This window comes from Tachyglossus aculeatus, chromosome 16 (assembly GCF_015852505.1).
Source record: "Tachyglossus aculeatus isolate mTacAcu1 chromosome 16, mTacAcu1.pri, whole genome shotgun sequence".
In the NCBI taxonomy this organism is placed as follows: Eukaryota; Metazoa; Chordata; class Mammalia; order Monotremata; family Tachyglossidae; genus Tachyglossus; species Tachyglossus aculeatus.
Genome location: NC_052081.1, coordinates 2,247,565 through 2,312,120, shown reverse-complemented (window position 1 = coordinate 2,312,120; position 64,556 = coordinate 2,247,565). Strand labels below are relative to the sequence as shown.

Below are 64,556 nucleotides of genomic sequence, written 5' to 3'. Positions count from 1 at the left end.
CACCTGACCCGTCTCCCTCGAGACTGTGAGCCCGCTGGCGGGTAGGGACCGCCTCGAGATGTTGCCAACTTGGACTTCCCAAGCGCTTAGCCCAGTGCTCTGCACACAGTAAGTGCTCAATAAATACGATTGAATGGATGAATGAACGTTGGGTAGGGACCGTCTCTAGATGTTGCCAACTTGGACTTCCCAAGCGCTTAGTTCAGCGCTCGGCACACAGTAAGCGCTCAATAAATATGATTGAATGAATGAATGAATGTTGGGTAGGGACCGTCTCTAGATGTTGCCAACTTGGACTTCCCAAGCGCTTAGTTCAGCGCTCAGCACACAGTAAGCGCTCAATAAATGCGAATGAATGAATGAATGTTGGGTAGGGACCGTCTCTAGATGTTGCCAACTTGGACTTCCCAAGTGCTTAGTTCAGCGCTTGGCACACAGTAAGTGCTCAATAAATACGATTGAATGAATGAATGAATAAATAAATACGATTGAATGAATGAATGTTGGTTAGGGACCGTCTCTAGATGTTGCCAACTTGGGCTTCCCAAGCGCTTAGTTCAGCGCTCGGCACACAGTAAGTGCTCAATAAATACGAATGAATGAATGAATGTTGGGTAGGAACCGTCCCTAGATGTTGCCAACTTGGACTTCCCAAGCGCTTAGTTCAGCGCTCGGCACACAGTAAGTGCTCAATAAATATGATTGAATGAATGAATGAATAAATAAATACGATTGAATGAATGAATGTTGGGTAGGGACCGTCTCTATATGTTGCCAACTTGGACTTCCCAAGCGCTTAGCCCAGTGCTCTGCACACAGTAAGTGCTCAATAAATACGATTGAATGAATGAATGAATGTTGGGTAGGGACCATCTCTAGATGTTGCCAACTTGGACTTCCCAAGCGCTTAGTTCAGCGCTCTGCACACAGTAAGTGCTCAAGAAATACGATTGAATGAATGAATGACAACCTGATCGCCTTGTAACCTCCCTGGCGCTTAGAACGACGGTGCTTTGCACATAGTAAGCGCTTAATAAATGCCATCATTATTATTATTATTATTATTGGCGGAGCCAGGATTTGAGCCCATGACCTCTGACTCCAAAGCCCGGGCTCTTTCCACTGAGCCACGCTGCTTCTCAATTTTTTGTTGAGCACTTTTACTGCGTGCAGAGCACTGGGCTAAGGACGTAAAGGGCGTGGGGCTGGGAGGGGGGATGAATGTGTGCGAGTGTGTGTTTTTGGGGGGGCGTGTAGGTGACTTTTTTCCTCCCGTCCTGTTGGGGAAGCAGCGTGGCTCAGTGGAAAGAGCCCGGGCTTTGGAGTCCCAGGTCGTGGGTTCAAATGCCGCCTCTGCCACTTAGCTGGGTGACTTTGGGCAAGCCACTTCTCCGGGCCTCAGTTCCCTCATCTGGGAAATGGGGATGAAGACTGTGAGCCCCGCGTGGGACAACCTGATCACCTTGTATCCCCGCCGGCGCTTAGAACGGTGCTTTGAGCATAGTAAGCCCTCCCTTTGCCCATCCGCCAAGCTCGCTCTCTTCCTCCCTTCAAGGCCCTACTGAGAGCTCACCTCCTCCAGGAGGCCTTCCCAGACTGAGCCCCTTCCTTCCTCTCCCCCTCATCCCCCTCATCTTACCTCCTTCCCTTCCCCACAGCACCTGTATATATGTATATATGTTTGTACAGATTTATTACTCTATTTTACTTGTACATATCTATTCTATTTATTTTATTTTGTTAGTATGGTTTTGTTCCCTGTCTCCCCCTTTCAGACTGTGAGCCCACTGTTGGGTAGGGACCGTCTCTAGATGTTGCCAACTCGTACTTCCCAAGCGCTTAGTACGGTGCCCTGCACACAGTAAGCGCTCAATAAATACGACTGACTGATAGTAAGCGCTTAACAAATACCATTATTATTATTATTATTATTGTTGTTTTATTATTACCGCTGCCTGGTTTGTAGCTAGGCCCATCGCCCGTGACCCCGGAGGATGCCCGGCCTGGGCGGTCGGGTGGCAGGGAGGCAGGGAGGCCACCCAGCAGGGGCTTTCCAGGTGAGCAGGCGGTCCCGGCCCGCGGCCTTCTGAGGAAGCGGACGTATTTTGGGTCGGTGGTTCCCGGCTCCGGGCCCCCCGGAAAATCCGAGCGGAGCCCCCCGAGGCCGGGAAAACGGGCGAGCCCCGACCAGGAAAATTTCCAAGCAGAGGCCCGGGTGGCAGAGAGGCTGCCGTGGACCCGGGAGGGGAGACCCTGTGCAAGTCACTTCACGGGAAGCAGCAGGAGTCGGAAGGTCATCGGTTTTAACCTAATCTAATAATAATAATAACGATGACATTTATTAAGCGCTTACTATGTGCCAAGCACTGTTCTAAGCGCTGGGGAGGATACAAGGTGATCAGGTTGTCCCACAGTGGGCTCACAGTCTTAATCCTCATTTTCCAGATGAGGTTACTGAGGCACAGAGAAGTGAAGTGACTTCACTTCTAATAATAATAATAATAAAAATGATGGCATTTATTAAGCGCTTACTATGTGCAAAGCACCGTTCTAAGCGCTGGGGAGGTTACAAGGTGATCAGGTTGTCCCACGGGGGGCTCCCAGTCTTAACAATAATAATAATGATGGCATTTATTAAGCGCTTACTATGTGCCAAGCACTGTTCTAAGTGCTGGGGAGGTTACAAGGTGATCAGGTGGTCCCACGGGGGGCTCCCAGTCTTAATAATAATAATGATAATAATAATAATAATAATAATAAAAATGATGGCATTTATTAAGCGCTTACTATGTGCAAAGCACTGTTCTAAGCGCTGGGGAGGTTACAAGGTGATCAGGTTGTCCCACGGGGGGCTCCCAGTCTTAACAATAATAATAATGATGGCATTTATTAAGCACTTACTATGTGCCAAGCACTGTTCTAAGCGCTGGGGAGGATACAAGGTGATCAGGTTGTCCCACGGGGGGCTCCCAGTCTTAATAATAAAAATAATAATAATAATAATAATAAAAATGATGGCATTTACTAAGTGCTTACTATGTGCAAAGCACTGTTCTAAGCACTGGGGAGGTTACAAGGTAATCAGGTTGTCCCACGGGGGGCTCCCAGTCTTAACAATAATAATAATGATGGCATTTATTAAGCGCTTACTATGTGCCAAGCTCTGTTCTAAGCGCTGGGGAGGTTACAAGGTGATCAGGTTGTCCCATGGGGGGCTCCCAGTCTTGATAATAATAATAAAATGATGGCATTTATTAAGCGCTTACTATGTGCAAAGCACTGTTCTAAGCACTGGGGAGGTTACAAGGTAATCAGGTTATCCCACGGGGGGCTCCCAGTCTTAACAATAATAATAATGATGGCATTTATTAAGCGCTTACTATGTGCAAAGCACTGTTCTAAGCACTGGGGAGGTTACAAGGTGATGAGGTTGTCCCACAGGGGGCTCACAGTCTACATCCCCATTTTCCAGATGAGGGAACTGAGAGGAGTGAAGCGACTTGCCCAAAGTCACCCAGCTGACAGTTGACGGAGCCGGGATTTGAACCCGTGACCTCTGACTCCAAAGCCCGGGCTCTTTGCACTGAGCCACGCTGCTTCTCCAAGATCCCCACACCCTGTTTTCCTGGTCCCGGCCCCCCCACCCCGCCCACAAGCAGCACGGCCTAGCGGATAGACCACCGGCCTGGGACTCAGCGAGCCGCCACTTGTCTGCCGTGTGACCTTGGGCGGGTCACTTCACCGTGCCTCAGTTCCCTCATCCGTCAGAAGGGGATTAACTCCTTAAATCCGTTGCGGGACGGGGACTCGGTCCAACCCGATTTGCCGGTACCCACCCCGGTGCTTGGCATTATTACTAGAGAAGCGGCGTGGCTCAGTGGAAAGAGCCCGGGCTTGGGTCAGAGGTCATGGGTTCTAATCCCGCCTCTGCCAACTTCATTCATTCATTCAATCGTATTTATTGAGCGCTTACTGAGTGCAGTGCACTGTACTAAGCGCTTGGGAAGTCCAAGTCGGCAACATATAGAGACGGTCCCTAACCAACAGCGGGCTCACAGTCTAGAAGATTGTCAACGGTCAGCCAAGTCTCAGCTGTGTGACTTTGGGCAAGTCACTTCGCGTCTCTGGGCCTCAGTGACCTCATCTGGAAAATGGGGATGAAGACTGCGAGCCCCACGGGGGACAGCCTCATTACTTTGTATCTTACCTCAGTGCTTAGAACAGGGCTTGGCACCTAGCAGGCGCTTAAATACCCTCCTTATTAACGAATATCTAATTATTAGATAGCGGCGTGGCTCAGCGGAAAGAGCCCGGGCTTTGGAGTCAGAGGTCACGGGTTCAAACCCCGGCTCCGCCAACTGTCATTCATTCAGTCATATTTATTGAGCGCTTACTGTGTGCAGAGCACTGGACTAAGCGCTTGGGAAGTCCAAGTTGGCAACATATAGAGACGGTCAATCAATCAATCAATCAATCAATCGTATTTATTGAGCGCTTACTGAGTGCAGAGCACTGTACTAAGCGCTTGGGAAGTCCAAGTCGGCAACATATAGAGATGGTCCCTACCCAACAACTGTACCGCTGTGTGACTTTGGGCAAGTCACTTCACTTCTCTGGGCCTCAGTTACCTCATGGGGATGAAGACTGGGGATGGGGATAGAGAAACAGCGTGGCTCAGTGGAAAGAGCCCGGGCTTTGGAGTCAGAGGTCATGGGTTCAAATCCTGGCTCCACCAATTGTCAGCTGGGTGACTTTGGGCAAGTCGCTTCACTTCTCTGGGCCTCAGTGACCTCATCTGGAAAATGGGAATTAAGACTGTGAGCCCTCCGTGGGACAACCTGATCACCTTGTAACCTCCCCAGCGTTTAGAACAGATAGTAAGCGCTTAATAAATGCCATCATTGTTATTATTATTAAGACTGGGAGCCCCCTGTGGGACAACCTGATCACCTTGTAACCTCCCCGGCGCTTAGAACGGTGCTTTGCACATAGCAAGCGCTTAATAAATGCCATCATTAGTATTCTTATTAAGACTGGGAGCCCCCCGTGGGACAACCTGATCACCTTGTAACCTCCCCAGTGCTTAGACCGCTGCTTTACACATAGCAAGCACTTAATAAATGCCATCATTATTATTATTATTAAGACTGGGAGCCCCCCGTGGGACAACCTGATCACCTTGTAACCTCCCCGGCGCTTAGACCGCTGCTTTGCACATAGCAAGCGCTTAATAAATGCCATCATTATTATTATTATTAAGACTGGGAGCCCCCCGTGGGACAACCTGATCACCTTGTAACCTCCCCGGTGCTTAGAACGGTGCTTTGCACATAGCAAGCACTTAATAAATGCCATCATTAGTATTATTATTAAGACTGGGAGCCCCCCGTGGGACAACCTGATCACCTTGTAACCTCCCCGGCGCTTAGAGCGGTGCTTTGCACATAGCAAGCGCTTAATAAATGCCGTCATTAGTATTATTATTAAGACTGGGAGCCCCCCGTGGGACATCCTGATCACCTTGTAACCTCCCCTGCGCTTAGAACGGTGCTTTGCTCTTCTAGACTGTGAGCCTACTGTTGGGTAGGGACCGTCTCTCTATGTTGCCAACTTGGACTTCCCAAGCGCTTAGTCCAGTGCTCTGCACACAGTAAGCGCTCAATAAATACGATTGATTGGTTGATTATTATTATTATTACTGGGGCAGCCGTGGGGAAGGTCCGAAGGCCGAGGCCTTTCCGTCCATCGGGTAGGCGGGCCGACCTCGGGATTCCCAGCTCAGGGATCGGCGGCTCTTGTGGGTGCGTCCAGCGCAGTGAAGGCCTCCACCCCGACGACGAAGGCCCCGCCATCCTCCCGGACCCTCCCTCCGGGGCCACGGTCCAGGGGTGACGCCCCGAGATGAAAAGACGATTCTCGGGGCCCCACCTCGTTCCCGCGGTGCGGGCGACGGGTGGGAGCCTGTGGGAGGAAGAGTCATTTCCCGGGGAAGTTTGCTTTGGCCCCAGGAGGAGAAGACTTCGGCCGGCCGGCATTCCCGGGCTTCTCCCGCTAAAATCCCTGGGCCGGTTAATGATTGGCAAATCCCAGGACCCATCGCCCTCCATCCCGGCCCGGGCTGGGCGGCCCCCTCGCAGCAGCAAGATGGCCGGTGACCCCGGGAGGCGTCCGGCCCTTGGCCCTGGGCTAGGCTGGACCCTCTTGCTTCTCCTCCTCGGCGGGACTTCAGGTACGAGAAGGGGCTGCGGGCGACGGGGGGAAAGGAGGAGATCGATCGACCGATCGATCAATAAATCGTATTTATTGAGCGCTTACTGTGTGCAGAGCACCGGACTAAGCGCTTGGGAAGTCCAAGTTGGCAACATCTAGAGACGGGCCCTACCCAGATGGAGGTGGAAGATTCACACGTCGGGGCCGCCGGCGGCCCGCTCTAACCGTGGCCTCGCCGTGGGCAGGGAATCTGTTCTGTTCATTCATAATAATAATAATAATAATAACGATGGCATTTGTTAAGCGCTTACTATGTGCAGAGCACTGTTCTAAGCGCTGGGGGAGATGCAAGGTGATCAAGTTGTCCCACATGGGGCTCACAGTCTTCATCCCCACTTTACAGATGAGGGAACTGAGGCTCAGAGAAGTGAAGTGACTTGCCCAAGGTCACACAGCAGACGTGTGGCGGAGCCGGGATTCAAACCCATGACCTCTGACTCCAAAGCCCGGGCTCTTTCCCCTGAGCCATGCTGCTTCTCTGCAGCATTCATTCATTCAATCGTATTTATTGAGCGCCGACTGTGTGCAGAGCACTGGACTGAGCGCTTGGGAAGTCCAAGTTGGCAACATCTAGAGACGGTCCCTACCCAACAGTGGGCTCATGGTCTAGAAGGGAGAGACGGACGACAAAACAAGACATATTAACAAAATAAAATAAATAGAATAAATATGACCTCTTCCCAGGCCCTTTTGTACACAGAAAGTGCTCAGTCCATTCAATTAATTCAATGGTATTTATTCATTCATTCAATCAATCGTATCTATTGAGCGCATACTGTGTGCAGAGCACTGTACTAAGTGCTTGGGAAGTCCAAGTTGGCAACATCTAGAGATGGTCCCTACCCAACAGCGGGCTCACGGTCTAGAAGGGGGAGACAGGGAACAAAACAGAACATATGAACAAAAGAAAATAAATAGAATAAATATGACCTCTTCCCAGGTCCTTTTGTACACAGAAAGTGCTCAGTCCATTCAATTCATTCAATCGTATTCATTCATTCATTCATTCATTCATTCATTCAATCAATCGTATTTATTCATTCATTCATTCAATCGTATTTATTGAGCACTTACTGTTTGCAGAGCACTGTACTAAACGCTTGGGAAGTACAAGTTGGCGACATATAGAGACGGTCCCTACCCAACAGCGGGCTCACGGTCTAGAAGGGGGAGACAGACAACAAAACAAAACATATTAACAAAATAAAATAAATAGAATAAATATGACCTCTTCCCAGGCGCTTTTGTACACAGAAAGAGCTCAGTCCATTTCATTCAATCATATTTATTCATTCATTCAGTCGTATTTATTGAGCACGTACTGTTTGCAGAGCACTGGACTAAGCGCTTGGGAAGTACAAGTTGACGACATATAGAGATGGTCCCTACCCAACAGCGGGCTCACAGTCTAGAAGGGGGAAACAGAGAACAAAACAAAACATGTTAACGGGTGTCAAGTCATCAGAACAAATAGAATTAAAGCTAAATGCACATCATTAACAAAACATGGAGACAGGTGTCAAGTCGTCAGAACAAATAGAATGAAAGCTAAATGCACATCAAAACAAAACATGGAGACAGGTGTCAAGTCGTCAGAACAAATAGAATGAAAGCTAAATGCACATCAAAACAAAACATCATCATCGTCATCATCAATCGTATTTATTGAGCGCTTACTATGTGCAGAGCACTGTACTAAGCGCTTGGGAAGTCCAAGTTGGCAACATATAGAGACGGTCCCTACCCAACAGCGGGCTCACAGTCTAAAAGGGGGAGACAGAGAACAAAACCATACTAACCAAATAAAATAAATAGAATAGATATGTACAAGTAAAATAAATAAATAAATAGAGTAATAAATCTGTACAAACATGGAGACAGGTGTCAGTTCAATCAATCAATCAATCAATCAATCAATCAATCAATCGTATTTATTGAGCGCTTACTATGTGCAGAGCACTGTACTAAGCGCTTGGGAAGTACAAATTGGCATCACATAGAGACAGTCCCTACCCAACAGTGGGCTCACAGTCTAAAAGGGGGAGACAGAGAACAGAACCAAACATACCAACAAAATAAAATAAGTAGGATAGAAATGTACAAGTAAAATAAATAAATAAATAAATAGAGTAATAAATATGTACAACCATATATACATATATACAGGTGCTGTGGGGAAGGGAAGGAGGTAAGACGGGGGGATGGAGAGGGGGACGAGGGGGAGAGGAACAAATAGAATGTTCCTCAGAACATTTGTTCGTCAGAACAAATAGAATGAAAGCTAGATGCACAGCATGAACAAAATAAATAGAATAGTAAATATGTCCGAGTCAAATAAATAGAGCGATCAATCTGTTACAAGCATATAGACAGGTGCCGTGGGGAGGGGAAGAGGAGGAGAAGAAAAAGGGGGCTGAGTGTGGGAAGGCCTCCTGGAGGAGGTGAGCTCTCAGTAGGGATTTGAAGGGAGGAAGAGAGAGAGCTTGGCGGATGGGCGGAGGGAGGACAAGCAGCGTGGCTCAGTGGAAAGAGCCCGGGCTTTGGAGTCGGAGGTCATGGGTTCAAGCCCCGGCTCCACCAATTGTCAGCTGTGTGACTTTGGGCAAGTTGCTTGGCTTCTCTGGGCCTCAGTTCCCTCATCTGTCAAATGGGGATTAAAACCGCGAGCCCCCCGTGGGACAACCCGATCACCTTGTAACCTCCCCAGCGCTTAGTCCAGTGCTCTGCAAACAGTAAGCGCTCAATAAATCATCAATCGTATTTATTGAGCGCTATGTGCAGAGCACTGTACTACGATTGAATGATTGAATGAATAAATACGATTGAATGAAATGAACGGCCTGAGCTCTTTCTGTGTACAAAAGCGCCTGGGGAGGTTACAAGCTATAGTAAGCGCATAGTAAGCGCTTAATAAATGCCATCATTATTGTTACTATATCGGGCCGGGGGTCGACGGCGGGACGGGCGAGGACGAGGCCTAACGGTGAGGAGGTGAGCGGCGGCCGAGGAGTGGAGGGTGCGGGATGGGCTGGAGAAGGACAGAAGGGATGGGAGGGAAGAGGGGGCGAGGGGATGGAGTCTGGGGGTCCCCTGTGTTGAGCTGGCAGAGGAGGGTCCCACCTGATCTTCCCCGACTCCCGACTCCGCCACATGTCTGCTGTGTGACCTTGGGCAAGTCACTTAACTTCTCTGAGCCTCAGTTCCCTCATCTGGAAAATGGGGATTACGACTGTGAGCCCCACGTGGGACAACTTGATCACCTTGTATCCCCCAGCTCTTAGAACAGTGCTCTGCACATAGTAAGCGCTTAACAAATGCCATCATTATTATTATTATTATTATTATTATTATCTTCGGCCTCCTGCCAGGGGATGACCAGACAACACAGGCCCGGGCCTGCCCCGACTTCCAGAACGCCGGCCTTCTGCGCGGCGTCCACCTCAACGTCCAGTTCCTCCTGTTCACCCCAGCGCAGCCCAGCTGCGGGCAGCCCGTCAAGCCCGACCGGAGCTTCAGGGACTCCGGCTTCAACGGCTCCTTGGACACCAAGATCGTCATCCACGGCTTCAGGCAAGGATCGCCCCACCAGGGGCTTCTGGAATAATAATATTCCAGAATATTATTCGTTAAGCGCTTACTATATGCAAAGCACTGTTCTAAGCGCTGGGGGGATACAAGGTGATCAGGTTGTCAGTCAATCAATCAGTCATATTTAGTGAGCGCTTACTGGGTGCAGAGCACTGGACTAAGTAACGATAGCATTTATTAAGCGCTTACTATGTGCAAAGCACTGTTCTAAGCACTGGGGAGCTTACAAGGTGATCAGGTTGTCCCACGGGGGGCTCACAGTTTTAATCCCCATTTTACAGAGGAGGGAACTGAGGCCCAGAGAAGTGAAGTGACTTGCCCAAAGTCACACAGCTGACAGTTGGTGGAGCTGGGATTTGAACCCATGACCTCTGACTCCAAAGCCCACGCTCTTCCCACTGAGCCACGCTGCTTCTCTAAATGCTTGGGAAGTCCAAGTTGGCAACATCTAGAGACGGTCCCTACCCAACAGTGGGCTCGCAGTCTAAAAGGGGGAGACGGAGAACAAAACCAAACGTACTAACAAAATAAAATAGATAGAATAGATATGTACAAGTAAAATGAATCAATCGAGTAATAAATATGTACAGACATATATACATATATAAAGATGCTATGGGGAAGGGAAGGAGGTAAGATCAATCAATCAATCATATTTATTGAGCGCTTACTGTGTGCAGAGCACCGGACTAAGCGCTTGGGAAGTCCAAGTTGGAAACATATAGAGACGGTCCCGACCCAACAGTGGGCTCACAGTCTAAAAGGGGGAGACGGAGAACAAAACCAAACATACTAACAAAATAAAATAAATAGAATAGATATGTACAAGTAAAATAAATCAATCAATAAATAGAGTAATAAACATGTACAAACATATATACGTATATACAGGTGCTGTGGGGAAGGGAAGAAGGTAAGATGGCCCCCTCCGGCCCCCGCCCGCTCCCCTGGAGCCCATTCTCAATCAATAAATCAATCAATCGTATTTATTGAGCGCTTACTGTGTGCAGAGCACTGGACTAAGCGCTTGGGAAGTGCAAGTTGGCAACATATAGAGACGGTCCCATAATCAAGGCAGGGGGGGCCGGGGCATCCTTCCGGGCATCCTTGGTTGGCCAGAGTGGGCAGGGGCAAGGAGGATGCTGGGTAATCTATCATATTTATTTATTGAGCGCTTACTGTGTGCAGAGCACTGTACTAAGCGCTTGGGAAGTACAAGTCGGCAACACATAGAGACGGTCCCTACCCAACAGTGGGCTCACAGTCTAGAAGGGGGTAACCGATTCTGCTGTCCGTACACCCTTTGCGAACTCTCCGGGATATCCCGGGGCGAGGCCGCGAAGGGTGGAAAGGCTGCTGGGGTCCCCTGAGAGGAGTCAGCAGAGGGTCAGCCGGAGGGGGACATCAATCAATCAATCAATCAATCAATCGTATTTATTGAGCGCTTACTGTGTGCAGAGCACTGGACTAAGCGCTTGGGAAGTCCAAGTCGGCAGCACACAGAGACGGTCCCTACCCAGCAGTGGGCTCACGGTCTAGAAGGGGGAGACAGACAACAAAACAAAACATATTAACAAAATAAAATAAATAGAATAGATATGTACAAGTGAAATAAGGACGGAAGACCGAGGCAGAGAATCCACCTGTCAACACCCCCAACCCGGGATGTGGACCCGGCAGAGCGGACCGCCGCCAGAGATGGGGAAGGGAATGTCGGAGTTCATTCATTCATTCATTCAATCATATTTATTGAGCGCTCACTGTGTGCAGAGCACTGGACTAAGCGCTTGGGAACTACAAGTCGGCAACATCTAGAGACGGTCCCTACCCAACGACGGGCTCACGGTCTAGAAGGGGAAGGCGGACGACAGAACAAAACATGTGGACGGGTGTCAAGTCGTCAGAATAAATAGCAATAAGGCTACATTCATTCATTCATTCAATCGTATTTATTGAGCGCTCACCGTGTGCAGAGCACTGGACTAAGCGCTTGGGAAGTCCAAGTTGGCAACATCTAGAGCCGGTCCCTACCCAACGACGGGCTCATAGTCTAGAAGGGGGAGGCGGACGACCAAACAGGTGGACGGGTGTCAAGTCATCAGAATAGAGATAAGGTTAGATTCATTCATTCATTCAGTCATATTTATTGAGCGCTTACTTTGTGCAGAACACTGTACTAAGCGCTTGGGAAGTGCAAGTCGGCAACATCTAGAGGCGGTCCCTACCCAACGACGGGCTCACGGTCTAGAAGGGGGAGACGGACAACAAAGCAAAACATGTGGACGGGTGTCAAGTCATCAGAATAAATAGAGATTCATTCATTCATTCAATCGTATTTATTGAGCGCTTACTGTGTGCAGAGCACTGGACTAAGCGCTTGGGAAGTCCAAGTTGGCAACATCTAGAGACGGTCCCTACCCAACAGCGGGCTCACGGTCTAGAAGGGGGAGACGGACGACAAAACAAAACATATTGGACAGGTGTCAAGTTATCAAAGAGAAGCAGCGTGGCTCAGTGGAAAGAGCCCGGGCTTTGGAGCCAGAGGTCAGGGGTTCAAATCCTGGCTCTGCCAGTTGTCAGCTGTGTGACTTTGGGCAAGTCACTTCACTTCTCTGGGCCTCAGTGACCTCATCTGTAAAACGGGGATGAAGACTGTGAGCCCCACGTGGGACAACCTGATCACCTTGTATCCCCCCCAGCGCATAGAACGGTGCTTTGCACATAGTAAGCGCTTAATAAATGCCATCATTAAATCCCGGCTCTGCCAGTTGTCAGCTGTGTGACTTTGGGCAAGTCACTTCACTTCTCTGGGCCTCAGTTCCCTCATCTGTAAAATGGGGATTAGTGACTGTGAGCCCCACGTGGGACAACCTGATCGCCCTGTATCCTCCCAGCGCTTAGAACGGTGCTTTGCATATAGTAAGCGCTTAACAAATACCATCGTTATCATTATCAGAACAAATAGAGATAAGGCTAGAGGAACATCATGAACAAAATAAATAGAATAGTAAATGTTGGAAATGGCGAGCCGATCTCTCTTTTATTTATTTATTTATTTTATTTGTACATATCTATTCTGTTTATTTTATTTTGTTAGTATGTTTGGTTTTGTTCTCTGTCTTCCCCTTATAGACTGTGAGCCCACTGTTGGGTAGGGACTGTCTCTATATGTTGCCAATTTGTACTTCCCAAGCGCTTAGTACAGTGCTCCGCACATAGTAAGCGCTCAATAAATACAATTGATGATGATGATCTCTCTTCCGGCCGGAAGGGCGAGTGTCCGGAACGGACAGGAATGATAATAATAATAATGATGGCATTTATTAAGCGCTTACTATGCGCAAAGCCCTGTTCTAAGCGCTGGGGAGGTTACAGTGTGATCAGGTTGTCCCACGGGGGGCTCCCAGTCTTCATCCCCATTTGACAGATGAGGGAACTGAGGCCTAGAGAAGTGACTTGCTCAAAGTCACACAGCTGAGAATCGGCAAGGTGGTGGACGGGGACTTCCCGCCCGCCTCTGGGTGTCAGGGGGTGTCTGTTTATTGCTCTACTGTCTTCTTCCAAGCGCTCAGTACAGCGTCTTCAACTCCGTAAGCACTCAATAAATACGAGGGAGGGAGCGAACGGAGGCCTCAAGGTGGGTCCCCGTCCCATCCCGTTCTCCGCGCTCACAGAGTCCTGGGAAGCAAGCCGTCCTGGATCGACCGGCTGGTCCGAACCGTGCTGCGGGCCCGGCCCGCCAACGTCGTGGCGGTGGACTGGGTGTCCGGGTCGACGGCCGCTTACTTCGCCGCCGTGGGCAACGTCATGAAACTGAGCCTGGAAATCTCCGGGCTCATCCACAAAATGCTGGTACCTCCCTATCCTATTTATTTTCTTTTGTCGGGATGTTTGGTTCTGTTCTCCGTCTCCCCCTTTTAGACCGTGAGCCCGCTGGTGGGTAGGGACCGTCTCTATGTGTTGCCAATTTGGACTTCCCAAGCGCTTAGGACAGTGCTCTGCACACAGTAAGTGCTCAATAAATACGATTGATGATGATGATGATGGTAGGTGTCGGCGCCGCCCGGCCGCCCCCCTCACGCGACCGGAAGCCGGGGTGTAGTAAGCGCTAAAACCATGAGGAATCACATCCGCCCCCGCGGAAGGACTTTCGTTCATTCATTCGATCGTATTTATTGAGCGCTTACTGTGTGCAGAGCCCCCTGCAGAAGGACTTTCATTCATTCATTCAATCGTATTTATTGAGCGCTTACTGTGTGCAGAGCCCCCTGCAGAAGGACTTTCATTCATTCATTCAATCATATTTATTGAGCGCTTACTGTGTGCAGAGCCCCCTGCAGAAGGACTTTCATTCATTCATTCAATCGTATTTATTGAGCGCTTACTGTGTGCAGAGCCCCCCCCGCGGAAGGACTTTCATTCATTCATTCAATCATATTTATTGAGCGCTTACTGTGTGCAGAGCCCCCCCCGCGGAAGGACTTTCATTCATTCATTCATTCATCATCATCATCAATCGTATTTATTGAGCGCTTACTATGCGCAGAGCACTGTACTAAGCGCTTGGGAAGTACAAATTGGCAACATATAGATACAGTCCCTACCCAACAGTGGGCTCACAGTCTAAAAAAACACTGAGCGCTGGGGAGGTTACAAGGAGGTCAGGTTGTCCCACGGGGGGCTCACAGTCTTAATCCCCATTTTACAGATGAGGGAATTGAGGCACAGAGAAGTTAAGTAACTTGCCCAAAGTCACACAGCTGACAATTGGAAGACCGGGATTCGAACCCACGGCCCCTGATTCCAAAGCCCGTGCTCTTTCCACTGAGCCACACACCCACTGTTCATTCAGTCATATTTATTGAGCACTTACTGTGTGCAGAGCCCCCCGAAGAAGGACTTTCATTCAGTCATTCATTCATTCGATCGTATTGATTGAGCTCTTATTGTGTGCAGAGCACTGGACTAAGCGCCTGCGAAGTACAAGTTGACTTCAGCGTGACTCGGTGGAAAGAGAGCGGGCTTTGGGGTCAGAGGTCATTCAATCATATTTATTGAGCGCTTACTGTGTGCAGAGCCCGCTGCGGAAGGCCTTTCATTCATTCATTCATTGGATTGTATTGATTGAGCGCTTACTGTGTGCAGAGCACTGGACTAAGCGCCTGGGAAGTACCAGTTGACTTCAGCGTGGCTCGGTGGAAAGAGAGCGGGCTTTGGGGTCAGAGGTCATTCAATCATATTTATTGAGCACTTACTGTGTGCAGAGCCCCCCGCGGAGGGCCTTTCATTCATTCATTCATTCGATCGTATTGATTGAGCGCTTACTGTGTGCAGAGCACTGGACTAAGCGCCTGGGAAGTACAAGTTGACTTCAGTGTGGCTCGGCGGGCTTTAGAGTCAGAGGTCACGGGTTCAAACCCCAGCTCCGCTACCTGTCAGCTGGGTGACTTCAGGCAGGTCACTTCACCTCTCTGGGCCTCAGTTCCCTCCTCTGGAAAGTGGGGATCATCATCAATCGTATTTATTGAGCGCTTACTATGTGCAGAGCACTGTACTAAGCGCTTGGGAAGTACAAATTGGCCACATATAGAGACAGTCCCTACCCAACATTGGGCTCGCAGTCTAAAATGAAGGGGATGAAGACTGTGAGCCCCCCGTGGGACAACCTGATCGCCTCATCACCTCCCCGGCGCTTAGAACAGTGCTTTGCACGTAGTAAGCGCTTAACAAATCCCATTATCATTATTATTATTTATTTCCATTTTACAGATGAGGAAACTGGAGCGCAGAGAAGTTAAACGCCTTCACGGGGTCATACAGCGGGCCTGTGGCCGATCAGGATTAGAACCCAGGCCCTCTACTTAGCCACGCCGCTGTTTCAATTTTGAAGTGCAATTTCACTCCATTTTGGGCCCCGTCTCCCCCTTCTAGACCGTGAGCCCACTGTGGGTAGGGACCGTCTCTATATGTCGCCAACTTGGACTTCCCAAGCGCTTAATACAGTGCTCTGCACACAGTAAGCGCTCGATAAATACGATTGATTGATTGATTGATTGATTGATTAATAAATGCCGTCATTATTAAGGACTTTCCCCCGGGGGTCCCCCCTTGACGTCGCTCTCCCCGACTTTCCTTCCTCAGGAGATGGGCGCCACGCCGTCGTCCATACACATCATCGGGGTCAGCTTGGGAGCCCACGTCGGCGGGATGGTGGGACACTTCCACAGAGGGCAACTGGGCAGGATCACAGGTAGCCAGTCCCCTGGACCGGCCTTCTCATTCATTCGTTCAGTCCTATTTATTGAGCGCCCGGCGTGGGCAGAGCACTGGACTAATAATAATAATAATCTTCTCATTCATTCATTCAATCATATTTATTGAGCACCCGGCGTGGGCGGAGCACTGGACTAATAATAATAATAATCTTCTCATTCATTCGTTCAGTCCTATTTATTGAGCACCCGGCCTGGGCGGAGCACTGGACTAATAATAATAATAATCTTCTCATTCATTCGTTCAGTCGTATTTATTGAGCGCCTGGCCTGGGCGGAGCACTGGACCAATAATAATAATAATCTTCTCATTCATTCGTTCAGTCGTATTTATTGAGCGCCCGGCCTGGGCGGAGCACTGGACTAATAATAATAATAATCTTCTCATTCATTCAGTCAGTCATATTTATTGAGCGCCCGGCATGGGCGGAGCACTGGACTAATAATAATAATAATCTTCTCATTCATTCATTCAGTCATATTTATTGAGCGCCCGGCGTGGGCGGAGCACTGGACCAATAATAATAATAATCTTCTCATTCATTCGTTCAGTCGTATTTATTGAGCGCCCGGCCTGGGCGGAGCACTGGACCAATAATAATAATAATCTTCTCATTCATTCGTTCAGTCGTATTTATTGAGCGCCCGGCCTGGGCGGAGCACTGGACTAATAATAATAATAATCTTCTCATTCATTCATTCAGTCATATTTATTGAGCGCCCGGCGTGGGCGGAGCACTGGACCAATAATAATAATAATCTTCTCATTCATTCATTCAGTCGTATTTATTGAGCGCCCGGCCTGGGCGGAGCACTGGACCAATAATAATAATAATCTTCTCATTCATTCGTTCAGTCATATTTATTGAGCGCCCGGCCTGGGCGGAGCACTGGACTAATAATAATAATAATCTTCTCATTCATTCATTCAGTCATATTTATTGAGCGCCCGGCGTGGGCGGAGCACTGGACCAATAATAATAATAATCTTCTCATTCATTCGTTGTCGTATTTATTGAGCGCCCGGCCTGGGCGGAGCACTGGACCAATAATAATAATAATCTTCTCATTCATTCGTTCAGTCGTATTTATTGAGCGCCCGGCCTGGGCGGAGCACTGGACTAATAATAATAATAATCTTCTCATTCATTCATTCAGTCGTATTTATTGAGCGCCCAGCATGGGCAGAGCACTGGACTAATAATAATAATAATCTTCTCATTCATTCGTTCAGTCATATTTATTGAGCACCCGGCGTGGGCGGAGCACTGGACTAATAATAATAATAATCTTCTCATTCATTCATTCAGTCGTATTTATTGAGCGCCCAGCATGGGCAGAGCACTGGACTAATAATAATAATAATCTTCTCATTCATTCATTCAGTCGTATTTATTGAGCGCCCGGCCTGGGCGGAGCCCTGGACTAATAATAATAATAATCTTCTCATTCATTCGTTCAGTCGTATTTATTGAGCGCCCAGCGTGGGTGAAGCACTAGACTAATAATAATAATGGTATTTATTAAGCGCTTACTATGTGCAAAGCACTGTACAAAGCACTGGGGAGGTTACAAGGAGGTCAGGTTGTCCCCCGGGTGGGCTCCCAGTCTCCATCCCCATTTTCCAGATGAGGGAACTGAGGCCCAGAGAAGCGAAGTGACTCTCCCAAAGTCACCCAGCTGACAGTTGGCGGAGTCGGGATTCGAACCCACGACCCCCGACTCCAAAGCCCGGGCTCTTTCCACTGAGCCACACTGCTTCTCTGCTAAGAAGCTACTAAGCGCTTGGGAAGTCCAAGTCGGCGACATCTGGAGACGGTCGGGCTCATAGGCTAGAAGGGGGAGACGGACGACAAAATGAAGCATATTAACAAAATAAAATAGTTAGAATAGTAAATATGTCCAAATAAAATAAATATAGTGATAAATCTGTACAAACATATAGACAGGTGCTGTGGGGAGGGGAAGGAGGTAGGACTGTTGAGGGGCTTGGAGGGTGCTGCCCTCAGCGCTTAGGGCAGCGCCTGACACATAATAATAATAATAATAATAATAATAATAATAATGGTATTTATTAAGCGCTTACTATGTGCAAAGCTCTGTTCTAAGCGCTCAGGTTGTCCCACCGGGGGCTCACAGTTTTTACCCCCATTTTCCAGATCAATCAATCAATCAATCAATCGTATTTATTGAGCGCTTACTATGTGCAAAGCACTGTTCTAAGCGCTCAGGTTGTCCCTCCGGGGGCTCACAGTTTTTACCCCCATTTTCCAGATCAATCAATCATCAATCGTATTTATTGAGCGCTTACTATGTGCAAAGCACTGTTCTAAGCGCTCAGGTTGTCCCTCCGGGGGCTCACAGTTTTTACCCCCATTTTCCAGATCAATCAATCAATCAATCGTATTTATTGAGCGCTTACTGGGTGCAGAGCACTGGACTAAGCGCTTGGGAAGTCCAAGTTGGCAACATATAGAGACGGTCCCTACCCAACAGTGGGCTCACAGTCTAAAAGGGGGAGACAGAGGACGAAACCAAACAGACTAACAAAATAAAATAAATAGAATAAATATGTACAAGTAAAATAAATAAATAAATAGAGTAATAAATATGTACAAACATATATCCATATATCCAGGTGCTGTGGGGAAGGGAAGGAGGTAAGATGGGGGGGATGGAGAGGGGGACGAGGGGGAGAGGAAACTGAGGCCCAGAGAAGTGAAGTGACTTGCCCAAAGTCACCCAGCTGACAGTCGGGGGAGCCGGGATTTGACCCCGTGTGTGTTTATTTATTTATTTTACTTGTACATATTTATTCTATTTATTTTATTTTGTTACTATGTTTTGTTTTGTCGTCCGTCTCCCCCTCCCAGACTGTGAGCCCGCCGGTGGGTAGGGACCGTCTCTAGATGTTGCCAACTTGTATAGAACAGTGCTTTGCACATAGTAAGCGCTTAATAAATGCCATTGTTATTATTATTTTATGGCCGGCGCTTCTCCGGGCCTCAGCTGCCTCATCTGGAAAATGGGGATAAAGACTGCGAGCCCCATGGGGGACAAACTGACAACCTTGTATTCATTCATTCAGTCATATTTATTGAGCGCTTACTGCGCGCAGAGCACCGCATTAAGCGCTTGGGAATCAATCAGTCAATCAATCAATCGTATTTATTGAGCGCTTCCTGGGTGCAGAGCACTGGACTAAGCGCTTGGGAAGCCCAAGTTGGCAACATCTAGAGACGGTCCCTACCCAACAGCAGGCTCATGGCCTAGAAGGGGAGGCCTCACTCACCTCATCTGTAAAATGGGGATAAAGACTGCGAGCCCCACGGGGGACAAACTGACAACCGTGTGTTCATTCATTCAATCATATTTATTGAGCGCTTACTGTGTGCAGAGCACTGTCAGTCAGCCAATCGTCTTTACTGAGCGCTTACTGCGTAAAATAATAATAATGATAATAATAATTGGCATTTATTAAGCGCTTACTATGTGCAAAGCACTGTTCTAAGCGCTGGGGAGGATACAGGGTGATCAGGTTGTCCCACGTGGGGCTCACAGTCTTAATCCCCATTTTCCAGATGAGGTCACTGAGGCCCAGAGAAGTTAAGTGACTTGCCCAAGATCACACAGCAGACATGTGGCGGAGTCGGGATTCGAACCCATGACCTCGGACTCCAAAGCCCGGGCTCTTTCCACTGAGCCACGCTGCTTCTCAAGTGTAAAATGGGGATGAAGGCCATGAGCCCCTCATGGGTATCTCCCCCAGCGCTTAGAACAGTGCTTGGCACATAGTAAGCGCTTAACAAATACTATTATTATTATTATTATTATTATTATTATTATTATTATTATTATTATTATTATTATTAGCCCAGCCCTTATTACAGTGCCTGGTACATAGTTAGGACTTAATAAACACCTTTAAAAAAAAGTCGGGTGATCGACAGCTGTTTCCTGGGTGTTCCGGAGAAGGTTTCTGACGCCCGCCTCCCTCCTTCCCACTCCTGACCAACATCCCAATTCCTCCCACCATTTTCCATTCAGAACACAGCTTGTCGGCTGTGTGACCCTGGATAAGTCACTTATCTTCTCTGAGCCTCAGTTACCTCATCTGGAAAATGGGGATGAAGACTGGGAGCCCCCCGTGGGTCCCCCTGATCGCCTTGTAGAACAGTGCTTGGCACGCAGTAAGCGCTTAACAAACACCATCATCATCATTATTATTATTATTAATCAGAGGAAGTGGGTTCTAATCCCGGCTCCTGCACTTGTCTGCTGTGTGATCTTGGGCCTCAGTTTCCTCATCTGTAAAATGGGGATGAAGACTGTGAGGCCACCCGTGGGACAGCCTGATCACCTTGTATCCTCCCCAGTGCTTAGAACAGTGCTTGGCACATAGTAAGCGCTTAACAAACACCATCATTATTATTATTATTAATCAGAGGAAGTGGGTTCTAATCCCGGCTCCTGCACTTGTCTGCTGTGTGACCTTGGGCCTCAGTTTCCTCATCTGTAAAATGGGGGTGAAGACTGTGAGCCTCCCGTGGGACAACCCGATCATCTTGTATCCCCCCCAGTGCTTAGAACAGTGCTTGGCACATAGTAAGTGCTTAACAAACACCATTATTATTATTATTATTAATCAGAGGAAGTGGGTTCTAATCCCGGCTCCTGCACTTGTCTGCTGTGTGACCTTGGGCCTCAGTTTCCTCATCTGTAAAATGGGGGTGAAGACTGTGAGCCTCCCATGGGATAACCCAATCACCTTGTATCCCCCCCCACCAGCGCTTAGAACAGTGCTTGGCACATAGTAAGCGCTTAACAAACACCATCATCATTATTATTATTATTATTAATCAGAGGAAGTGGGTTCTAATCCTGGCCCCTGCACTTGTCTGCTGTGTGACCTTGGGCCTCAGTTTCCTCATCTGCAAAATGGGGATGAAGACTGTGAGCCCCCCGTGGGTCCCCCTGATCACCTTGTATCCTCCCCAGCGCTTAGAACAGTGCCTGGCACATAGTAAGCGCTTAACAAACACCATCATCATCATCATCATTATTATTATTATTATTATTATTATTATTATTATTATTATTAGTCAGAGGAAGTGGGTTCTAATCTCGGCTCCTGCACTTGTCTGCAGTGTGACCTTGGGCCTCAGTTTCCTCATCTGCAAAATGGGGATGAAGACTGTGAGCCCCCCGTGGGTCCCCCTGATCGCCTTGTATCCTCCCAAGCGCTTAGAACAGTGCTTGGCACATAGTAAGCGCTTAACAAACGCCATCATCATTATTATTATTATTCTTAATCAGAGGAAGTGGGTTCTAATCCTGGCCCCTGCACTTGTCTGCTGTGTGACCTTGGGCCTCAGTTTCCTCATCTGTAAAATGGGGATGAAGACTGGGAGCCCCCCGTGTGTCCCCCGATCACCTTGTATCCTCCCCAGCGCTTAGAACAGTGCTTGGCACATAGTAAGCGCTTAACAAACACCATCATCATTATTATTATTATTAATCAGAGGAAGTGGGTTCTAATCCTGGCCCCTGCACTTGGCTGCTGTGTGACCTTGGGCCTCAGTTTCCTCATCTGTAAAATGGGGGTGAAGACTGTGAGCCTCCTGTGGGACAACCTGATCATCTTGTATCCCCCCCAGGGCTTAGAACAGTGCTTGGCACATAGTAAGCACTTAACAAACACCATTATTATTATTATTATTATTGTTAATCAGAGGAAGTGGGTTCTAATCCCGGCTCCTGCACTTGTCTGCTGTGTGACCTTGGGCCTCAGTTTCCTCATCTGTAAAATGGGGTTAAAGACTGTGAGCCTCCTGTGGGACAACCCGATCACCTTGTATCTCCCCCCCCCCCCCCCCAGCGCTTAGAACAGTGCTTGGCACATAGTAAGCACTTAATAATAATAATAATCATGGCATTTTATTAAGCGCTTACTATGTGCAAAGCACTGTTCTAAGCGCTGGGGAGGTTACAAGGTGATCAGCTTGTCCCACGGAGGGCTCACAGTCTTCATCCTCATTTTACAGATGAGGGAACTGAGGCCCAGAGAAGTGAAGTGACTTGCCCAAAGTCACACAGCTGACGATTGGCAGAGCCGGGATTTGAACCCGTGACCTCTGACTCCAAATCCCGTGCTCTTCCCACTGAGCCACGCTGCTTCTCTAACAAACGCCATCATCATCATCATTATTATTATTATTAATCGGAGGAAGTGGGTTCTAATCCCGGCCCCTGCACTTGTCTGCTGTGTGAACTTGGGCAAGTCTTTGGGCCTCCGTTTCCTCATCTGGAAAATGGGGATGAAGACTGTGAGCCCCACGGGGGGACAACCTGATCACCTCGTCCCCCTCTCCATCCCCCCGTCTTACCTCCTTCCCTTCCCCACAGCACCTGTATATATATATATATATATATGTTTGTACAGATTTATTACTCTATTTATTTTACTTGTACCTATCTATTCTATTTATTTTATTTTGTTAATATGTTTGGTTTTGTTCTCCGTCTCCCCCTTCTAGACTGCGAGCCCACTGTTGGGTAGGGACTGTCTCTAGATGTTGCCAATTTGTCCTTCCCAAGCGCTTAGTACAGTGCTCTGCACACAGTAAGCGTTCAATAAATACGATTGATTGATTGATTGATTGGACCTTGTGTCTCCACCAGCGCTTGGCACATAGTAAGCGCTTAACAAATACCATCATCATTATTATGGCCGGGGACGGGGTTCGGCCTAAGCTTCCGGGGCACCTAATGCCAACAGGAAGCTGGTGGCAGAATCCGCACCCGCTTCCCTGGGGTCCCGGGGGACCGTCCCCCCCAAAAAAGAGGCAGCGCCAGCCCCCCACCGTCTCCCCCTCCACAGGGCTGGACCCCGCGGGACCCGAGTACACCAAAGCCAGTCTGGAGGAGCGTCTGGACCCCGGAGATGCCCGCTTTGTGGACGCCATCCACACCGACACTGACTGTAAGAACGTGGCTGTTGTTGTGTTGTATTTTCCCAACCACTTAGGACAGGGTTTTGCACACAGTGAGCGCTCAATAAATGCAGTTGTGTAGTAGACCCTGACTGCTCAGCGTCCTTTTAACCTCTAGATACTGAATTCATCGTCAGCGGGGAACGTGACTGTTGTTGTGTTGTACTTTTCCAAGCACTTAGGACACGGTTTTACACGCAGTAAGCGCTCAATAAATGCAGTTGTGTAGTAGCCCCTGACTGCTCAGGGTCCTTTTAACCTCTAGATTCTGAATTCATTGTCAGCAGGGAATGTGACTGTTGTTGTGTTGTACTTTCCCAATTACTTAGGATAGGGTTCTGTACACAGTAAGAGCTCAATAAATGCAGTTGTGTAGTAGCCCCTGACTGCTCAGGGTCCTTTTAACCTCTACATTCTGAATTCATCGTGAGCGGGGAATGTGACTGTTGTTGTGTTGTACTTTCCCAACCACTTAGGACAGGGTTTTGCACACAGTGAGCGCTCAATAAATGCAGTTGTGTAGTAGCCCCTGAACTCGTTGTGGACAATGAACGTGTCTGTTGTTGTGTTGTATTTTCCCAAGCACTTAGGACAAGGCTTTGCATACAGTAAGCGCTCAATAAATGTAGTTGTGTAGTAGCCCCTGACTGCTCAGAGGCCTTTTAACCTCTAGACTCTGAACTCCTTGTGAGCAGGGAATGTGACTGTTGTTGTGTTGTAGTTTCCCAAGCACTTAGGACAGGGTTTTGCACACAGTGAGCGCTCAGTAAATGCAGTTGTGTAGTAGCCCCTGACTGCTCAGGGGCCTTTAAACCTCTAGACTCTGAATTCATCATGAGCGGGGAATGTGACTGTTGTTGTGTTGTACTTTCCCAAGCACTTAGGACAGGGTTTTGCACACAGTGAGCGCTCAGTAAATGCAGTTGTGTAGTAGCCCCTGACTGCTCAGGGTCCTTTTAACCTCTAGATTCTGAATTCATTGTCAGCGGGGAATGTGACTGTTGTTGTGTTGTACTTTCCCAACCACTTAGGACAGGGTTTTGCACACAGTGAGCGCTCAATAAATGCAGTTGTGTAGTAGCCCCTGACTGCTCAGAGGCCTTTTAACCTCTAGATTCTGAACTCCTTGTGAGCAGGGAATGTGACTGTTGTTGTGTTGTACTTTCCCAAGCACTTAGGACAGGGTTTTGCACACAGTGAGCGCTCAGTAAATGCAGTTGTGTAGTAGCCCCTGACTGCTCAGGGGCCTTTTAACCTCTAGATTCTGAATTCATCATGAGCGGGGAATGTGACTGGTGTTGTGTTGTACTTTCCCAACCACTTAGGACAGGGTTTTGCACACAGTGAGCGCTCAATAAATGCAGTTGTGTAGTAGACCCTGACTGCTCAGAGGCCTTTTAACCTCTAGACTCTGAACTCCTTGTGAGCAGGGAATGTGACTGTTGTTGTGTTGTACTTTCCCAAGCACTTAGGACAGGGTTTTGCACACAGTGAGCGCTCAGTAAATGCAGTTGTGTAGTAGCCCCTGACTGCTCAGGGGCCTTTAAACCTCTAGACTCTGAATTCATCATGAGCGGGGAATGTGACTGTTGTTGTGTTGTACTTTCCCAAGCACTTAGGACAGGGTTTTGCACACAGTGAGCGCTCAGTAAATGCAGTTGTGTAGTAGCCCCTGACTGCTCAGAGGCCTTTTAACCTCTAGACTCTGAACTCCTTGTGAGCAGGGAATGTGACTGTTGTTGTGTTGTACTTTCCCAAGCACTTAGGACAGGGTTTTACACACAGTGAGCGCTCAGTAAATGCAGTTGTGTAGTAGCCCCTGACTGCTCAGGGTCCTTTTAACCTCTAGATTCTGAATTCATTGTCAGCGGGGAATGTGACTGTTGTTGTGTTGTACTTTCCCAAGCACTTAGGACAGGGTTTTGCACACAGTGAGCGCTCAGTAAATGCAGTTGTGTAGTAGCCCCTGACTGCTCAGGGTCCTTTTAACCTCTAGATTCTGAATTCATTGTCAGCGGGGAATGTGTCTGTTGTTGTGTTGTACTTTCCCAAGCACTTAGGACAGGGTTTTGCACACAGTGAGCGCTCAATAAATGCAGTTGTGTAGTAGCCCCTGACTGCTCAGGGTCCTTTTAACCTCTAGATTCTGAATTCATTGTGAGCGGGGAATGTGTCTGTTGTTGTGTGGTACTTTCCCAAGCACTTTGAACAGGGTTTTGCACACAGTGAGCGCTCAATAAATGCAGTTGTGTAGTAGCCCCTGACTGCTCAGGGGCCTTTTAACCTCTAGACTCTGAATTCATTGTGAGCGGGGAATGTGTCTGTTGTTGTGTTGTACTTTCCCAACCACTTAGGACAGGGCTTTGCACACAGTAAGCGCTCAATAAATGTAATTGTATTGTAGCCCCTGACTACAGTGTTTATTTATTGAGCGCTTACTGTGTGCAGAGCACTGGAGTAAGCGCTTGGGAAGTCCAAGTTGGCAACATATAGAGACAGTCCCTACCCAACAGTGGGCTCATAGTCTGGAAACAAACACCACAGTTATTATTATCAGGAAGGGAGAGGCCAGAGGAAGGGGGACATTCATTCATTCATGCAATCGTATTTATTGAACGCTTACTGTGTGCAGAGCACTGGACTAAGCGCTTGGGAAGTCCAAGTGGCAACATATAGAGATGGTCCCTACCCAACAGCGGGCTCACAGTCTAGAAACAAACACCACAGTTATTACTATAAGGGAGGGAGAGGCCAGAGGAAGGGGGACATTCATTCATTCATTCAATCGTATTTATTGAGCGCTTACTGTGTGAAGAGCACTGTACTAAGCGCTTGGGAAGTCCAAGTTGGCAACATATAGACGGTCCCTACCCAACAGCGTGCTCACAGTCTAGAAACAAACACCACAGTTATTATTATAAGGGAGGGAGAGGCCAGAGGAAGGGGGACATTCATTCATTCATTCAATCGTATTTATTGAGCGCTTACTGTGTGAAGAGCACTGTACTAAGCGCTTGGGAAGTCCAAGTTGGCAACATATAGAGACAGTCCCTACCCAACAGTGGGCTCATAGTCTGGAAACAAACACCACAGTTATTATTATCAGGAAGGGAGAGGCCAGAGGAAGGGGGACATTCATTCATTCATGCAATCGTATTTATTGAACGCTTACTGTGTGCAGAGCACTGGACTAAGCGCTTGGGAAGTCCAAGTGGCAACATATAGAGACGGTCCCTACCCAACAGCGGGCTCACAGTCTAGAAACAAACACCACAGTTATTATTATAAGGGAGGGAGAGGCCAGAGGAAGGGGGACATTCATTCATTCATTCAATCGTATTTATTGAGCGCTTACTGTGTGAAGAGCACTGTACTAAGCGCTTGGGAAGTCCAAGTTGGCAACATATAGACGGTCCCTACCCAACAGCGTGCTCACAGTCTAGAAACAAACACCACAGTTATTATTATCAGGGAGGGAGAGGCCAGAGGAAGGGGGACATTCATTCATTCATTCATTCAATCGTATTTATTGAGCGCTTACTGTGTGCAGAGCACTGGACTAAGCGCTTGGGAAGTCCAAGTCGGCAACATATAGACAGTCCCTACCCGACAGCGGGCTCACAGTCTGGAAACAAACACCACAGTTATTATTATCAGGAAGGGAGAGGCCAGAGGAAGGGGGACATTCATTCATTCATTCAATGGTATTTATGGAGCGCTTACTGTGTGCAGAGCACTGTACTAAGCGCTTGGGAAGTCCAAGTCGGCAACATCTAGAGACGGTCCCTACCCAACAGTGGCAATATGTTGCCAACTTGGACTTCCCAAGCGCTTAGTCCAGTGCTCTGCACACAGTAAGCGCTCAATAAATACGATTGATTGATTGATTGATCGACTCACGGTCTAGAAAGGATGCAGGCCTCTGTAAGACACCCCCCCGGCCCCGCAGACGGGGTGGTCCTCCCCGGGGCAGGGCTGACGGGGGACACAGAGCAGAGAAGGAAGGAATTTGCGCTGCCGTTGATAACAGTGGAGGGTCAGGCCCGGCGTCTATTCTTAGCCCATCTCCACACCCGCCAAATATTCCCGGGAGCGTCCCTCTGGGGGGTGGGGAGGGCTGGAAATAGTCAATCATTCATTCATTCATTCAATCATATTTATTGAGCGCTTACGGTGTGCAGAGCACTGGACTAAGCGCTTGGGAAGCCCAAGTCGGCAACATCTAGAGACGGGCCCTACCCAACGGTGGGCTCACAGGCTAGAAGGGGGGAGACGGACAACTGAACAAAACATATTAACCAAATAAAATAAATGGAATAGTAAATATGTACAAGTAAAATGAATACCATTCATTCAGTCGTATTTACTGAGCGCTTACGGTGTGCAGAGCACTGGGCTAAGCGCTTGGGAAGGACAAGTTGGCAACATCTAGAGATGGTCCCTACCCAACGGCGGGCTCACAGGCTAGAAGGGGGGAGACAGACAACTGAACAAAACATATTAACCAAATAAAGTAAATAGAATAGTAAATATGTACAAGTAAAATGAATACCATTCATTCAATCGTATTTATTGAGCGCTTACGGTGTGCAGAGCACTGGACTAAGCGCTTGGGAAGGACAAGTCGGCAACATCTAGAGACGGTCCCTACCCGACAGCGGGCTCACAGTCTAGAACGGGGAGACAGACAACAGAACAAAACATATTAACACAATAAAATAAATAGAATAGTAAATATGTACAAGTAAAATAAATACCATTCATTCATTCATTCAATCATATTTATTGAGCGCTTACTGTGTGCAGAGCACTGGACTAAGTGCTTGGGAAGTCCAAGTTGGCAACATCTAGAGATGGTCCCTACCCAACGGCGGGCTTTCAAATACGATTGAATGAATGAATGCATTTTATTTTGTTAATATGTTTTGTTTTGTTGTCTGTCTCCCCCTTCTAGACTGTGAACCCGCTGTTGGGTAGGGACCGTCTCTTTATGTTGCCGACTTGTCCTTCCCAAGCGCTTAGTACAGTGCTCGGCACACAGTAAGCGCTCAATAAATCTGATTGAATGAATGAACGAATGAATTAAATGTTGGGTAGGGACCGTCTATGTTGCCGACTTGGACTTCTTAGTCCAGTGCTCTGCACACAGTAAGCGCTCAATAAATACGATTGAATGAATGAATGAAATGTTGGGTAGGGACCGTCTCTATACGTTGCCAACTTGGACCTCCCAAGCGCTTAGTCCAGTGCTCTGCACACAGTAAGCGCTCAATAAATGCGATTGAATGAATGAATGAATGAATGAATGAAATGTTGGGCAGGGACCATCTCTCTATGTTGCCGACTTGGACTTCCCAAGCGCGTAGGACAGTGCTCTGCACACAGTAAGCGCTCAATAAATACGACTGACTGAATGAATGAAATGTTGGGTAGGGACCGTCTCTAGATGTTGCCGACTTGGACTTCCCAAGCGCTTAGTCCAGTGCTCTGCACACAGTAAGCGCTCAATAGATACGATTGATTATTAAAGAGGTCCGGCTCCTTGCTCGATAAATACGATTGAATGAATGAATGAAATGCTGGGTAGGGCCCGTCTCTAGATGTTGCCAACTTGGACTTCCCAAGCGCTTAGTCCAGTGCTCTGCACACAGTAAGTGCTCAATAAATACGATTGAATGAATGAATGAATGAAATGTTGGGCAGGGACCGTCTCTGTATGTTGCCAACTTGGACTTCCCAAGTGCTTAGTCCAGTGCTCTGCACACAGTAAGCGCTCAATAAATACGACTGACTGAATGAATGAAATGTTGGGTAGGGACCGTCCCTCGATGTTGGCAACTTGGACTTCCCAAGCGCTTAGTCCAGTGCTGTGCACACAGTAAGTGCTCAATAGATACGATTGATTATTAAAGAGGTCCGGCTCCTTGCTCAATAAATACGATTGAATGAATGAATGAAATGTTGGGTAGGGACCGTCTCTATATGTTGCCAACTTGGACTTCCCAAGCGCTTAGTCCAGTGCTCTGCACACAGTAAGCGCTCAATAGATACGATTGATTATTAAAGAGGTCCAGCTCTTTGCTCAATAAATACGATTGAATGAATGAATGAAATGTTGGGTAGGGACCGTCTCTCAATGTTGCCAACTTGGACTTCCCAAGCGCTTAGTCCAGTGCTCTGCACACAGTAAGTGCTCAATAAATACGATTGAATGAATGAATGAATGAAATGTTGGGCAGGGACCGTCTCTCTATGTTGCCAACTTGGACTTCCCAAGTGCTTAGTCCAGTGCTCTGCACACAGTAAGCGCTCAATAAATACGACTGACTGAATGAATAAAATGTTGGGTAGGGCCCGTCTCTAGATGTTGCCAACTTGGACTTCCCGAGCGCTTAGTCCAGTGCTCTGCACACACAGTAAGCGCTCAATAGATACGATTGATTATTAAAGAGGTCCGGCTCCTTGCTCAATAAATACGATTGAATGAATGAATGAAATGTTGGGTAGGGACCGTCCCTAGATGTTGCCAACTTGGACTTCCCAAGCGCTTAGTCCAGTGCTCTGCACACAGTGAGCGCTCAATAGATACGATTGATTATTAAAGAGGCCCGGCTCCTTGCTCCTGGCAGATCTAGGCATCCGGATTCCCGTGGGCCACGTGGACTACTTCGTCAACGGAGGCCAGGACCAGCCCGGCTGCGGATTCTCCCTCACCTCAGGTCGGAGTCGTGCCAACCCCCGCTGCCCATTTCCAAGGACCCCTCGGGTTCGGGGGGCGTGTGGAGGGAGCGACGGAAAACCGGTCGGGCCTGGTCCGGACGGACTGGGAGGACTGGGTTGAATGGGAGGAGCCCCCGCGCAGGCCGAAGCCAGATCCATGCCCGCCTTGGGACCGTGAGCCCGCTGTTGGGTAGGGACCGTCTCTAAATGTTGCCAACTTGGACTCCCCAAGCGCTTAGTCCGGTGCTCTGCACAAAAAAAGCGCTCAATAAATACGATTGAATGAATGAATGAATGTTGGCTAGGGACCGTCTCTCGATGTTGCCAACTTGGACTCCCCAAGCGCTTAGTCCAGTGCTCTGCACACAGTAAGCGCTCAATAAATGCGAATGAATGAATGTTGGGTAGGGACCGTCTCTATATGTTGCCAACTTGGACTTCCCAAGCGCTTAGTCCAGTGCAGTGCACACAGTAAGCGCTCAATAAATACGACTGAATGAATGAATGAATGTTGGGTAAGGACCGTCTCTGTATGTTGCCAACTTGGACTTCCCAAGCGCTTAGTCCAGTGCTCTGCACACAGTAAGCGCTCAATAAATACGACAATGAATGAATGAATGAATGTTGGGTAGGGACCGTCTCTCTGTGTTGCCAACTTGGACTCCCCAAGCACTTAGTCCAGTGCTCTTCACACAGTAAGTGCTCAATAAATACGATTGATTGATTGCCATCATCATTATTATTATTGTTACAGTGCTTTGCACATATAGTAAGCGCTTAACAAATGCCATCATCATTATTATTATTGTTTCAGGGCTTCGCACATATAGTAAGCGCTTAACAAATGCCATCATCATTATTATTATTGTTACAGTGCTTTGCACATAGTAAGCGCTTAACAAATACCATCATTATTATTATTGTTACAGTTCTTTGCACATATAGTAAGCGCTTAACAAATGCCATCATCATCATTATTATTGTTACAGTGCTTTGCACATAGTGAGCGCTTAACAAATGCCATTATTATTATTATTACTGTTATAGTGTTTCGCACATAGTAAGCGCTTAACAAATACCGTCATCATTATTATTATTATTACAGTGCTTTGCGCATATAGTGAGCACTTAACAAATACCATCATTATTATTATTGTTACAGTGCTTTGCACATAGTAAGCACTTAACAAATGCCATCATTATTATTATTATTGTTATAGTCCTTCGCACATAGTAAGTGCTTAACAAATGCCGTCATCATTATTATTATTGTTTCAGTGCTTCGCACACATAGTAAGTACTTAACAAATGCCATCATCATTATTATTGTTACAGTGCTTTGCACGTATAGTGAGCGCTTAACAAATACCATCATCATTATTATTATTGTTACAGTGCTTTGCACATAGTAAGCGCTTAACAAATACCATCATTATTATTATTGTTACAGTTCTTTGCACATACAGTAAGCGCTTAACAAATACCATCATCATTATTATTATTGTTACAGTTCTTTGCGCATATAGTGAGCACTTAACAAATACCATCATTATTATTATTGTTACAGTGCTTTGCACATAGTAAGCACTTAACAAATGCCATCATTATTATTATTATTGTTATAGTCCTTCGCACATAGTAAGTGCTTAACAAATGCCGTCATCATTATTATTATTGTTTCAGTGCTTCGCACACATAGTAAGTACTTAACAAATGCCATCATCATTATTATTGTTACAGTGCTTTGCACTTAGTAAGCGCTTAACAAATACCATCATTATTATTATTATTGTTACAGTGCTTTGCACATCGTAAGCGCTTAACAAATACCATCATTATTATTATTATTATTATTGTTATTGTTACAGTGCTTTGCCCATAGTAAGCGCTCAATAAATCCGATTGCCCGACAGGCTACGGCTACATGATCTGCGACCACATGCGGGCAGTTTACCTCTACCTCAGCGCCCTGGAAAACCCCTGCTCCTTGACGGCCTTCCCGTGTTCCAGTTACGAGGATTTCCTGGCCGGACGATGCCCGAACTGCTCCGACCCCTTCCTGCAGGCCTGCCCCAAGATTGGTGAGATTCCCGGCTCCTTCCCGGAGTCGGTGATGGTGATGGCCAATCGGGAATTCAGGCCTCTCCCCATTGGGAAGCCTAGTGGGTAGAGCTTGGAACTGGGAATCAGGAGGTCCTGGGTTCAAATCCCGCTCCTCCACTTGTCTGCTGTGTGACCTTGGACGAGTCACTTCCCTGGACCTCGGTTACCTCATCCGGAAAGTGGGGATTGGGATGGGGCGGGGACTGTGGCACATGGAAAGCGCTTAACAAAGACCCTAATTTAACTATTATCGTGGCTCAGTGGGAAAGAACCCGGGCTTTGGAGTCAGAGGTCATGGGTTCAAATTCCGACCCCGCCAGTTGTCAGCTGGGTGACTTTGGGTAAGTCACTTCACTTCTCCCGGTTCCCTCATCTGGAAAATGGGGATGAAGGCTGGGAGCCCCCCGTGGGACAACCTCATCACCTTGTAACCTCCCTGGTGCTTAGAACAGTGCTTGGCACATAGTAAGCACTTAATAAATGCCATCATGATTATTATTATTATTAGGGGTAAGGGATTCTTGTACATATTTACTATTCTTTTTCATTTTATTTTGTCCACATGTTTTGTTTTGTCGTCCGTCTCCCCCTTCTAGACTGTGAGCCCGTTGTTGGGTAGGGACCGTCTCTATAGGGTGCCAACCTGGACTTCCCGAGCGCTTAGCCCAGTGCTCTGCACACAGTAAGCGCTCAATAAATATGAATGAATGAATGAATATGTTGCCAACTTGTACTTCCCAAGCGCTGAGTCCAGTGCTCTGCACCCAGTAAGCGCTCAATAATAATAATAATAATAATTTTAATAAATACAATTGAATGAATGAATGAATGAATGAATGGTGTGTGCTCTGCATCATCATCATCATCATCAATCGTATTTATTGAGCGCTTACTATGTGCAGAGCACTGGACTAAGCGCTTGGGAAGTACAAATTGGCAACATATAGAGACAGTCCCTACCCAACAGTGGGCTCACGGTCTAAAAGGGGGAGACAGAGAACAAAACCAAACATACTAACAAAATAAAATAAATAGAATAGATATGTACAAATATGTACAAATACACAGTAAGCGCTCAATAAATACGATTGACTGAATGGCTGAATGAATATGTTGCCGACTTGGACTTCCCAGGCCCTCTGCGCCTTGATGGCATCTTTTTTTTTGGGGGGGGGGGGATCCTTTTTTCTCCAGGGATGGAAGATCAGGGGGGCATCAAAATGGAGAAATTGCCCAAAGAAGTGAAGGTCTACTTGGGTACCTCAGCTGAGACTCCCTACTGTGGTAAGCGCCTAAAAGGGGTGATGGGGGGGACTGAAAGAGGATTTGGGGGGACAGGGAGGACCGGGGGGTCCTTTGGGGAGGCCACGGGGGGTGTTGGCATTCATTCATTCGTGGCTCAGTGGAAAGAGCCCGGGCTTTGGAGTCAGAGGTCATGGGTTCGAATTCCGGCTCTGCCACATGTCTGCTGTGTGACCTCGGGGCAAGTCATTTAACTTCTCTGTGCCTCAGTTCCCTCATCTGGAAAATGGGGATTAAGACTGTGAGCCCCCCGTGGGACAACTTGATCACCTTGTATTCCCCCCAGCGCTTAGAACAGTGCTGTGCACATAGTAAGCGCTTAACAAATGCCATCATTATTATTACAACAAAACAAGTTGGCAGGCTAAATAATAACGACGGTATTTGTTAAGCGCTTACTTAGGGAAGTAGTATGGCGTAGAGCCCGGGCTTTGCAGTCAGAAGGTCATGGGTTCTAATCCTGGCTGTTGAAGCGTGGCTTAGTGGAAAATGCCCGGGCTTGGGAGTCGGAGGTCGTGGGTTCGAATCCCGGCTCCGCCAATTGTCAGCTGGGTGACTCTGGGCAAGTCATTTAACTTCTCTGTGCCTCAGTTCCCTCATCTGGAAAATGGGGATTAAGACTGTGAGCCCCCCGTGGGACAACTTGATCACCTTGTATTCCCCCCAGCGCTTAGAACAGTGCTCTGCGCATAGTAAGCGCTTAACAAATGCCATCATTATTATTACAACAAAACAAAACAAGTTGGCAGGCTAAATAATAACGACAGTATCTATTAAGCCCTTACTTAGAGAAGTAGTATGGCATAGAGCCCGGGCTTTGGAGTCGAAGGTCATGGGTTCTAATCCTGGCTGTTGAAGCGTGGCTTAGTGGAAACTGCCCGGGCTTGGGAGTGGGAGGTCGTGGGTTCGAATCCTGCCCCGCCACTGATCAGCTGTGGGACTTGGGACAAGTCACGTAACTTCTCTGCCTAAGAAATACCATAAAAAAGCCCCGTGCGCACAAAAAAATCTTAGATTTTGTGGAAGGAGAGGTTCCTAATGCTTATAGAGGAACTAAGTGGGGCCCTTAGCGGTGGAATAATGATGATAATTATAATAATATATATTATATAATAATTATAATAACAGTGACTGTGGAATTTAAGTGCTTACTTTGTGCCCAGAAATGTGGTAAGCCCTGGGGTAGTGAAGCAGCGTGGCTCAGTGGAAAAGAGAATAGGCTTTGGAGTCAGAGGTCATGCGTTCAAATCCCGGCTCTGCCAATTCATCAATCAAGCAATCGCATTTATTGAGCGCTTACTGTGTGCCGAGCACTGTACTAAGCGCTTGGTTGTCGGCTGCGTGACTTTGGGCAGGTCACTTCACTTCTCTGGGCCTCAGTTCCCTCATCTGGAAAAGGGAGATTAAAACTGTGAGCCCCCCCGTGGGACAACATGATCACCTTGTAACCTCCCCAGCGCTTAGAACAGTGCTTTGCACATAGTAAGCGCTTAATAAATGCCGTTATTATTATTATTATTCAGCGCTTAGTGTACTGCCTGGCACATAATAAGCACTCAACAGATGCCCTAATTGCTACTATTCAGCGCTTAGTATAGTGCCTGGCGTGTAGTAAGCGCTTAACAGATACCGTTATTATTATCATCACCATCACCATTATTATTATTATTCAGCGCTTAGTATACCGCCTGGCACATAGTAAGCGCTCAACAGATACCCTAATTGCTACTATTCAGCGCTTAGTATAGTGACCGGTGCGTAGTAAGCGCTTAACAGATACTGTTATTATTATCATCACCATTATTATTATTATTATTCTCCGGGCCTCAGTTGGAAAATGGGGATTAAGACCGTGAGCCCCCCGTGGGACAGGGACCGCGTCCACCCCGCTCTGCTCGGATCCACCCCAGCGCTTAGTACAGTGCCTGGCGCATAGTAAGCGCTGAGCGAGTAGGGCAGTTGTTGTTACGATCACCCGCCCCTCCCACTTTGCACGTCGTAAGTGCTTAATAAATGCCACCATTATGATTATTACGGGTTCGAATCCTGGCTCCGCCACTTCATCATCAATCATCAATCGTATTTATTGAGCGCTTACTATGTGCAGAGCACTGTACTAAGCGCTTGGGAAGTACAAATTGGCAACATATAGAGACAGTCCCTACCCAACAGTGGGCTCACTTGTCAGCTGTGTGACTTTGGGCAAGTCATACTACTACTACTACTACTACTACTACTACTACTACTACTAATAATAATAATAATAATAATAATAATAATGATAGCATTGTAATAAATACTACGTTGCCAACTTGTACTTATGTTGCCAACTTGTACTTCCCAAGTGCTTAGTACAGTGCTCCGCATACAGTAAGCGCTCAATAAATACGACTGATTGATTGATTGATTGATTGATTAAAGCACATCTCCCCGGAGACCGTCGTACTGTGCCCGGGCGCTCATTCATTCATTCATTCCATCGTATTTATTGAGCGCTTACTGGGTGCAGAGCACTGTACTGAGCGCTTGGGAAGTCCAAGTTGGCAACATCTAGAGACCCAACAGCAGGCTCACAGGCTAGAAGGGGGAGACAGACAACAAAACAAAACATATTAACAAAATAAAATATATAGAATAAGAGAACAGGGGCGGCGGGCTTCCCCCACCCGCCTCGCTAACCTTAACCTCCCTCCCCTTCTCTCCCCCCCCCCCGCCCCAGAAGCAGGATTAGAACCCATGATCTCTTGCTGAGTGCTTTCGTAACTCCTTAAAATCAGTCCATTTACTGAGCGTGCTCGGAAATCCGTCAAATCACGGATTTGACGATTGAATGAAATCAGCCTATTTACTGAGTGTCCCTAAATCCGACAGATCCTCCTATTTACTGAGCGCTTTCGGCAGTTTGTCAACGGCGGTATTTGTTAAACGCCTACTAGGTGCCGAGCATTGTTGTAAGCTCTGAGAAATCGTCGTGACTGAACGCCTTAAAATCAGCCTATTTCCTGAGCGCTTTTGTAAATCTGTAAAGTCAGCTATTTACTGAGCGCGCCTAAATCCGTAAGATCCTCCTGTTTACTGACCGCTTCCCGAAATCTGTCAAATCGTCCTATTCGCTGAGCGCTCGTAAATCCCTAAAACCGTAATGAGCGAGCGCTTTCGTCACTTTTTAAAATCAGCCCATTTACTGAGCGGTCCCGTAAATCCCTAAAATCAGCCTATTTACTGAACGCTTTCATAAATCCGTCAAATCGTCCTATTTACTGAGCGCTCTCGTAAGTGTTTTGTTGTCTGTCTCCCTCTTCTAGCCTGTGAGCCCGTTGTTGGGTAGGGACTGTCCCTATGTGTTGCAGACTTGTACTTCCCAAGCGCTTAGTACAGTGCTCTGCACACAGTAAGCGCTCAATAAATGCGATTGAATGAATGAATATGTACAAATAAAATAGAGTAATAAATACGTACAAACATATATACATAGATACAGGATCATCTTTATCAAACACTTATTCTGTACCAAGTGAGCCCCACGGCCCGGGGGGGAAATTGGGTCTCAGTGTTTCACAGCCTGGTGGAGTTTCGCATGGCGCACCGGGGAAACCGAGACACCACCGTCGAGGTCACCTTCTTCAGCAGCAATGCCACCTCTTCCGGCAAAGTCACCATGTGAGTGGTCCCTCCCCTTGACCTCTGACCTCTTGACCGGCCCCCTCGCACCCGGCACCCCGGCCTCTGTCCTCCCGGCCAAAGCGGGGTCTCTCTGGTCTCCGCCGTGTCTTCGTCACCTCCAAGCCGTCACCAAAACTTCCGAAACATTGCCAAGATCCACCTTTTCCTCTCCATCCAACTTGGACTTCCCAAGCGCTCAGTCCAGTGCTCTGCACACAGTAGGCACTCAATAAATACGATTGATTGATTGATTGATTGATAGTAAGCGCTTAATACATGCCTCCCTTCAAGGCCCTACTGAGAGCTCACCTCCTCCAGGAGGCCTTCCCAGACTGAGCCCCTTCCTTCCTCTCCCCCTCATCCCCCTCTCCATCTCCCCATCTTACCTCCTTCCCTTTCCCACAGCACCTGTATACATGGATATATGTTTGTACATATTTATTACTCTATTTATTTATTTTACTTGTCCGTATCTATTCTATTTATTTTATTGTGTTAGTACGTTTGGTTTTGTTCTCTGTCTCCCCCTTTTAGACTGTGAGCCCACTGTTGAGTAGGGACTGTCTCTATATGTTGCCAATTTGTACTTCCCAAGCGCTTAGTACAGTGCTCTGCACATAGTAAGCGCTCAATAAATATGATTGATGATGATGATGATGATGATGTCATTATTACTATTCATTCATTCATTCAATCGTATTTATTGAGCGCTTACTGTGTGCAGAGCACTGGACTAAGCACTTGGGAAGTCCAAGTTGGCAACATCTAGAGATGGTCCCTACCCAACAATGGGCTCATTATTACATGGGACTTGAATCAATCAGTCAATCAATCAATCAATCAATCGTATTTATTGAGCGCTTACTGTGTGCAGAGCACTGGACTAAGCGCTTGGGAAGTCCAAGTTGGCAACATATAGAGACGGTCCCTACCCAACAATGGGCTCATTATTACATGGGACTTGAATCAATCAATTAATCATATTTATTGAGCGCTTACTGTGTGCAGAACACTGGACTAAGCGCTTGGGAAGTCCAAGTTGGCAACATAGAGAGACGGTCCCTACCCAACAGTGGGCTCATTATTACATGGGACTTGAATCAATCAATCGTATTTATTGAGCGCTTACTGTGTGCAGAGCACTGGACTAAGCGCTTGGGAAGTCCAAGTTGGCAACATATAGAGACGGTCCCTACCCAACAGTGGGCTCATTATTACATGGGACTTGAATCAATCAATCGTATTTATTGAGCGCTTACTGTATGCAGAGCACTGGACTAAGCGCTTGGGAAGTCCAAGTTGGCAACATCTAGAGACGGTCCCTACCCAACGGCGGGCTCACAGTCTAAAAGGGGGAGACGGAGAACAAAACCAAACATACTAACAAAATAAAATAGAATAGATATGTATTGAACTCCCGCCGAGTCCCGCTCGCGGGCCGGCCCACCCGCTTGCTGCCCGCCTTCCCTCTCGTTGCAGACGCCGGCAGCAGAGGTGGGGCCGAGGGGTCGTCACCCACCCGGCCCCGCTCTGCCGGGTCACCCAGGTGAAGTTGAGGCTTCACTCCTTCCGTCGGACGTGGAGGATGAGCGAGGCCACCATGGACGTCACGTTCTGCGCCGCCCCCATGCCCGTCAACAACAGGTAGGCCGCCGCCGCCGCCGCCGAGCAGCCCCCCTCGACGCCCCTTCAGTAATGATGATGATGATGGCATTTGTTAAGCGCTTACTATGTGCCAAGCGCTGTCCTAAGCACTGGGGGGGGATACAAGGTGATCAGGTTGTCCCCCGTGGGGCTCACAGTCATCATCCCCATTTGACAGATGAGGTCACCGAGAAGTGAAGGTCACACAGCAGACATGTGGCGCAGGCGGGATTCGAACCCACCACCTCTGATTCTATTGATTTAGGCTCGAAGCAGCGGGCCTCAGTGATGAGGATGATGATGATGATGGCATTTGTTAAGCGCTTACTATGTGCCAAGCACCGTCCTAAGCGCTGGGGTGGGGGGGATACGAGGTCATCGGGTTGTCCCGCGTGGGGCTCACAGTCATCATCCCCATTTGACAGATGAGGTCACCGAGAAGCGAAGGTCACACAGCAGACATGTGGCACAGGTGGGATTCGAACCCATCACCTCTGATTCTATTTATTTAGGCTCGAAGCAGTGGGCCTCAGTGATGAGGATGAGGATGATGGCATTTGTTAAGCGTTTACTATGTGCCAAGCACTGTCCTAAGCACTGGGGTGGGGGGGATACGAGGTCATCAGGTTGTCCCACGTGGGGCTCACAGTCATCATCCCCATTTTCCAGATGAGGTCACCGAGAGGTGAAGGTCACACAGCAGACATGTGGTGCAGGCGGCATTCGAACCCACCACCTCTGATTCTATTTATTTAGGCTCGAAGCAGCGGGCCTCAGTGATGAGGATGAGGAGGATGGCATTTGTTAAGCGCTTACTATGTGCCAAGCACCGTCCTAAGCGCTGGGGTGGGGGGGATACGAGGTCATCAGGTTGTTCCCCGTGGGGCTCACAGTCATCATCCCCATTTGACAGATGAGGTCACCGAGAAGCGAAGGTCACACAGCAGACATGTGGCGCAGGCGGGATTCGAACCCACCACCTCTGATTCTATTTATTTAGGCTCGAAGCAGCGGGCCTCAGTGATGATGAGGATGATGGCATTTGTTAAACGCTTACTATGTGCCAAGCACTGTCCTAAGCACTGGGGTGGGGGGGATACGAGGTGATCAGGTTGTCCCGCGTGGGGCTCACAGTCATCATCCCCATTTGACAGATGAGGTCACCGAGAAGCGAAGGTCACACAGCAGACATGTGGCGCAGGCGGGATTCGAACCCGTGACCTCTGATTCTATTGATTTTATTTTGTTAATATGCCTGGTTTTGTCCTCTGTCTCCCCCTTCTAGACTGTGAGCCTGTTGGTGGGTAGGGACCGTCTCTAGATGTTGCCGACTTGGACTTCCCAAGCGCTTAGTACAGTGCTCTGCACACAGGAAGCGCTCAATAAATACGATTGATTGATTGATTGATTCTGTTGCCACCTTGGACTTCCCAAGCGCTTAGTCCAGTGCTCTGCACACAGTAAGCGCTCAATAAATATGATTGATTGATTGATTCTGTTGCCAACTTGGACTTTCCAAGCGCTTAGTCCAGTGCTCTGCACACAGTAAGCGCTCAATAAATACGATTGATTGATTGATTAATTCTGTTGCCTTGGACTTCCCAAGCGCTTAGTCCAGTGCTCTGCACACAGTAAGCGCTCAATAAATACGATTGATTGATTGATTGATTGATTGACTGATTGATTTCAAAGCCCGGGCTCTTTCCACTGAGCCACGCTGCTTCTCTAAAGAGTGGAAAGAGCCCGGGCTTTGGAGTCAGAGGTCATGGGTTCAAATCGCTTGTCAGCTGTGTGACTTTGGGCAAGTCACTTCACTCCTCTGGGCCTCAGTTCCCTCATCTGTCAAATGGGGATGAAGACTGGGAGCCTCCCATGGGACAACCTGATCGCCTTGTATCCTCCCCAGCGCTTAGAAGAGTGCTTGGCACATAATAATAATAGTAATGATGGCATTTGTTAAGCGCTTACTATGTGCAGAGCACTGTTCTAAGCGCTGGTGGGGGGGATACAAGGTGATCAAGTTGTCCCACGTGGGGCTCACAGTCTTAATCCCCATTTTCCAGATGAGGTAACTGAGGCTCAGAGAAGTTTATCCTCCCCAGCGCTTAGAATAGTGCTTGGCACATAGTAAGCGCTTAATAAATTCCATTATTATTATTACTATCATTATTATTACTATTATTATTATTATTATTATAATTATTATAGCAGTGCTTGGCACATAGTAAGCGCTTAATAAATGCCATTATTATTATTAGAACAGTGCTTGGCACATAGTAAGCGCTTAATAAATGCCATTATTATTATTATTATTATTATTAGAACAGTGCTTGGCACATAGTAAGCGCTTAATAAATGCCGTTATTATTATTATTAGAACAGTGCTTGGCACATAGTAAGCGCTTAATAAATGCCATTATTATTATTATTAGAACAGTGCTTGGCACATAGTAAGCGCTTAATAAATGCCATTATTATTATCATTATTATTATAACAGTGCTTGGCACATAGTAAGTGCTTAATAAATGCCATCATTATTATTATTATTATTAGAACAGTGGTTGGCACATAGTAAGCGCTTAATAAATGCCATTATTCTTATTCTTATTCTGATTATTATTATTAGAACAGTGCTTGGCACATAGTAAGCGGTTAATAAAGGCCATTATTATTATTATTATTATGAGAACAGTGCTTGGCCCATAGAAAGCGCTTAATAAATGCTATTATTATTATTTATTATTATTATTAGAACAGTGCTTGGCACATAGTAAGTGCTTAATAAATGCCATCATCATTATTATTATTATTATTAGAACAGTGGTTGGCACATAGTAAGTGCTTAATAAATGCCATTATTCTTATTCTGATTATTATTATTAGAACAGTGCTTGGCACATAGTAAGCGCTTAATAAAGGCCATTATTATTATTATTATGAGAACAGTGCTTGGCCCATAGTAAGCGCCTAATAAATGCTATTATTATTATTATTATTTATTATTATCATTAGAACAGTGCTTGGCACATAGTAAGTGCTTAATAAATGCCATCATTATTATTATTATTATTAGAACAGTGGTTGGCACATAGTAAGCGCTTAATAAATGCCATTATTATTATTATTATTAGAACAGTGCTTGACACATAGTAAGCGCTTAATAAAGGCCATTATTATTATTATTATTATTATGAGAACAGTGCTTGGCCCATAGTAAGCACTTAATAAATGCTATTATTATTATTATTATTATTATTTATTATCATTAGAACAGTGCTTGGCACATAGTAAGTGCTTAATAAATGCCATCATTATTATTATTATTATTAGAACAGTGGTTGGCACATAGTAAGCGCTTAATAAATGCCATTATTCTTATTCTGATTATTATTATTAGAACAGTGCTTGGCACATAGTAAGCGCTTAATAAAGGCCATTATTATTATTATGATGAGAACAGTGCTTGGCCCATAGTAAGCGCCTAATAAATGCTATTATTATTATTATTATTATTTATTATTATCATTAGAACAGTTCTTGGCACATAGTAAGTGCTTAATAAATGCCATCATTATTATTATTATTATTAGAACAGTGGTTGGCACATAGTAAGTGCTTAATAAAGGCCATTATTATTATATGAGAACAGTGCTTGGCCCATAGTAAGCGCTTAATAAATGCTATTATTATTATTATTATTTATTATTATTATTATTAGAACAGTGCTTGGCACATAGTAAGTGCTTAATAAATGCCATTATTATTATTATTATTATTATTATTAGAACAGTGGTTGGCACATAGTAAGTGCTTAATAAATGCCATCATCATTATTATTATTATTATTAGAACAGTGGTTGGCACATAGTAAGCGCTTACTAAATGCCATTATTCTTGTTCTTATTATGATTATTATTATTAGAACAGTGCTTGGCCCATAGTAAGCGCTTAATAAAGGCCATCATGATTATTATTAAGGCGCTTCCCCCGGGGGCGACCCGGGGGGTCAGGGGAAAGAGCGGCCCTTGGGGGGATTGCCCCAGGGGTTGGGTGGGTGATGTGAGCCTTCTAGACTGTAAATCAATCAATCAATCAATATCAATCGTATTTATTGAGCGCTTCCTGTGTGCGGAGCACTGTACTGAGCGCTTGGGAAGAATAAGTTGGCAGCAGAGAGAGACAGTCCCTACCCAGCAGTGGGCTCCCAGTCTAAAAAACCCACTGTTGGGTGGGGACCGTCTGTGTTGCCAACTTGGACTTCCCAAGCGCTCAGTACAGTGCTCCGCACTCAGGAAGCGCTCAGTAAATACGACTGATGATTGACGGGCAGGACGCCCCCCGCACGGCCTCCTTTCCTTGCAGAGAGAAGCAGTTCTGCCTGGCCCAGCCGGTGACCCTGAAAGCCGGCAGCTCCCTGTTCCGTGAACTGGACGTCGCCTGCGATTAGGACGGATTAGGATTAGGAGGCTCCCACAGCCCCCGACGACTGTGTGGACGCCCACCCGGCCGTCCCCCTCTCCCCCCCAAAGGCCCTCCGGCCTCTCCGACTCTCCTCCGCCCTAGTGGGATCCGGGGCGTCGTGTTCATCCTTCTCATCTATAATAATCATAATCACAATTGCAACATTTGTGAAGCGCTTACTACATCCCCCGGCACTGCGCTGAGCTCCAAGCCCGTCGGGCCGGACGCGGTCCCCGTCGGAAGCGGGGCTCACGGCCTTCATCCCCGTTTCTCCGCCGTGAGCCCGCTGTTGGGTAGGGACCGCCTCTAGATGTTGCCAACTTGGACTCCCCAAGCGCTTAGTACAGTGCTCTGCGCACTGTAAGCGCTCAATAAATACGATTGATAAACATGACTGCTGTGTGACCTTGGGCAAATCACTTCACTTCTCTGGGCCTCAGTTCCCTCATCTGTCAAATGGGGATGAAGACTGTGAGCCCCACGTGGGACAACCTGATCACCTTGTCACCTCCCCAGCGCTTAGAACAGTGCTTGGCACATAGTAAGCGCTTAACAAATGCCATTATTATTATTATTACTAATAATAGTGGGTCGAGCCCGGGCCCGGGAATCAGAAAGACCTGGGTTCTAATCCTGGCTCTGCCCCTTCTCTGCCGGGTGACCTTGGGCCAGTTGCTTCACTTTTCTGTGCCTCAGTTCCCTCATCTGTAAAGTGGGGATTAAGACTGTGAGCCCCCCGAGGGACAGAGACTGTGTTCAACCCGATTACCTTGGCTCTCCCCCAGCGCTCAGAACAGTGTCCGCCACATAGTAAGCGCTTAACAAATGCCATCATTATTATTAATAATAATGGGGATAATTATAATAATTAGTACAATTATCATAATTATTATAATTACACATTAATATAATCAACGATTATATCCGTATGTTTATTATTATTTATATATAATAATTATAATTATATGATAATAATAATCAATTATATCACTATAATTATTGATTATTAATATCATATAATTATAATTATATGTTGATTACTATAATAATTAATGATAATAATGATGGCATTTGTTAAGCACTTACTATGTGCAAAGCACTGTTCTAAGTGCTGGGGGACACATGGTGATCAGCTTGTCCCACATGGGGCTCACAGTCTTCATCATCATCATCAATCGTATTTATTGAGCGCTTACTATGTGCAGAGCACTGTACTAAGCGCTTGGGAAGTACAAATTAGCAACATATAGAGACAGTCCCTACCCAACACTGGGCTCACAGTCTAAAAGGGGGAGACAGAACAAAACCAAACATACTAACAAAATAAAATAAATAGAATTCATCCCCATTTGACAGATGAGGTCACTGAGGCTCAGAGAATAATAATAATAATAATGATGATGGCATTTATTAAGCGCTTACTATGTGCCAAGCACTGTTCTCAGCGCTGGGGAGGTTACAAGGCAATCAGGTTGTCCCACGGGGGGGGCTCACAGTCTTCATCCCCATTTGACAGATGAGGGAACTGAGGCCCAGAGAAGTGAAGTGACTTGCCCAAGGTCACACAGCAGACATGTGGCGGAGCCGGGATTCGAACCCCTGACCTCTGACTCCAAAGCCCGGGCTCTTTCCACTGGGCTGATTCTTCTTCCACGCATGGCTAGCGGTGGATTGTCAAAGTGTGTGTGTGTGTGTGTGTGTGTGTGTGTGTGTGTGTTGGGGAGGGGGGAGTCGACGTGTGGCATTGATGTGGAGAAGTGTGGCTGTTTATAATACTGATGGCATTTATTAAGCACTTTACTACGTGCGAAGCACTGTCCTAAGCGCCGGGGAGGTTACAAGGTGATGAGGCTGTCCCCCGGGGGGCTCACAGTCTTCATCCCCATTTTCCAGATGAGGGAACTGAGGCCCAGAGAAGTGAAGGGACTTGCCCAAAGTCACCCAGCTGACAAGGGGCGAAGTCGCGATTCGAACCCGTGACCCCTGACTCCAAAGCCCGGGCTCTTTCCACTGAGCCACGCTGCTTCTCATGTTTCGTTTTGTTGTCCGTCTCCCCCTTCTAGCCCGTGAGCCCGTTGTCGGGTAGGGACCGTCTCTAGATGTCACCGACTTGGACTTCCCAAGCGCTTAGTCCAGTGCTCTGCGCACGGTAAGCGCTCAATAAATACGATGGAGTGAATGAACGAATTCAGGCCGATCTGTTGGCGGTTGGGAGCTCGTTGCAGAGTGAGGGCTCCCGTCTCCCACTTCCTCCACCCCCCCCCCCCCCCAACCCCGACAGCCCCAGGCCTAGGGCCCAAATTCATTCCTTCACTCATTCAATCGTATTTATTGAGCGCTTACTGTGTGCAGAGCACTGGACTACGCGCTTGGGAAGTCCAAGTCGGCAACGTCTAGAGACGGTCCCTACCCACCATTCCTTCATTCATTCAATCGTGTTTATTGAGCACTTCCTGTGTGCAGAGCACTGGACTAAGCGCTTGGGAAGTCCAAGTTGGCAACATATAGAGAAGGTCCCTACCCAACATTCATTCATTCATTCAATCGTATTTATTTATTCATTCATTCATTCATTCAATCGTATTTATTGAGCGCTTACTGTGTGCAGAGCTCTGGACTAAGCGCTTGGGAAGTCCAAATTAGCAACATATAGAGACGGTCCCTACCCAACATTCATTCATTCAATCGTATTTATTGAGCACTTACTGTGTGCCGAGCACTGGACTAAGCGCTTGGGAAGTCCAAATTGGCAACATACAGAGACGGTCCCTACCCAATGTTCATTCATTCATTCATTCAATCGTATTTATTGAGCGCTTACTGTGTGCCGAGCACTGTACTAAGCGCTTGGGAAGTCCAAATTGGCAACATATAGAGATGGCCCCTACCCAGCATTCATTCAATCGTATTTATTGAGCGCTTACTGTGTGCCGAGCACTGCACTAAGCGCTTGAAAAGTCCAAATTGGCAACATCTAGAGACGGCCCCTACCCGACATTCATTCAATCGTATTTATTGAGCGCTTACTGTGTGCCGAGCACTGTACTGAGCGCTTGAAAAGTCCAAATTGGCAACATCTAGAGACGGCCCCTACCCGACATTCATTCAATCGTATTTATTGAGCGCTTACTGTGTGCCGAGCACTGCACTAAGCGCTTGAAAAGTCCAAATTGGCAACATCTAGAGACGGCCCCTACCCGACATTCATTCAATCGTATTTATTGACCGCTTACTGTGTGCCGAGCACTGTACTGAGCGCTTGAAAAGTCCAAATTGGCAACATCTAGAGACGGCCCCTACCCGGCATTCATTCAATCGTATTTATTGAGCGCTTACTGTGTGCCGAGCACTGCACTAAGCGCTTGGGAAGTCCGAATTGGCAACATCTAGAGACGGCCTCTACCCGACATTCATTCAATCATATTTATTGACCACTTACTGTGTGCCGAGCACTGTACTGAGCGCTTGAAAAGTCCAAATTGGCAACATCTAGAGACGGCCCCTACCCGGCATTCATTCAATCGTATTTATTAAGCGCTTCCTGTGTGCCGAGCACTGCACTAAGCGCTTGGGAAGTCCGAATTGGCAACACAGAGAGACGGTCCCTACCCGACAGCGGTCTAGAAGAAATGCCGAGAGGCCCCCTCCCCGGCACGTGCCGGCCCTCATCTCAAATACTCCCCCTCGCTCCCGTAATCCATAAAGGAGCCCGGCATCTCGGAAAAATCCTCCAGCAGGAGGCCGGCGTCGTCGTCAGCGGGGCGGGCAGGGTCCGGGGCGGGGGGCTCGGCGGCCTCCCCGTCGGGCGCCGGGGCGGGAGCGGGCCCCAGCACGCGGTAGAGGCTCGGGAGGCGGATGTCGAAGCGGAGGCCGAACTTGGCGAAGAGCTTGTCGTTGAGGGCGTACAGCTTCTCGCAGATGTCGTGGCCCAGCAGGGCGGAGAACAGGCCGGACACGTCGCGCTGGCGGCCCAGCAGGGCGTTCAGCCGGCCGCGAGGCCACGACACGTAGCTGCACTCCGTCTCCGCCGTCAGGGTCACCTGTCGGGGGGCAAGGCCGCGCTCCGTCACTCCGGAAAGACGAATGAATGAATGAATGAATTGTATTTATTTTACTCATCATCATCATCATCATCAATCGTATTTATTGAGCGCTTACTATGTGCAGAGCACGGGATGATGATGATGATGAATGAATGAATGAATTGTATTTATTTTACTCATTCTCATCATCATCATCAATCGTATTTATTGAGCGCTTACTATGTGCAGAGCACGGGATGATGATGATGATGATGAATGAATGAATTGTATTTATTTTACTCATTCTCATCATCATCGTCATCAATCGTAAAACGATTGATGATGATGAATGAATGAGTGAATTGTATTTATTTTACTCATTATCATCATCATCATCATCAATCGTATTTACTGAATAAATACGATTGATGATGATGATGATGAATGAATGAATTGTATTTATTTTACTAATTAGCATCATCATCAATCGTATTTATTGAATAAATACGACTGATGATGATGAATGAATGAATTGTATTTATTTTACTCATTCTCATCATCATCGTCATCAATCGTAACACGATTGATGATGATGAATGAATGAGTGAATTGTATTTATTTTACTCATTATCATCATCATCATCAATCGTATTTACTGAATAAATACGATTGATGATGATGATGGTGATGAATGAATGAATGAATTGTATTTATTTTACTAATTAGCATCATCATCAATCGTATTTATTGAATAAATACGATTGATGATGATGAATGAATGAATTGTATTTATTTTACTCATTCTCATCATCATCAATCGTAATACGATTGATGATGATGAATGAATGAGTGAATTGTATTTATTTTACTCATTATCATCATCATCATCAATCGTATTTACTGAATAAATACGATTGATGATGATGAATGAATGAATTGTATTTATTTTACTAATTAGCATCATCAATCGTATTTATTGAATAAATACGATTGATGATGATGAATGAATGAATTGTATTTATTTTACTCATTCTCATCATCATCGTCATCAATCGTAATACGATTGATGATGATGAATGAATGAGTGAATTGTATTTATTTTACTCATTATCATCATCATCATCATCAATCGTATTTACTGAATAAATACGATTGATGATGATGATGATGAATGAATGAATTGTATTTATTTTACTAATTAGCATCATCATCAATCGTATTTATTGAATAAATACGATTGATGATGATGAATGAATGAATTGTATTTATTTTACTCATTCTCATCATCATCATCATCAATCGTAATACGATTTACTTTTTAGACTGTGAGCCCACTGTTGGGTAGGGACTGTCTCTATGTGTTGCCGATTTGTACTTCCCAAGCGCTTAGTACAGTGCTCTGCACATAGTAAGCGCTCAATAAATACGATTGATGATGATGATGATGATGATGATGAATGAATGAATGAATTGTATTTATTTTACTAATCATCATCATCATCATCAATCGTATTTATTGAATAAATACGATTGATGATGATGATGATGATGATGATGAATGAATGAATGAATTGTATTTATTTTACTCATCATCATCATCATCAATCGTATTTATTGAATAAATACGATTGATGATGATGAATGAATGAATGAATTGTATTTTACTCATTATCATCATCAATCATATTTATTGAATAAATACGACTGATGATGATGATGAATGAATGAATGAATGAATTGTATTTATTTTACTAATTATCATCATCATCACCAATCGTATTTATTGAATAAATACGATTGATGATGATGAATGAATGAATGAATTGTATTTATTTTACTAATTATCATCATCATCATCATGTCGTATTTATTGAATAAATACGATTGATGATGACGAATGAATGAATGAATTGTATTTATTTTACTAATTATCATCATCAGTCGTATTTATTGAATAAATACGATTGATGATGACGAATGAATGAATGAATTGTATTTATTTTACTAATTATCATCATCATCATGATCATCAATCGGATTTATTGAATAAATACGATTGATGATGATGATGATGATGAATGAATGAATGAATTGTATTTATTTTACTAATTATCATCATCATCATCATGATGAATTAATTGTATTTATTTTACTAATTATTTGTATTTATTTTACTAATTATTGTTAAGAAGGGAAGTTCCGGGTGAACTTTAATAGCCATTTTAATTTGGCTGTTTTACTTGGGGGGGCCAGACTCCGTCACTCCGGAAATATGAATAAATACGATTGATGATGATGATGATGAATGAATGAATTGTATTTATTTTACTCATTATCATCATCATCATCATCAATCGTATTTATTGAATAAATACAATTGATGATGATGATGAATGAATGAATTGTATTTATTTTACTCATCATCATCATCATCAATCGTATTTATTGAATAAATACGATTGATGATGATGGTGAATGAATGAATTGTATTTATTTTACTCATTATCATCATCATCATCATCAATCGTATTTATTCAATAAATACGATTGATGATGATGATGATGATGGATGAATGAATGAATTGTATTTATTTTACTAATTATCATCATCATCAATCGTATTTATTGAATAAATACGATTGATGATGATGATGAATGAATGAATGAATTGTATTAATTTTACTAATTATCATCATCATCAATCGTATTTATTGAATAAATATGATTGATGATGATGATGATGAATGAATGAATTGTATTTATTTTACTAATTATCATCATCATCAATCGTATTTATTGAATAAATACGATTGATGATGATGATGAATGAATGAATGAATTGTATTAATTTTACTAATTATCATCATCATCAATCGTATTTATTCAATAAATACGATTGATGATGATGATGATGATGAATGAATGAATTGTATTTATTTTACTAATTATCATCATCATCATCATGATGGATGAATTATATTTATTTTACTAATTATTTGTATTAATTTTACTAATTATTGTTAAGAAGGGAAGTTCTGGGTGAACTTTCATAGCCATTTTAATTTGGCTGTTTTACTTGGGGGGGGCCAGACTCCGTCACTCCGGAAATATGAATAAATACAATTGATGATGATGATGATGATGGATGAATGAATGAATTGTATTTATTTTACTAATTATCATCATCATCATCAATCGTATTTATTGAATAATAATATGTGCTCTGCACATAGTAAGCGCTCAATAAATACGACTGATGATGATGATGATGAATGAATGAATGGATTGTATTTATTTTACTAATTATTTGTATTTATTTTACTAATTATTGTTAAGAAGGGAAGTTCCGGGTGAACTTTAATAGCCATTTTAATTTGGCTATTTTACTTGAGGGGGCCGGACTCCGTCACTCTGGAAATATGAATGAATGGTATTGATTTTACTTGTACGTATTTACTATTCTATTTATTTTATTGGGTTACTATGTTTGGTTTTGTCGTCCATCTCCCCCTTCTAGGCCGTGAGCCCGTTGTCGGGGAGGAACCGTCTCTAGATGTTGCCGACTTGGCCTTCCCAAGCGCTCAGTACAGTGCTCTGCACGCAGGAAGCGCTCAATAAATACCATCATCATCATCATCAATCGTATTTATTGAGCGCTTACTGTGTGCAGAGCACTGGACTGAGCGCTTGGGAAGTACAAGTTGGCAACATCTAGAGACGGTCCCTACCCAACAGTGGGCTCACAGTCAATCGTATCCTAGGCCGTGAGCCCATTGTCGGGGAGGGACCGTCTCTAGATGTTGCTGACTTGGCCTTCCCAAGCGCTTAGTACAGTGCTCTGCACGCAGGAAGCGCTCAATAAATGCCATCGATTGATTGATTGATTCAATAGTATTTAGTGAGCGCTTACTGTGTGCAGAGTACCGCCCGTCCACATGTTTGGTTTTGCCGTCCGTCTCCCCCTTCTAGACCGTGAGCCCGTTGTCAGGGACCGTCTCTAGATGTTGCCGACTTGGCCTTCCCAAGCGCTCAGTACAGTGCTCTGCACGCAGGAAGCGCTCACTAAATACCACTGATTGATTGATTCAATCGTATTTAGTGAGCGCTTACTGTGTGCAGAGTACCGCCCGTCTACATGTTTGGTTTCATCGCCCGTCTCCCCCTTCTATCCATTCATTCATTCAATCGTATTTATCGAGCGCTTACTGTGTGCAGAGCACTGGACTAAGCGCTCGGGAACTACAAGATGGCAACATATAGAGACGGTCCCTACCCAACAGTGGGCTCATGTTGGGTTTTGTCGTCCGTTTCCCCCTTCTAATAATAATAATAATGGCATTTATTAAGCGCTTACTATGTGCAACGCACTGTACTAAGCGCCGGGGGAGTTTACAAGGACTTCCCCATGATCACACAGCAGACAAGAGGCAGAGCCAGAATTAGAACCCAGGTCCTTCTGACTCTCAATCAATCAATCAATCGTATTTATTGAGACCGTGAGCCCGCTGTCGGGGAGGAACCGTCTATGTTGCCGACTTGGACTTCCCAAGCGCTTAGTCCAGTGCTCTGCACACGGTAAGCGCTCAGTAAATACGATTGAATGAATGAATAATAATGATGATGACATTTATTAAGCGCTTACTATGTGCCCAGCACTGTTCTAAGCGCTGGGGAGGTTACAAGGTGATCAGGTTGTCCCACAGTCTTCATCCCCATTTTCCAGATGAGGTCACTGAGGCCCACAGAAGTGAAGTGGCTTGCCCAAAGTCACCCAGCTGATAATGGGCGGAGCCGGGATTTGAACCCGTGACCGCTGACTCCAAAGCCCGGGCTCTTTTCCACCGGGTCACGCTGCTTCTCGTCCTCTCTGTACTAAGCGCTTGGGAAGTCCTCTCCTCCTCTTCCCCTCGTCGCCCTTCCCCTCCCCACAACACTTGTGTCTATTTGTACGGATTTATGACTCTATTAATTTTATTAATGAGGTGTCGAGAGCTGTAATTCTATTTATTCTGATGCTATTGACATCAGACATTTGTTTCGTTGCCAGTCTCCCCCTTCTAGACCGTGAGCCCATTGTCGGGGAGGGACCGTCTCTATATGTTGCCAACTTGGACTTCCCAAGCGCTTAGTCCAGTGCTCTGCACACGGTAAGCGCTCAGTAAATACGATTGAATGAATGAATAACGATGATGGCATTTATTAAGCGCTTACTATGTGCCAAGCATCATCATCATCATCATCATCAATCGTATTTATTGAGCGCTTACTGTGTGCAGAGCACTGTACTAAGCGCTTGGGAAGTACAAATTGGCAACATCTAGAGACAGTCCCTACCCAACAGTGGGCTCACAGTCGAAAAGGGGGAGACGGAGAACAGAACCAAACATACTAACAAAATAAAATGAATAGAATAGATATGTACAAATAAATTAATTAAATAAATAAATAGAGCACTGTTCTAAGGGCTGGGGAGGTTACAAGGTGATCAGGTTGTCCCACGGGGGGCTCGCAGTCTTCATCCCCATTTGACAGATGAGGTCACTGAGGCGCAGAGAAGTGAAGTCCAGTGCTCTGCACATGGTAAGCGCTCAGTAAAATACACAGAAGCAGCGTGGCTCAGTGGAAGGAGCCTGGGCTCTGGAGTCAGAGGTCACGGGTTCAAATCCCGGCTCCGCCAATTGTCAGCTGGGTGACTTTGGGCAAGGCACTTCACTTCTCTGCGCCTCAGTGACCTCATCTGTAAAATGGGGATTGAGACTGTGAGCCCCCCGTGGGACAACCTGATCACCTTGTAACCTCCCCGGCACTTAGAACAGTGCTTGGCACATTCATTCATTGAATCGTATTTATTGAGCGCTTACTGTGTGCAGAGCACTGTACTAAGCGCTTGGGAAGTACAAGTTGGCAACATGTAGAGACAGTCCCTACCCAACAGTAGGCTCACAGTTTAGAAGGGGGAGACAGAGAACAAAACATATTAACAAATAAAATAAATAGAATAAATATGTACAAGTAAAATAGAGTAATAAATACGTACAAACATATATACATATGTGTATTTATACATATACACACATATACATATATGTATATACGTACAAAATAAAATAGAATATGTACAAATAAGAGTCATAAATACGTACAAGCATATATACATGTGTATGTATATACATATACACATAGTAAGCGCTTAATACATGCCATTATTATTATTATTATTATTATTATTATTATTAATAAGGCCGACGGAATGGATGAATGACAAACTGGCATCCTAGAGAGACGGTCCCTACCCAGTGACGGGCTCACGGTCAAGAGCTTGACAGAGACAACCGACGTATTTATTGTCGTATTATACTGTTATAATTATTACACAATTATCAATATACAATATATTAATAATTAGTATTATTATTATTACTATGATTATTATGATTATTATATTATTGCATATTGGATTATTGTCGATTATTTCTAATCGTATTATAAATACGATTGATTGATTGATGGAGAGACCGTCCGCTCCCCGGGGTGACCCCGGCTCACCTGGAATTTCCCTTCTTAATAATAATTAGTAGTATTATATTATTAATATAATCATTATGATTATTATATTATATTATTATTATATATCGGATTATTGACGGTTATTTATAATCATATTATAAATACAATCGGATTGATTGACGGAGAGACCGTCCGCTCCCCGGGGTGACCCTGTCTCACCTGGAACTTCCCTTCTTAACAATAATTAGTATTATTATATTATCAATATAATTAGTATGATCATTATATTCTATTATGATTATATATCGTATTATTGATCATCGTATTATAAATCCGATTGATCGACTGATCGATGGAGAGACCGTCCGCTCCCGGGGGTGACCCCGGCTCACCTGGAACTTCCCTTCTTCCGCGGGCCGCAGCGATTCCCACTCCGGGGAGTCCAGGAACTGGTAGGGGAAGACGTAGTGCAGGAACTGGCCGTCCTGGCTGACGCGCACCCTGGCCGGGAGAAGACAGAGGCCAGCGGGCCCGGGGGTCAGCTCGCGCCCCAGATCTCTGCCCCGACGGCCTCCCCATGTGCCCGGCCTTTCCCCTGGGCTGGTGAAGTCAGGGGCCGGATCGCTCCCTCTATTTTATTTTAATGAAAACCACTTACCGTGTACAAGCTCATCAGGGTGGACACAGTCCCTGTCCCACCTGGGGCTCACGGTCTTCACCCGCACTTTAGACGCGAGGTAACAGAGGCCCGGAGAATAATTAATAATAATAGTAGTAAGCCGGATCACTCCCGACAGCCTCCCCTGTGCCCGGCCTTTCCCCTGGGCTGGTGAAGTTTGGGGCTGGATCACTCCCTCTATTTTATTTTAATGAAAACCACTTACCGTGTACAAGCTCATCAGGATGGACACAGTCCCTGTCCCACCTGGGGCTCACGGTCTTCACCCGCACTTTAGACGCGAGGTCACGGAGGCCCGGAGAATAATAATAATAAGCCGGATCGCTCCTGACGGCCTCCCCTGTGCCGGGCCTTTCCCCTGGGATGGTGAAGTTAGGGGCCGGATCGCTCCTTCTATTTTATTTTAATGAAAACCACTTACCGTGTACAAGCTCATCAGGGTGGACACAGTCCCTGTCCCACCTGGGGCTCACGGTCTTCACCCGCACTTTAGACGCGAGGTAACGGAGGCCCGGAGAATAATAATAATAAGCCGGATCGCTCCCGACGGCCTCCCCTGTGCCCGGCCTTTCCCCTGGGCTGGTGAAATTGGGGGCCAGATCGCTCCCTCTATTTTATTTTAATGAAAACCACTTACTGTGCACAAGCTCATCAGGGTGGACACAGTCCCTGTCCCACCTGGGGCTCACGGTCTTCACCCACGCTTTAGACGCGAGGTAATGGAGGCCCGGAGAATAATAATAATAATAATAATCTGGATCGCTCCCGATGGCCTCCCCTGTGCCCGGCCTTTCCCCTGGGCTGGTGAAGTTGGGTGCCGGATCGCTCTCTCTATTTTATTTTAATGAAAACCACTTACCGTGTACAAGCTCATCAGGGTGGACACAGTCCCTGTCCCACCTGGGGCTCACGGCCTTCACCCGCACTTTAGACGCGAGGTAACGGAGGCCCGGAGAATAATAATAATAATAATAATAATAATAATAATAATAATAAGCTGGATCGCTCCCGATGGCCTCCCCTGTGCCGGGCCTTTCCTCTGGGCTGGTGAAGTTGGGGGCCGGATTGCTCTCTCTTTTTAATTTTAATGAAAACCACTTACTGTGTACAAGCTCATCAGGGAGGACACAGTCCCTGTCCCACCTGGGGCTCACGGTCTTCACCCGCACTTTAGACGCGAGGTAACGGAGGCCCGGAGAATAATAATAATAATAATAATAATAAGCCGGATCGCTCCCAACGGCCTCCCCCGTGCCCGGCCTTTCCCCTGGGCTGGTGAAATTGGGGGCCGGATCGCTCCCTCTATTTTATTTTAATGAAAACCACTTACCGTGTACAAGCTCATCAGGGTGGACACAGTCCCTGTCCCACCTGGGGCTCACGGTCTTCACCCGCACTTTAGACGCGAGGTCACAGAGGCCCGGAGAATAATAATAATAATAAGCCGGATCGCTCCCGATGGCCTCCCCTGTGCCGGGCCTTTCCTCTGGGCTGGTGAAGTTGGGGGCCGGATTGCTCTCTCTTTTTAATTTTAATGAAAACCACTTACTGTGTACAAGCTCATCAGGGAGGACACAGTCCCTGTCCCACCTGGGGCTCACGGTCTTCACCCGCACTTTAGACGCGAGGTAACGGAGGCCCGGAGAATAATAATAATAATAATAATAATAAGCCGGATCGCTCCCAACGGCCTCCCCCGTGCCCGGCCTTTCCCCTGGGCTGGTGAAATTGGGGGCCGGATCGCTCCCTCTATTTTATTTTAATGAAAACCACTTACCGTGTACAAGCTCATCAGGGTGGACACAGTCCCTGTCCCACCTGGGGCTCACGGTCTTCACCCGCACTTTAGACGCGAGGTCACGGAGGCCCGGAGAATAATAATAATAATAAGCCGGATCGCTCCCGACGGCCTCCCCCGTGCCCGGCCTTTCCTCTGGGCTGGTGAAATTGGGGGCCGGATCGCTCCCTCTATTTTATTTTAATGAAAACCACTTACTGTGTACAAGCTCATCAGGGTGGACACAGTCCCTGTCCCACCTGGGGCTCACGGTCTTCACCCGCACTTTAGACGCGAGGTCACGGAGGCCCGGAGAATAATAATAATAATAAGCCGGATCGCTCCCGATGGCCTCCCCTGTGCCCGGCCTTTCCTCTGGGCTGGTGAAATTGGGGGCCGGATCGCTCCTTCTATTTTATTTTAATGAAAACCACTTACCGTGTACAAGCTCATCAGGGTGGACACAGCAGTCCCTGTCCCACCTGGGGCTCACGTTCTTCACCCACGCTTTAGACGCGAGGTAATGGAGGCCCGGAGAATAATAATAATAATAATAATAATCTGGACCGCTCCCGATGGCCTCCCCTGTGCCCGGCCTTTCCCCTGGGCTGGTGAAGTTGGGTGCCGGATCGCTCTCTCTATTTTATTTTAATGAAAACCACTTACCGTGTACAAGCTCATCAGGGTGGACACAGTCCCTGTCCCACCTGGGGCTCACGGCCTTCACCCGCACTTTAGACGCGAGGTAACGGAGGCCCGGAGAATAATAATAATAATAATAATAATAATAATAATAATAATAATAATAATAATAAGCTGGATCGCTCCCGATGGCCTCCCCTGTGCCGGGCCTTTCCTCTGGGCTGGTGAAGTTGGGGGCCGGATTGCTCTCTCTTTTTAATTTTAATGAAAACCACTTACTGTGTACAAGCTCATCAGGGAGGACACAGTCCCTGTCCCACCTGGGGCTCACGGTCTTCACCCGCACTTTAGACGCGAGGTAACGGAGGCCCGGAGAATAATAATAATAATAATGATAATAAGCCGGATCGCTCCCAACGGCCTCCCCCGTGCCCGGCCTTTCCCCTGGGCTGGTGAAATTGGGGGCCGGATCGCTCCCTCTATTTTATTTTAATGAAAACCACTTACCGTGTACAAGCTCATCAGGGTGGACACAGTCCCTGTCCCACCTGGGGCTCACGGTCTTCACCCGCACTTTAGACGCGAGGTCACGGAGGCCCGGAGAATAATAATAATAATAAGCCGGATCGCTCCCGACGGCCTCCCCCGTGCCCGGCCTTTCCTCTGGGCTGGTGAAATTGGGGGCCGGATCGCTCCTTCTATTTTATTTTAATGAAAACCACTTACCGCGTACAAGCTCATCAGGGTGGACACAGCAGTCCCTGTCCCACCTGGGGCTCACGGTCTTCACCCGCACTTTAGACGCGAGGTCACGGAGGCCCGGAGAATAATAATAATAAGCTGGATCGCTCCCGACAGCTGGGCTGGTGAAGTTGGGGGCCGATCGCTCTACTTTATTTTAATGAAAACCACTTACCGCGTACAAGCTCATCAGGGTGGACACAGTCCCTGTCCCACCTGGGGCTCACGGTCTTCACCCGCACTTTAGATGTGAGGTAACAGAGAGGCCCGGAGAATAATAATAATAATAATAATAATGATGATGATGATGATGATGGCATTTATGAAGTGCTTACTATGTACAAAGCACTGTTCTAAGTGCTGGGGAATTTACAAGGTGACCATGTTGTCCCACGTGGGGCTCACAGTCTTCACCCCCATTTTAGAGAGGAGGGAACTGAGGCCCAGACAAGTGAAGTGGCTTGCCCAAAGTCACCCAGCTGTCAAGTGGCAGAGCCGGGATTTGAACCCACGACCTCTGACTTCAAAGCCCGGGCCCTTTCCGCTGAGCCACGAAGTGAAATGACTGGCCCGGGGTCACCCAGCGGACGAGCGGAGGAGCTGGGAATTGGAAGCCCGGGCTCTAACCACTAGGCCACTTTCTAATTATTATTAATAATAATAATGATGGCATTTGTTAAGCGCTTACTATGTGAGGATGCAAGGTGATCAGGTTGTCCCACCTGGGGCTCGTGGTCTCCATCCCCATTTTACAGATGAGGTCACTGAGGCCCAGAGAAGTCAAGTGACTTGCCCCAAGTCACAACTGCACTCTCCCAAGGGCCCAGGACAGTGCTCTACACACCACGGGCGTCCGGTACAGTGCACAGGGTAAGCGCCCGCGCTGTTTCTACTAGGCCACGCGTCCCCTTGCGGATGCGCGTCGACCAGGGGCCGAGCCGCGATGAGAACCCGGGCCCCCCACCTCCCCTCCCCGTGGGCGCCGGGGCTTCATTCATTCAGTCGTATTTATTGAGCGCCCAGCGCGCGCGAAGCACCGTACGGCGGCGAGGCGATCGGCCCCGTCCCCTGCCCTCGAGGGGCTCAGGGTCTGAGGGGGCGGCGGGGCGGGGGACGCTCACCTGCCCGACAGCAGCAGGGACAGGCGGTCGATGGGGGTCTCGCCCTCCACGGCGTAGGTCTGCCCCAGGGCCAGGGGCAGCACCCGCTCCTCACAGCAGCGCACCACCTCCCGGTAGGTGGGCAGGGGCACCCTCAGGGGCAGCCCCAGGGCCTCGTAGAGGCGGGCGAACTCCTCCCGGAGGGTCTCCTGGCGCAGCCGGTAGACCAGGTGGGCTGCCTGGAGGAGGCAGGCCAGGCCCAGCAGGGCGCTCCAGGCCCCGAGGTCCGGCTGGCAGGCCCCGAGCCAGGCCCAGAGGGCCGAGCAGAGGAAGCCGGCGGCCAGCAGGCCGAACACGTACAGGGAGCCGTGGGGGCCGCTGCCCCCCATGTAGCCCAGGAGGAAGAAGCAGTTGCCCAGGTGGTAGGGGGCTCCCTGCGGGCCCCCCGCCCAGCCGCCGCACGGGCCCGCCCCCGGGCTCAGCAGCTGCGCCAGGACGCTGGCGTTGCGGCCCATCTCCCGGGGTGACCGCCCGGCTTCAGGGCCGGCCCGCCATGGGGGCACCAGAAAGACAGAAAGACAACTGCCCGGCCCGGGCGGGGAGCGGGAGCAGGAGGAGGAGGAGGAGGAGGAGGAGAGCGGCCCCGGCCAGGGAATGCAGGCTGGACCTCCCTTCCTCCGCCTCGCCCCTCTGTACCGGGAAGGACGGCGGAGAGCCGGGACAGAGGGAAATGGGGGGGGGGGGGGGGAGAGACTGAGAGATGCGGGGGGGGGGGGCGGAGAGTGAGGTGGACGGGGAGAGGGGGAGAGAAAAAGGGGGGCAGAGATGGAGTGGGAGAGAGAAAAAGGGGGGCAGATATGGAGAGGGCGAGAGAAAGGGGGGGCGGATATGGAGAGGGAGAGAGAAAAGGGGGGGCAGATATGGAGACAGAGAGAAAAAGGGGGGCAGAGAGGGAGAGACAGAGAGGAAAGGGGGGCAGATATGGAGAGGGAGAGAAAATGGGGGGCAGATATGGAGAGACAGAGAGAAAAAGGGGGGCAGATATGGAGAGACAGAGAGAAAAAGGGGGGCAGATATGGAGAGACAGAGAGAAAAAGGGGGGCAGATATGGAGAGACAGAGAGAAAAAGGGGGGCAGATATGGAGAGACAGAGAGAAAAACGGGGGCAGATATGGAGAGGGCGAGAGAAAAGGGGGGGCAGATATGGAGAGGGAGAGAGAAAAGGGGGGCCAGATATGGAGAGGGCGAGAGAAAAGGGGGGGCAGATATGCAGAGGGCGAGAGAAAAGGGGGGGCAGATATGGAGAGGGAGAGAAAAAGGGGGGCAGATATGGAGAGACAAAGGGGGACAGATATGGAGAGACAGAGAGAAAAAGGGGGGCAGATATGGAGAGACAGAGAAAAAGGGGGGCAGAGATGGAGAGACAGAGAGAAAAAGGGGGGCAGATATGGAGAGACAGAGAGAAAAAGGGGGGCAGATATGGAGAGGGCGAGAGAAAAGGGGGGGCAGATATGGAGAGGGAGAGAGAAAAGGGGGGGCAGATATGGAGAGGGCGAGAGAAAAGGGGGGGGCAGATATGGAGAGACAGAGAAAGGGGGGCAGATATGGAGAGACAGAGAGAAAAAGGGGGGCAGAGAGGGAGAGCCAGAAAAAGGGGGGGAAGATATGGAAAGGGAGAGAGAGGGGGGCAGAGAGGGAGGTGAATGGGGAGAGAGAGAGGGCAGAGAAATTGGGAGAGAACAGAGAGATCGAGAGAGAGAGAGACGGGGGCAGAGAGGGAACGGGAGCCCAGCCGCGTGGAATCGGGAATGTATATCCCCCGGCCACGGAAACCGGAGCCTTCTCCGAACGGATAACCATGTTTGGAATTGAAATCCAAGGAGAGAGGCCACGACGGGAGCAGGAGGGCAGATAGGCAACCAGAGGGCCACTTAACATACCCTGGCCGCGAGATAACGGTTTCGGGGAAGGGGTGTTGGGGGGAAGGCGGGGGGGACCCTGGGGTCTAGGCCTGGCTCTGCCCGGCCCGCCCTGTGACCTTGGGCGACGGGCCCCCAGCACTGTGCTAAGCGCCGGCGGGGGGGAGATACGAGTTCGGCGGGTCGCACCCAGTCGCCGGTCCAGGCCGGGTGTTGAATTCCCCCTTGACCAGAGGAGGAAATCGAGGCCCGGAGAAATGGCGCGACCTACCCAAGATGGCACGGCAAGCAGCCGGGCCTAGTGGGTACCACTTGCCCGTTGTGTGACCCTGGGCAAGTCATTTCACGTCCTCCGCGCCTGTTTCCTCAGTTGCGACGTGAGGATTCGTCTTAATAATAACAATGGTGGTATGTGTTAAGCGCTTACTGTGTGCGAAGCACTGCTCGAAGCGCTGGAGGGGCTACGAGGTGAGCCCGCTGTTGGGTAGGGACCGTCTCTATGTGTTGCCGACTTGTACTTCCCAAGCGCTTAGTCCAGTGCTCTGCACACAGTAAGCGCTCAATAAATACGATTGATTGATTGATCAAGAGAAGCAGCGTGGCTCAGTGGAAAGAGCCCGGGCTTTGGAGTCAGAGGTCATGGGTTCGAATCCCAGCTCCGCCGCTTGTCAGCTGGGTGACTTTGGGCAAGTCACTTCACTGGGCCTCAGTTACCTCATCTGGAAAGGGGGATAAAGACTGTGAGCCCCCCAGGTGGGGCAACCTGATCACCCTGTAACCTCCCCAGCGCTTAGAACAGTGCCTTGCACATAGTAAGCGCTTAATAAATGCCATTATTGTTATTATTAGCAAGGTTGTCCCACGTGGGGCTCACAGTCTTAATCCCCATTTTACAGGTGAGGGAACTGAGGCCCAGAGAAGTTAAGTGACTTGCCCAAGGTCACACAGCTGACAAGTAAGCGCTTAGTACAGTGCGCTGCACACAATAAGCCCTCAATTGAGTCATTCACTCGTATTTATTGAGCGCTTACCGTGTGCAGAGCACTGGACTAAGCGCTTGGGAAGTCCAATTGGCAACATCTAGAGACGGTCCCTACCCGACAGCGGGCTCCCAGTCTAGAAGGGGGAGACGGACGACAAAACAAAACATATGAACAAAATAAAATAAATAGAATAAATATGTACAAGTAGAATAAATCAAGTGATAAATCTGCACAAACATCTATCCAGGTGCTGTGGGGACGGGAAGGAGAGAGGAAGGAGGGGGCTTGATTCGCTTAGAACAGTGCTTTGCACATAGTAAGCGCTTAATAAATGCCATCACTATTATTATTATTATGAATGAAAGTGGCGGGGTTAGGATTCGAACCCATGACCTGGCTCCCAAGCCCGGGAGCCACGTGTTCTCCCTCCTTCTTTGACTGGGACTGTGTCTGACCTGATGACCTTGAGTTTTCTCCCTCTCATCCCCCCCATCTTGCCTCCTTCCCTTCCCCACAGCACCTGTATATATGTATATATGTTTGTACGTATTTATTACTCTGTTTGTTTATTTATTTATTTTACTTGTAGATATCTATTCTATTTATTTTATTTTGTTAGTATGTTTGGTTTTGTTCTGTCTCCCCCTTTTAGACTGTGAGCCCACTGTTGGGTAGGGACTGTCTCTAGATGTTGCCAATTTGTACTTCCCAAGCGCTTAGTACAGTGCTCTGCACACAGTAAGCGCTCAATAAATACGATTGATGATGATGATGATGATGATCTACCCCAGCGCTTAGAACAGTGCTTCGCACATAGTAAGCCCCGGGATTTGTAACCTCTGGACGTTTGATATTGGCCCCAATCCCACAGCACTTTTCTCTCTCTAAATTATATATTATATGTTGCCAACTTGGACTTCCCAAGCGCTCAGTCCAGTGCTCTGCACACAGTAAGCGCTCAATAAATACGACAATGAATGAATAAATGAATAATATATTTATTCAGACTAATGTCTGTCTCCCCCGGTCTCCCCTGCTAGACTGTAAGCTCGTTATGGGCAGGAAATGTACTATACTTCCCCAAGCGCTTAGTACAGTACCCTGCATTCATTCATTCTATCGTATTTATTGAGCGCTGTGTGCAGAGCAGTGGACTAAGTGCTTGGGAAGTAGAAGTTGGCGTTGTAGTTAATAATAATAATGATGGCATTTATTAAGCGCTTACTATGTGCAAAGCACTGTTCTAAGCGCTGGGGAGGTTACAAGGTGATCAGGTTGTCCCACGGTGGGCTCACGGTCTTAATCCCCATTTTACAGATGAGGTCACTGAGGCACAGAAAAGTGCAGTGACTTGCCCAAAGTCACACAGCTGACCACTGGAGGAGCCGGGATTTGAACCCGTGACCTCTGACTCCAAATCAATCAATCAATCAATCGTATTTATTGAGTGCTTATTGTGTGCAGAGCACTGTGCAGAGCAGTGCTCCAAAGCCCAGGCTCTTTCCACTGAGCCACGCCGCTTCCCCATGTACTACAGTACCCTGCATGTACTAAGCGCTCATTAAATTAGAGAAGCAGCGTGGCGTGTTTGACGTTCACCGATCATTTTTACCTGCGTCCTCGGCTCTGGGCCGCGGGAGCACAGCTCAAGACGGGTGAGGACCCGCTCCTCAAAATAATAATAATATTGGTATTTGTTAAGCGCTTACTATGTGCCAAGCACTGTTCTAAGCGCTGGGGGGGAATACGAGGAGATCAGGTTGTGCCACGGGGGGCTCACAGTCTTAATCCCCATTTTACAGATGAGGGAACTGAGGCCCAGAGAAGTGAAGTGGCTCGCCCCAGGTCACGCAGCTGACAAGTGGTGGAGCCGGGATTCGAACCCATGACCTCCGACTCCGAAGCCCGCGCTCTTTCCACTGAGCCACGCTCAAAAGCGGTGGGGGGCTGGGGCAGAGGGCCGGAGGGCGACGAGGAAGGTCGGCCCAAGGGGAATTTGGCGGAAGGAAGCGACGGGGCGGTCGGGAAGGGGCCGCCCCCGTGGCGATAATAATAATAATAATAATAATAATGGTATTAAGCGCTTACTATGTGCCAAGCACTGTTCTAAGCGCTGGGGGACTACAAGGTGATCGGATTGTCCCACGTGGGGCTCACAGTTTTCATCCCCATTTTCCAGATGAGGGAACTGAGGCCCAGAGAAGTGAAGTGGCTCGCCCCAGGTCACACAGCTGACAAGCGGCGGAGTCAGGATTCGAACCCATGACCTCTGACTCCCAAGCCCGGGCTCTTTCCACCGAGCCACGCCACTTCTCTGGATAAGGCGGATCCTGAGCCGCGGGAGGGGATTCCCGGGGATTTCGTGCTTCCGGGAGGCTGGTGGTCGCCACCGGGCACAACCCGGTAAACATATATATCTTTGTACAGATTTATTACTCTATTTTACTTGTACATATTGACTATTCTATTTATTTTATTTTGTTAATATGTTTTGTTTCGTTGTCCGTCTCCCCCTTTTAGACCGTGAGCCCGCTGTTGGGTAGGGACCGTCTCTGTATGTTGCCAACTTGGACTTCCCAAGCGCTTAGTCCAGTGCTCCGCACACAGTAAGCGCTCAATAAATACGACTGAATGAATGAATGAATGGGGATTAAGACTGTGAGCCCCCCCGCCGTGGGACAACCTGTATGTTACCAACTCGGACTTCCCAAGCGCTTAGGAGAAGCCGCGTGGCTCAGTGGAAAGAGCCCGGGCTTTGGAGCCCGAGGTCATGGGTTCAAATCCCGGCTCCACCAATTGTCAGCTGGGTGACTTGGGCAAGTCACTTCACTTCTCTGGGCCTCAGTTCCCTCATCTGGAAAATGGGGATTAAGACTGGGAGCCCCATGTGGGACAACCTGATCACCTTGTATCTTCCCCGGCGCTTAGAACAGTGCTTTGCACATAGTAAGCGCTTAATAAATGCCATTATTATTATTAGTAGTAGTAGTAGTACAGTGTATATATGTATACCTGTATATATGTGTATATGGTTGTACATATTTATTACCCTATTTATTTATTTATTTTACTTGTACATTTCTATCCTATTTATTTTATTTTGTTGGTATGTTTGGTTCTGTTCTCTGTCTCCCCCTTTTAGACTGTGAGCCCACTGTTGGGTAGGGACC

The 64,556-nt window shown here is 47.3% G+C and overlaps 2 protein-coding genes across 3 annotated transcripts; one reads left to right on the top strand and one right to left on the bottom strand.

The window, feature by feature from the left end:
* Nucleotides 1-5,875: 5,875 nt before the first annotated feature.
* On the top strand, nucleotides 5,876-43,178 carry PLA1A (phospholipase A1 member A). 2 transcript variants are annotated; one of them, XM_038758040.1, is made up of 11 exons: nucleotides 5,876-6,229; nucleotides 9,639-9,840; nucleotides 13,533-13,710; nucleotides 16,000-16,108; nucleotides 23,011-23,112; nucleotides 29,752-29,841; nucleotides 31,756-31,923; nucleotides 33,140-33,229; nucleotides 36,799-36,907; nucleotides 38,390-38,554; nucleotides 42,918-43,178. In XM_038758040.1, the coding sequence occupies exons 1-11, from the start codon at nucleotides 5,902-5,904 to the stop codon at nucleotides 43,000-43,002; spliced, it is 1,626 nt and encodes a 541-aa protein (XP_038613968.1). In that variant the 5' UTR covers nucleotides 5,876-5,901; the 3' UTR covers nucleotides 43,003-43,178. The 2 variants fall into 2 exon arrangements, with proteins under 2 accessions (XP_038613968.1, XP_038613969.1); XM_038758041.1 differs by lacking the exon at nucleotides 29,752-29,841 and having other exon boundaries at nucleotides 42,918-43,100.
* Nucleotides 43,179-46,560: 3,382 nt separating this feature from the next.
* Nucleotides 46,561-59,050, bottom strand: POPDC2 (popeye domain containing 2). Its single transcript, XM_038758208.1, has 3 exons — nucleotides 58,506-59,050; nucleotides 53,938-54,046; nucleotides 46,561-47,056 (listed from the first exon to the last, which is right to left on the bottom strand). Exons 1-3 carry the CDS (start codon nucleotides 58,997-58,999, stop codon nucleotides 46,682-46,684), a joined length of 978 nt encoding a protein of 325 aa, XP_038614136.1. The 5' UTR covers nucleotides 59,000-59,050; the 3' UTR covers nucleotides 46,561-46,681.
* Between the last annotated feature and the right edge of the window lie 5,506 nt (nucleotides 59,051-64,556).

Coding starts and splice junctions, on each gene's coding strand:
- PLA1A (XM_038758040.1), top strand. CDS start 5,902: ATGAAAAGACGATTCTCGGGGCCCCACCTCGTTCCCGCGGTGCGGGCG. Junction 29,842..31,755: donor CGGATTCTCCCTCACCTCAG/GTCGGAGTCGTG, acceptor ATTGCCCGACAG/GCTACGGCTACATGATCTGC. Junction 36,908..38,389: donor TCTTCCGGCAAAGTCACCAT/GTGAGTGGTCCC, acceptor CTCTCGTTGCAG/ACGCCGGCAGCAGAGGTGGG.
- POPDC2 (XM_038758208.1), bottom strand. CDS start 58,999: ATGGGCCGCAACGCCAGCGTCCTGGCGCAGCTGCTGAGCCCGGGGGCG. Junction 54,047..58,505: donor TCCCTGCTGCTGTCGGGCAG/GTGAGCGTCCCC, acceptor TCTCCCGGCCAG/GGTGCGCGTCAGCCAGGACG. Junction 47,057..53,937: donor CGGAAGAAGGGAAGTTCCAG/GTGAGCCGGGGT, acceptor GCCCCCCGACAG/GTGACCCTGACGGCGGAGAC.